We start from the raw sequence: 65,476 nt of genomic DNA, 5'->3' as shown, positions 1-65,476 counted from the left end.
ACAAAAATTTAAAATGACCATCCAAAACAAAAATTGTTTTGATGAGTCATAAAATCACTTCTAGTTTTATGGTTTAGGGTTTAGAGTCTAGGGTTTAGAGATTAGGGTTGTTATTTATTGGGGTTTATTTTTAAAGTATAATTTTTGGGTAGTCTAGGGTATATGTTAGGCTTTAAAACCATAAAACCTTTTATAAACTTAATTTTTTAAATTGTATAATTTAATTTTATGGGTTTAGTGTATTAATTTTTAACGACGGTGGTTGGGTCGTGGAATACATATTCTACGTCGTACAGTAAAACATACGACATGGTTTACGCTTTAAACGACGTCATTTTAATATGTAAGTCGGTTTATATAATTTACAACGTTTTTAATTTCTTAACACCGACGTGGTTTCTCATTTTAACGACGTCATTTTAACGACTTAGTAGTCTATTACAATTTACAACGTCTACAATTTATTTAACACCGACGTGGTTTGTTGTATGGTAAGAATATTTTATTATTTTTATATCAAAATATTCAAAATAAATATAAAATAAATCAGAAAATTGAAAAGTCAACTCCTATGAAGTCATTGATATATTTTCTTCCACATAAACCTTGAAAAAATTCATTTTGAATAACAAAAATTTAAAATGACCATCCAAAACAAAATTGTTTTGATGAGTCATAAAATCACTTCTAGTTTTATGGTTTAGGGTTTAGAGTCTAGGGTTTAGAGATTAGGGTTGTTATTTATTGGGGTTTATTTTTAAAGTATAATTTTTGGGTAGTCTAGGGTATATGTTAGGCTTTAAAACCATAAAACCTTTTATAAACTTAATTTTTTAAATTGTATAATTTAATTTTATGGGTTTAGTGTATTAATTTTTAACGACGGTGGTTGGGTCGTGGAATACATATTTTACGTTGTACAGTAAAACATACGACATGGTTTACGCTTTAAACGACGTCATTTTAATATGTAAGTCGGTTTATATAATTTACAACGTTTTTAATTTCTTAACACCGACGTGGTTTCTCATTTTAACGACGTCATTTTAACGACTTAGTAGTCTATTACAATTTACAACGTCTACAATTTATTTAACACCGACGTGGTTTGTTGTATGGGTAAGAATATTTTATTATTTTACATCAATATATTCAAAATAAATTTAAAATAAATCAGAGAAATGAAAAGTCTAACTCTCTATGAGAGTCATTGATATATTTTCTTCCACATAAACCTTGAAAAAATTCATTTTGAATAACAAAAATTTAAAATGACCATCCAAAACAAAATTGTTTTGATGAGTCATAAAATCACTTCTAGTTTTATGGTTTAGGGTTTAGAGTCTAGGGTTTAGAGATTAGGGTTGTTATTTATTGGGGTTTATTTTTAAAGTATAATTTTTGGGTAGTCTAGGGTATATGTTAGGCTTTAAAACCATAAAACCTTTTATAAACTTAATTTTTTAAATTGTATAATTTAATTTTATGGGTTTAGGGTATTAATTTTTAACGACGGTGGTTGGGTCGTGGAATACATATTTTACGTCGTACAGTAAAACATACGACATGGTTTACGCTTTAAACGACGTCATTTTAATATGTAAGTCGGTTTATATAATTTACAACGTTTTTAATTTCTTAACACCGACGTGGTTTCTCATTTTAACGACGTCATTTTAACGACTTAGTAGTCTATTACAATTTACAACGTCTACAATTTATTTAACACCGACGTGGTTTGTTGTATGGTAAGAATATTTTATTATTTTTATATCAAAATATTCAAAATAAATATAAAATAAATCAGAAAATTGAAAAGTCAACTCCTATGAAGTCATTGATATATTTTCTTCCACATAAACCTTGAAAAAATTCATTTTGAATAACAAAAATTTAAAATGACCATCCAAAACAAAATTGTTTTGATGAGTCATAAAATCACTTCTAGTTTAATGGTTTAGGGTTTAGAGTCTAGGGTTTAGAGATTAGTGTTGTTATTTATTGGGGTTTATTTTTAAAGTATAATTTTTGGGTAGTCTATGTTATATGTTAGGCTTTAAAACCATAAAACCTTTTATAAACTTAATTTTTTAAATTGTATAATTTAATTTTATGGGTTTAGTGTATTAATTTTTAACGACGGTGGTTGGGTCGTGGAATACATATTTTACGTCGTACAGTAAAACATACGACATGGTTTACGCTTTAAACGACGTTATTTTAATATGTAAGTCGGTTTATATAATTTACAACGTCTTTAATTTCTTAACACCGACGTGGTTTTTCAGTCGTCGTTATATAAAAAATTCAAAATAAATTTAAAATTAATCCGAAAAATGAACGGCCTTACGTTCTTAATCCGAAAAATGAAGTTTCCGTCGTGGAATATTAAATTTACGTCGGTACTTGTAGAACTTTCGCCTTGGTTTTTCTTTCGACGTTTTATAACGCGCGCGCTCTAAAAATTTTCGCGCGACCTAAATTTTTTTAGATTTGGCTCTTAGTCTTATACTTTGATCCCTGAAACCTAAAATTTCAGATTTCACGCGACATAACATTTCGCTCTCTCACTTCTGCTCTAATTAAAAGTTGCACTCTCCAGGCTCGTCGAATCTGTGAGCTCGTCCAACCTGTAAGTACAAACCCTATCTTCCCCTTGTAAATTCATTGAATGATATTAGGTTGTTTTGTTAAAGGGTTTTAGGTATATGCTTTGCGATCTGTTAATAATGTGCTTATAGGTATGGGTTCATGGATTTTCTGTTTAATGGGTTCATGACAAGATCAAATAAAGGTGTACTTTTGCTGGAAATCAACACAAAAAGACACATCACCAACTTCCAAATGATTTTCAGCAAAAGGACACCTTTATTTGATCTTGTCATTTTCCGCTCTGGAGAAGGTGCAAAGTGCACCAATGCTTATAGGTATGGGTTCATGGATTTTCTGTTTAATGGGTTCATGGATTACATTATCTGTTATGTTGAATTGGGAATGGATTTAATTTTGTCGTATCTTTTAATCACCCTATGTTATGTTGAATTGGGAATGGATTTATTGTTTTCATGCTTGGTTTCATGTATATGTTGGTTTCTTGCTTGGTTTCATATATATGTTGTGTTCTTAATGGGTTTTGTGTTCTTGAAAATAAACTGAGACACGACGAATTTTAAGGCGTACGACGACGATTACACGACGGTGTTTTTAAACTACCGTCGTTGTATTACTTATACACGACGGTTTTTTCATAAACCGTCGTTTGTATTACGTATAATAGACGACGTCTGTTGAAAATCCGTCGTCTATATATGCCAAATACGTCTGTTTTTGATTAAAACCCGTCGTCTCTGTTATTTATTACTTGCGATTAGATCATTGTATAATCTGCTATAGTGATGGTCATTGCCTGTATTTTCACTTTATTATAGATAATAGGTTATAGTGTCGGAGATGGATAAGTCATGGATGCACTCGGATAGAAGATCGAAGGCATATGAGTTTGGGGTGGAAGCATTTTTGAACTTTGCTGTAGAAAATCTTCTAACTACAACACATATCCGTTGTCCATGTGTTAAATGTGTTAATTTGAAGTTGTTTGGGGTTGGAATTATAAGGGATCACTTATACTTTAATGGAATTGACCAAAGCTATAAGAATTGGACATTTCACGGAGAACCTTGGGAAGCAACTACTAATGCTAGCAGAAATGTTGAAGAAGATGATGGCCATAGTAGGTACAGTTTTGTGTCTGAAGAAATTGATATGGATGATAATGATTTTGGTGATTTTGGTTCGGATCCGTATGAGTTTGCCAATGTGATTGGGGATGGAGATCAACCAGTGTACCCTGGTTGTAGAAAGTACACGAAGTTATCGGCATTAGTGAAGTTGTATAATTTGAAGGCAAAACATGGGATGAGTGATGTCTGTTTTACAGAATTATTGATACTTCAAGGCGATTTGCTTCCAGAAGGAAATACAATACCAACCTCCATGTATGAGGCTAAAAAGACTTTGTGTGCATTGGGGCTGAGTTATGAGAAAATGCACGCATGCCCCAATGATTGCATCTTGTATAGGAAGGAGTATGAGGATTCAACTAATTGTCCTACTTGTGGTATCTCAAGGTGGAAGGAAGGCAAAGATGCAATCTTGAAAGAGGGTGTGCCAGCGAAGGTGGTGTGGTATTTTCCCCCAATTCCAAGGTTTAAAAGGATGTTTCAATCACATGAGACAGCTAAGAGTTTGACTTGGTGGCATGTTGCTAGAAAATCAATTGACGGTCAGATGTCTCATCCGGCGGATTCCCCGTCTTGGAAACTTCTTGATGATAAATGGCCTGAGTTTGGTAATGAGCCGAGAAACTTGAGATTGGCTCTTTCATCTGATGGATTCAATCCCCACAGTTCTCTAAGTAGCAGATATAGTTGTTGGCCGGTTATCTTAGTTACATATAATCTCCCTCCATGGCTGTGCATGAAACGAAAGTTCATGATGTTAACCTTATTGATTTCCGGTCCTAAACAACCCGGAAATGATATAGACGTCTACTTGGAGCCTTTGATTGATGATTTAAAATCCTTGTGGGTTGGGATTAGAGGAGTGTATGATGCACATAATGGAGAATACTTTACACTCAGAGCTGCATTAATGTGGACAATTAATGATTTCCCCGCCTATGGAAACTTATCTGGTTGTGTTGTTAAAGGATATAAAGCTTGTCCAATATGCGGCGATGATACACCTAGTCACAGGTTGAAAAATGGCCACAAAATTTGTTACATTGGGCATAGAAAATGGTTACCAATCAATCATCCATATAGGAGGCAACGTGCAGCTTTTAATGGGAAACCTGAATATGGCATACCTCCAGAGCCATTAACCGGAGAAGAAGTGCTGCATATGGTTGAAAATGGTGACAGAGTTTGTTGGAAGAAGAAATCAATATTCTTTGATCTCGAGTATTGGAAATACCTTCCTGTGAGGCATGCCCTAGATGTTATGCACATTGAGAAGAATGTTTGCGATAGTATCATTGGTACATTGCTGGAGATCCCTGGAAAAAATAAAGATGGGATTGCTGCTCGATTAGATTTATTGAACATGGGGGTCAAAACTGATTTGCAACCCGAGTATGGAGAAAGACGTACTCGTTTGCCTCCTGGGCCTTGGAATTTGTCAAGAGCAGAGAAGAGAGAGGTTTGCAATTCTTTCTATGGTATGAAGGTCCCTGAAGGTTATTCTTCAAATATTAAAAATCTTGTATATGTACAAGATTCAAGACTTCTTGGCCTTAAATCACATGATTGTCATACCTTAATGCAACAATTGCTCCCTGTGGCAATTCGTTCTGTTTTGGAGAAGCCTGCAAGGTATGCAATAACTCGTTTGTGCTTCTTCTTCAATGCTATATGTGCAAAGACTGTTGATGTTTCCAAGCTAGATAAGTTGGAAGAAGATGTAGTAGTTACTCTGTGTTTGCTTGAGAAGTACTTTCCCCCTTCATTCTTTGATATCATGGTTCATCTAGTAGTACATCTTGTCAGAGAAGTTCGTCTATGTGGGCCAGTATATTTTAGGTGGATGTATCCGTTTGAAAGATATATGAAAGTGCTGAAGGGGTATGTTCAGAATCGTACTCGTCCCGAAGGTTGCATTGCTGAGCGGTATATAGCTGAAGAAGCGGTAGAGTTTTGTACTCAGCATTTATCTGATGTTAGTACAGTTGGAGTGCCTTCAAGCCAAAAGATGGGAGTTTCAAAGCCATTATCAGGTTGCACAGTGAGCGTAGTTGATCAGGACCTGTTGAATCAAGCACATCTATATGTCTTGGAGAATACGGAGGAAGTCCTACCTTATATCGAGTACGTATGAGTTTTATTCTTTAAGTTTCCATTTAAAATTATTTCTTATGTTTATCTTATATATTTGGGACCGTAATGCTTGAATTTTTCGTGTCATGTAGGCAACATATGATCCACATCAAGACTGCTTATCCAAAATTTAGAAAGAGAACAAAGTGGCTGCAGGATAAGCACAATAGCACTTTCATTCAATGGCTACGCTTCAAGGTATATGTTGTTGAATAACGTATTTCTCTTTTAATTTTCTTCTTATTTATATGTTAGGATGAATTAAGATATGATTAATTTGCAGGTTCAAAGTGAAGTTGAGGAAGACAATCATGGCGTATCAGAAAATTTAAGGTGGCTAGCAGCTGGTCCAAACATGTCAGTGCCATTATATAGGAGCTATCTTATTAAAGGTATTAAATTCAATATCAAGGCACAAGATGATGTGCGGACAACTCAAAATAGTGGAGTTTATTTACTTGCACATACCATGCAAGTTGCTAGTGCCAAGGATAAAAACCCAATTCTCTCAAATATGGGTTTCTATGGTGTCATTCAAGAAATTTGGGACCTTGACTACCAAAAGTTTACAATCCCAGTCTTTAGGTGTGATTGGATAGATAGTTCTGGTCTTGTAGTCGACGAACTTGGATTTACCCTTGTAGATTTGAGTAAAATTGGACATAGGAATGACCAATTTGTTTTGGCTTCTCAAGTCAAACAAATATTTTTTGTTGACGACCCGATGCATCGTGGTTGGTCGGTAGTGTTATCAATGCCTAGTAGAGAATATAATGATGTTATTGGTGATGAAGTATTAGGTGATGTGATAATTGAGTGTGAGCCATTTACTAGAGGGATGCCAAATGTTGACACATTTGATGAACTGGTAGGTGAGTTAGGCGGTCAAAATATTCGAGATGGGTGTGAAGATATATGGATTGAATGATGCTTATGTAATTGGCAGTGTATGACATTAATTTTGTAATATATTGTAATGTGATTTCTTCACTTTCTACGTTCAAATAAAACACGACGTTATTGTGAATCAGTTATTCAGCATATTTACCGACGTCTTAAAGCAACGTAACAATGAAGAACCACGACGCTATTGTGAAGCAATTATTCAGGATATCACGTCGGTGAAGGATAAAGAACCGCCATGTAATTCAAAATAACACGACTCCAATCCCATAATACCGACGTCTAAAAAACGAGATATGTAATCTGAACGTTAAAAAATACGACGTCATCATACATTTTCCACGTCGCAAGTTCTTTTATAAACGAAGAGGAACGAAATTAATTCCGACGGAAATTCATTATAACCGCCGTCTAATAACAATTAAACGACGTTATTTGTAATACGGCTCCCATCATAATCTACGCCGTCTATATGTTCTGTAATACGGCTCTCATTTATTTGGAACCGACGTTGTTTAGACCTTCAACGTCGTCTATATTATTAAGTGCGTCGTGAGTAATGAATACATATAAATACAACGTCGACTATATAAATGTATACGTCGTAAATAATGACACTGACAACTATTTCCACGTCATCTTTTTTAGATAAAATCGAAGTGGAAAATTTATTTCACGACGGTTTTTTGTAAATAAGAGACGTTGTAGAACTTTAGCAGACTAAACACGTCTGTTTTTATTGTTTTCCGACGTTGTTGTATTTAACAACGTCTAATATTTATGGTCGTTGTTTGTTTCTGAAAATAGGACGTATAAATTTTTTAATACGACTCTCATATATTTGTAACTGACGTTGTTTAGTTTTTCAACGTCTACTATAGAAACACATACGTCGTAAATAATGACACTGACAACTATTTCCACGTCATCTTTTATCAAAAAATCGAAGTGGAAAATTAATTGTACGACGGTTGTGTTTATATGTGCGACGTAGTAGGTATCAATAACGTCGTCTTCTAATGTATTTAAAGACGTCATATTTTTTATTGTCGTGAAAATTATATTTAACGTCGGCGTATTTTTATTGTCGTCGTTGTATGTCTATCTTGCGGCCTTGTTCTCTTAATATGTGTCATATTTTCCCTTTTTAACGACGGTCTTTTTAGAGAATTGGTCGTCTATTATCATCATCGATTGCTTTTTTTAGATCTTTTTGCAGTACAAAGACGTCGTTTTGTATTTTTTGATGACGTTGTATTGTTTAACAACGACGGTTATTTAGCGTCGTGGTTTATGAGGGAAAAGATGACGGTGGATTCCACGACCATTGAAAAACCAAATACACGACGGTGATTTACCGTCGTCTTTTTGCTTTTTTGTAGTAGTGGCACTTACAATACAAGAAACACATGTACTCCTCAACGAATGAGTTTCAAATTTCCATATAAATATGAACATTGTGGCACTGCCTGACTTGCCCAAGGCATGGGACAAACTTAAGGACATGGCTTGGTACAAAAGAGGTACCTTGCTGGGACACCAACGTCCTCATCGGCACACTCGCATCACATGGCAAAGTGGCTCTGATACCATTATATGACATCCCAGATCGACTTCGCAGTAGCACGATACTGTCCACTTTGGGCCCCTTGCCCTCACAGTTTTATTTTTGGGAACTCATGAGCAACTTCCCAATGGGTCACCCATCCTGGGATTGCTCTAGCCCCAACATGCTTAACTTCGGAGTTTCCAAACTCCAAAGCCAGTGAGCTCCCAAAAGGCCTCGTGCTAGATGGAGGTGGGCATGTACATATAAGGCACATTACCCCCTCTCCGTTGGTCAATGTGGGATGTTACAATCCACCCTTCTTAGGAGCCCGACATCCTCGTCAGCACACTCACACCACACGGCAGAGTGGCTCTGATACCATTCTGTCACACCTTGGATCGACTCCGCCGTAACACAATATTGTTTGCCTTAGGCCCCCCCATGCCCTCACGGTTTTGTTTCTGGGAACTCACGAGCACTGCCCAGTAGGTCACTTATCCTGGGATTGCTCTAACCCAAACTCGGTTACCTTCGGAGTTCCCATGACTCCGAAGTTAGTGAGCTCCCAAAAGGCTTTGAACTAGATAGAGGTGGACATGTACATATAAAGCACATCACTCCCTCTCCATTGGTCGATGTGAGATGTTACAGCAATCGAGAGGAAGGACAAGGATTTCAATGAAAGAATCTCGGCTTCTATTTTTCCCTCTAGATGATTTCTAGACAATCGAATGGCTTTTAAGGACCGACATGCATAAAGGCTTACTGGAATCATACCAGTGAAGTTATCCATCCTTAGGTCAAGTTTAGTAAGTTGAGTAAGTCTGGAAAAATCAAGCATAGAGATATCTCCTTCCAAGTTGTTGGATCCCAAACGCAATTCTACAAGGTTTGTGCAATTCATCAAAGACTGGGGCAAAGAACCTTCTAAATTGTTGAAATCAAGGGTCACAAATTTCAACTTGGAGAGCTTCCCCAAATTGGGAGTAAGCTTGCCGCCAAAATGATTAAAGGAGAGGTCAAGGATGGCAAGGTTGGTGAGATTGACAATTGTATCACTAATGGCTCCATGTAGTGAATTGAGAGGGTAATGCAATTTCTTAAAGTTTGGTAGCATTATAGATATCTTTTGGAAGTAATCCTGAGAGGTTATTGTGATTGGTGCGAAAAACCTGCAGTTCAGAACACTTCCATAACCCAGGAGCAAGGTCGTCATTAAATAGATTGGAAGAAAAATCCAATAGCCTAAGGAAGGTTGAAGAATGTTGGAGACAAATAGAGGATGGGACATACCCTGTGAAGCTATTGTTGCTGACATTGAAACTCAAACTATTGTTGATTTTTCCAGACTTACTCACTTCTTTGGTGCAATTCCATCTTCATTCTTCCAACAAGCAAGCAACTTAACTAGTTTCAACGTCAGCAACAACAGCTTCATAGTGTATGTCCAATTTAAAGGAGGAGAAGATAGAATGGAGGCAAAGGACAGAAGGGAGCGCTGTTCAGTTTGTTTGCAGGCATGAATATTTGTAGGTATAATGCAAGAGAATAAGAGGAAGAGAACGAAGCCATGAGCCATTAGGTTACAAGCTGGTCTATATATATAAGTATGTATCAGTACCCTTCTATTGAGGGATTCCTCAAAATAATTTATTTGAGGGAGACCCCTTAGAGTCCCTTACAAAAAATTTTTGAACAATCAAAAACATCTATTTTTCACAACTTCATTCATAGATCATCTTTCCAAAAATTCATGCATATTGAAAATCAATAGGCATCTAATTGAGATCAACAAAATCAATGAACACTGTGCTTCAAGAAAGTACTTAAATTTCAATAATTTAATTAAGTAGTCAAATGATATCGGATTCAAGTAAGCTCATTTGATGGATACCTAAATGAAATCACTTATATATATATAAGAGCAACGATGCTTGAAAAGGATGCATACATCACTGCAAATTGAGAAGTCGATCGGCAAACAACAACCACACAATGCAAATTATTGATATTGAAACCCCTCAATTCGTCCAAGAGATATTCCCACTAATGAAACCAGAGAGAAGGCCTCATTGGGTATTAAGAGATATTCCCACTAATGCCACCAGGAGAGGACTTGACTTACTTTAAGTCCACAACGCCTTCAAAGTACTCAACGTGAGAAATTGGCAAGCAACCATAACCATACAATACAAATTCTTCAAACCCCTTCTATACGTCGAACAGAGACTTCAACTAATGTAGCCAAAATTGAAAACCACATTAGGTCTAAAGAGGGCCACGATGAGAGGACCAGACCTTCTAGCTGTTACTATCAACTATTGTAGACCATATTAGGTCTAAAGAGGGCTACGATGAGCTTCTAAGATGTTTTCGTGTTGATAATTTTATGGTAAAAATAAATATACACTATTGTCCAATTTTATATATTAAAAAAACAGAAACAACACGCGATTAAATTAGGTTTCTTTGTTTCCTCTTCCCAGAATGTTTCTTCGTTTCCCACGCAGAGACAGAAACAACATGTGCTTGAGGAAGGCGATTCCTCTCCTAGTTAGTTTCTCCATGGAAGAATTCTATTTGATCCACTCATCTCTTAATAATCCACCACCATATTTTTCCCCATCTCTCTTCAATCCATCCATTATTTTCAATTTCTCTCATCCTTTTTTTTTATCTTATCATATTTTAACCCTAAGAATCAATCTCACACTAAAAAGCTCACAAATTGTCTTTGAGATTGATGGTGACCAAGAGGGGAGGAACATGAGAAATTGAAAAAGTAATCAGATTTATATATATTTGTTCCTATCCATCAAACTATTTTTTAATTTTCCAGATTATACACAGACAATGACTTTGCTGTTAAGAGACTTAGACTCAGCTTTAGAATTGACCATGTAAGACTCAGCTTTAGAATTGACCATGTAGGATTATGCTCTATAATTATTTATCTTAAAATCATTATTCACATGCTCTACGCGCTACATAAAATCATTTTATTTGTTTTTTTTCGCAATTGTATACCAAGGGAAGGGGCCTTATTTAGTTCATTGCCTAGGGCCATCCAAAAGTCATTTATCGCCTGCTGGGTCTTCATCTCACTCTGCTGCGCTAATCGCTAGACGTCCTCGAGGAGGAGCATGAGTGTGGTGGCGGAGAGGTCCAAAACGGAGTCGTTTGTTCAAATCATGAGAACTCCACATGGAGGCCGACGACGAGGGTTTGAGTGCAAGAGGGGCGGTTATGGCTTCTTGCATTAGGACCTCGAAGCACATCTCTTTCTTTTTTTTGGGTCGAAATCTGATGCCATTGAACAATCCAAACGGGAAGGAGCAAAACAGAACAAAAGCAAAGGAATACAAACGGAGTTGGATCAAAAAATAGCTAGGATTCAAGGTACGAAGCATAGCAAAAGCTGAAATTTTCCAAGTCTATTTTCTTTTTCCTCTCAAAACAGTATATCGACAGAAAGGAAATGAAAATTGTTGGCGCTTTTTCCCATCCTTCGTTCCTTTTAGCAACCACGAGGGCCAACTTTGCTCTGATGAACAAAGAGGAATTATTATATCAACACCAATGCCCCGATCAAATGGTGTATCTTCGCTTGCAAAAGGGACTTCTTTAATTTTTGGACAAAACTGAAAGTTGAATCAGCTTGCTAAGAGAAGTCAGGCCTGATCGAGGCCCTGTTTGTCAACTTCTTCGTAGTGTTGATCCCTTTTGTTGCGCAGGCGTGCCACTATTGAGGATATAACCAGCTCAATAGATCTGGTGTGGATATGAATGACTGATGCTGATGGAGTTTGCACCTCATTTCTAGACTTCTCATCAAGCCATTGTGCTCCATGGGGGTACTGGCCTGGATAGATTCTTTTATATGTCTCAATTAAGAGGACTTCAATATTCTTTTCTTCGTGAATATCACCTTGACAAGTGTGAGCAGCACCTGAACGGGCAACAGAGCAAGATTAAGTTCGTGGTCAACAAAAAACCCTACCTGGGTTTTATTAACCTACTTCAATACTTTCTTGTTTTTAACTAGATCAATAGTCAGTTCAGGCCCACTGGTGCAGTTTCGGGCCCAACTAAACTTGGTATCCTTTTCTTTTACTATTCCTTTCGGGTCCCCATACCCTTTCGGGCTCGAATGCTAATCTTCCTGGATTGTTTGAAGGGTAAAAAGAGCGGGAGTCTGATTTTATGTATTATAATAATCCATGATTCGTTCCTCAGATAATCAAGTGAATCTCATCTATATATATATTCTTCTGCAATTTATGTTTACTTTGGATTTTAAACTAAATAACAAAAGATTCTTTAATTAATCCACCAACTATCCTCAAATTCGAATTACAGAGTAAAGGAAGAGGTATTGGAGATTTCTCAATCCAACCCAAACGATTACAAGAATTGAAATAAGAAGACGTTTTAAAAGAAAATTCATACCATGGATATGGTAGAGCTATGAGAGATAAGCGCAAGAGTTGTCGACTGGTTATGACAGGACCCGTCCCAAATTCCTCGAAACCCGAGACAAATCCTATAGAATTCCCGACATCATTAATATTTTTTTTTTTAATGATTTGACGGATTATTGGATGAAACGTTATTTATTTAGACGATAGGGGAAGAATTGATAATAAATTTTAATTTGAGCCTTTAATTCGCTTAAAAAAAAGGTCATAAGGTAAATTGATAATTAAGTACAAGTTCAGGAGGCATTTCGGCAGTTTACCCTAAAAGATATTCCCACTAATGCCACTAGGAGTGGACTTGACCTACTTAATTTAAAGTCCACAAGGCCAAGTACTCAAAGTAGGAAATTAGCAAACAACCATAACCATACAATACAAATTCTTGAAACCCCTTCTATACGTTGAAGAGAGATTTCCATGCTGGTCGAGTTATAAGCTGTATAGGATGTGTCATGATTTTTTTAACAGTAATAAAAAATCTCATGGATGTAGTTAATGCGTTTTCAGATGTGGATGCAAACGTTGTTTGACGTGTTTTCCCTCATTGGTGTTTTCTTTCAATATGATGACAATTTTTCGTGGAATTTGGAAGATACATGGTGCGATTTTTCTTGCCTGATAGATATGGCCTGAGAGTGACAGTGTCAGTCAAGCCTGATCCAACATTATACATTGACGTCCTATTCATGTTCAAAGTTGTTTTCTTGTTGATGATTCTTCTAAGAAAATTCAAAATTGGTGGATAGTCATTCTTTCCAAGTTGTTTGCCCCACAAGAAGGCAACTACTATAATATCTTGGTAGAGCAATAATGTTCAACCCTCTGAGTGGGCACAAGTTAACAACTACTTGCTGAATATATTGATAGCAATCAAATGAGCCCCAACCAGGAACTAGTGAATTGTGTTGAGTTGTGAAGAATGATTCTGGGAGGTGGGTGTTTGGATGTTGGCATGCGGATGTTGCATTTGTAGTGGAAGATAGCAATTCTGTAATTTCGAGCAAGCCGCAAGCTAAAAGGCAGTTCTGAGAAAGCTGCATCTAATTTTTTGATTTTCTTATAGGTAGCTTGAAAGCGATGCAGTTATAAAGGATTCTGAAAGCAACGCATTAGTATTTTCATTGCTCCTCTGACATTGGTTAATCTATTGCCACCAATTGAGAGGGAGGACAAGTATTTCAATGAAAGAATCTGAGGTTGTATTTGCCCCCCTAGATGACTTGAAGTCAATTGAATTGCTTTCAGGGACCTACATGAGTAAATGCTTATTGGAAACGTACCAGTAAAGTTATTGACTAAGTCTGGAAAAATCAAGCATGCAGATATCACCTTCCAAGTTGTTGGATTGGATCCCAAGTGTAGTTCTACAAGGTTTGTGAAATTCATCAAAGATGAGGGCAAAGAACCTTGTAAATTGTTGAAATCAAGGGTCACAAATTTCAACTTGGAGAGCTTCCCAAAAATAATCAGTGAGAAATCACAGCAAAAAACACTAAAAAGATGCCCATCGGATGAATATTTTTCACTAACCTTGCTTGAGAGTGACATGGCCTGAGATATATGGGCATGTCTGCCACTAATCTTGCTTCTAAATAATCGCTCTTAATTTGGGTTTGATTGGGATGTGAAATTTGATGAGTTGGTGATGAACTGAAATGGGTTCTGATCACTCGTTCTTGTCTTTAAGTTACTAAAGCAAGCTGCAAGCAGAAGCGTTCAGACTCAGACGGAATAATTTCCTTGTATAATTGCTTTGTGGGTTTTGTTTGTATTGTTGAATGGGATGAATGAACTAATGATGAAGTGAATTGGGTTGTATTCACCATTGTTCCTGTATTTAAGTTACTAAGCCAAGCACAAGCACCGAGAGAAAAAATTATACACATAATTGCTTTTTGGGTTTTGTTTAGATTGTTCAATTGATTAGGAATCGATGAAAAATAAGATAGCATTGCTCTATCATGGTGGTTTCATTAAACAGTCTTCTGCTTTCTGCAAATATGTGCACTACATGACATGACATGACATAACTAGTACCAAGTAGCAAAGCAAAGATACGATTAATCCAATCAGAGACGACCCTGAAAGTGTAATCATATTCAGATAAAAAGGCAACCAGGTTCGCACCCAGCAATAAGCCAAACAAAATATCATTCCAGAACGGTGACATAAAAAACCTACAGCACATCTAGAGCAGCCTCCTTGCTTATCTACAGCATGCCTACAAGACTCATCGTGACGTAGCCTCAAGCTCAGTAACAGTTTGCACCGGGGATGCCTCCATCATCCCTGCCTGGCATTTAGTTATCTTGGAATTGCCCAGGACCCCCCCATCCTGCATTAGGCGGTAGGGACACTCCTCCCATGTTATTTGGTGGCACCCCTCTCATGTTGTTTGGCGGTACACCTCCCATGTTGTTAGGGGGCATCTGATTGTAGTTAGGTGGTGGTGGCGGCATCTGATTATAATTATGAGGTATCTGATTGCTATTGTTGTTGGGCTGCCCACCACTCCAGTTGTTTGGCTGCTGCACATTACTGTAGTTTGGACCCATGTTGTTGTGGGGAGGCATTGGACCCGCGTTGGGGGGCGGGGGCCCCATATTGTTGGGAGTCCTCATGTTGTTGGCAGGTCCAGGCATGTTAGGCCCAGGATTTTGCCCAGCTTGATTAGGCATAGGAGGCTGACCCCTATTCTGAAAATCTCGGTTCTGCATATTTTCCCTCCTCCTATCAAAGTTCCTTGATCTGTCATAATTTCGAGGTCTGTCATTGCGTCTGTTTCTCTTGTTTGCTCGGCTATTGTTTCTTATCCATTCCTCATGGTACTTGGGATCATATGGTACTGCTTCACCATTAATAAAAGGTTCTCCTGCCAAAACAAAAAAATAACAAGAAAGCAGACAATCATGTATAAATGGATACTTGATTGCCGAAAAACTAATTGAAAACAAACGAATAGACAGGTAGACAATGTACAACAGAATGGCAGATTAAGATTACTATAATATCAGTATTAAAAAGGCAAATACTATAATACCCAGCATTCAAAAAGCAGTTATGCGAACTTCCAAGGCTAACATTGACTGCCTAAGAGGAAAATTTTCATCATCAAATTCTAGAGACCAAAACTGTCTATTTTTCTTTTGTTAACTGGGGTGGGGTGGGCAATGCACGCCAGAAGCAACTACACGGAATTAGAAATAAAAACCAGAGATAAGAAGATTGTATTATCCTCCAGTTAAACTAAATTCCTTTCAGCTCTCGAGATACCAGGTTAAACACAAAGTTTTACACAGTGATCACCCAATTTCTTTGGACCTGATGTTTCTCAGTCTACAAGCTATAGGTCATCATGGACAATCTTGTTACTTCATTTTGACATCTCTATAATATCTTGACATATGTCACACACAACTAACTAAGCACTAATATTTTGTAATAATAAAGGAAATTTGAACATCCATCCAGGGTTTTGATTCACACGTGTGTCAGACAAGTTTGCTTTAAAAGAGTCATCTGATACTAAATCAGATAACAGCATAATAGTTTACTGCTATTCGTTCTACATAAGCTTCATTTTCTTCCCCAAATAACAACTCCAGGCTTGACTGGGAGTGTAGGCCTTCACAAGCACGCTAGATAATCTGAAGCAATCCAATAGTGACACCTAAATTCTAGATATAACATCTACAGGCTAATGTTTAATATCACAACCACGTGATTACTGCATGCTTCTGCTTGGTTATTGATAGTCTATTTATATCATATGGTCTTTCGACAAGGTTATATAGTAATGAAGGAACACGCATATCCCTATAAATAACTAACTAGAGATTCATCGGAAATATCTAAAACCACTCATACAAATGTCTAAACAAAACAATAAAAACCCAATTGTGTATTTCCATACTTGATCAGAAATTTCACTGACGAAAACCTCAAATAATCCAAACAACAGACTGCAAACACATCAAATTCCTATCAACCAATATCAAATTAAAATGTTGAAGAAACACACAGGTCACCAATTCAAGGACAAACTAAATCAATTAACACATAATAGCAGCACAGGGGAGCTAAGCAATCATACTAGTATAGGCTGTTCCACCCGATCTTCATGCTGATTATGGTGAAAGGCTAACAAAACCAGGACTGCAATCGAGAAGAGTCCAAAAGGAGCCCAGATTCAATACAAAAACCTCCTTTGAAACAGGCGCCAATACTCGGCTCGCGACAATGATGATCTCCTATATGTGCTTCTCGCTCACCATGCAACGTCGCTTTGAAGAGCGCCACCTGAAGGTTCGGCGCTAGGTTGATCGCTATGGTTGCAATGCCGATGCTCATCTAGTCCTTGCCGATCGCTAATTTTAGTATCACAGTGGAAACAAAATATCAGAAAATGGCAAAAATGTAAATGTAACTCTTATATTAATCATGCTTTTAGCACATGGGCTTACAAATTGGTCTTTAACAAAATAAAATTTAAAACTCATCCACCTTATCTAAAACAAAAATAGGTAATGTAGCACATGCTAATTACTAAACACTAATTTTTCTTTTTTCTTTTCACATACCTATTTTTGTACTGCTATTCTTTTCAGATATGATTATGCTCAATCAATGACCTTTATTGATATAGGTCGACAAAAGAATGTACCTAGGCAAAAACAAACATGAAAGCTTCAGCTCCAAAAGTCCATCAAGGCTTTCAAATGAAAAACTGCATCCAGCCATCTAGCCGCAACAGAGAACTATATGTACCCAACAGACTGTCAGACTCAAACAATCACTATTGACAGAACTATCTCAAAGCAGTTATAGACATTCCCCTAATTTTTACAAACTCCGTTATCATGAAACTCATTTTGACATGTTTATTTAGAAACTGAGTGAAAACTTTGAAGAAAACTAGCATTACATATCACCTGCATTATGTGAGGGTTGCAGAACTCAGTGAAGTGATTGCCTCATGGTTTTGGCTACATTATGTGAAGTTAGAAGTTAGAACCTCCAATTGATTATGCATAAGCATCCGAGGATAGTTGAAAGCGAGCATGCTGCAAAATCCATGACATAACAGTAGAAAACTACTGACTCTCACCGCCCTACAAATCACATACATATCGCCTATTGTCATACTGGCACTAAGTTCCAATTTCATTAATAACTTAAAAAACATGCTTGTTTATATACTTGAAGATGGTTTAATGTAGCATCTGCACAAATACAAGGTCCATTAACATATAATTACAATCTTCAAGTGTAGGTTGTTCTGATAACCAACAAATAAAATAGTGCAATGCATGACTATCCAAAGTGAACAAATAGAAGCATGCATTCTATTGTATTTCTATGGGGAACCCCAAGCCATCTTATGCCAAAGCATCTTAAATAAAGACTGCCTGAACTCTTACCTAGCATTATTCACATATGACAAATTCGCCTCGATTTGGATTAGAATCCACAGCTTCAATAGACATACATATTCTAAGATGAGAAAGCTCTTCGGTACTCACAATAGAAACCCCCACTGCGTGCGCGCACATACACACACACACCAATAATCTCACCTTCTTACTCAATATCAACAATCTCACCTTCTTACTCAATATCAATAATCTCGCTATTTGAGTCATCCTCAAGAATGTTGTATACTGCCCGAATCAAACTATAAACTAGAGAGAAAATGTCACAAAAGAAGCACAAATGTATACAAAATGGAAATCTAGACAATCCCCATTACCATTCAAATTTGTACGCGGAATACTCAGATTAGCAATTTGATCAAACTCAAAATGAAGCCAAAGAAATTTGCACACATAGGTATTTCGAATATTCAAACAGATTGAAAGGCATGAATTTTTGCACCATTTTCCACATCATTTAACAACCAAACTACCAAAGCTCAGTCTAACACGAGTTCAGCTGGAGCAGCACTTACAAACTCAAAATGAAGCCAAAGATCAAGCTTACTTGCCAAATTCTATGACAAAATTTGAAAATTTGCCTTAAACCTGGAGATCACTCAAGGGCATTTGCGGCATTTTCAGGGAGCTGTTGTTGCTGCTGCAGCTGTTGTAAAATTGACTTGCGCTGAAGCTCACGCCATTTGTTGATTCCAACAGTGCAAATAACTACCCAGAATTTAAAATCAGCCAACCATTTAAAAAGGGAGAAGAAGAAGACTTAAAATTGAAATGAAAATTCATGACTTACAGCCAGCGCCGACAAAATAAAGCAGACGGAGGAGCTTTGGCCGCTGGGGTGCCCGCTAATTCTTCTCCACTCATTGCTCTTCTCTTCTTCCTTTTACAGACTCTTCTGTGTGAGAAGTAGAGAACTGGAGAAAGACGACGACGACCCGTTTTAGTCCGAAACTGAAATGGGTTGGATCATATCGAACTCGGGTGTTTACTTTCATATTCCAAATGTTGGGTCCAGTTTTGGCCCAAGATGGCAGAAAAAACTTCTCTTTTGAGACTTTGAATTAGAATTTGCAGAGAATTGGAGACTCTGATTCCATATCTTGGCTTTAACATATTCATCCAATGCGCCTTGTGCATCTTTTTGGTGTTTTTTGCTATGATTTCTCACTGATTATTTTTGGGAATTTGAAATTTGTGACCCTTGATTTCTTAATACATGAAAGTTATTTTATCTAGTCTAATATGAATTAATAGAAAAGATTTTTATAACATGAATAGGGCATCAACGCATGGCTTGACTGTTATCAATTTCAACATTTTGCTCTTCACAACTCAATGCTATGTTATTTTTTATGGAGTTAATGAATATGGACAAAGTGAGACGGAGAATTGAGTTTCAGAGGGTAGAGTGTGACAAATTGAGTTTTAGATGGCAAAGTGAGATTCAAATTGAATTTCAAGGGCCATATCAATAATTAATCCCTTTAAATTTTATATTGTGCCATTTGTGTAGAAAGGACTTCTTTGTGAACGATTGCTGCTTGTCAATGATACGTGATTTTTTTTTTTTTTATGTAGTTGCCTTCATGTGGGGCAAACAACTTGGAAAGAATGACTATCTTCCAATTTCCTTAGAAAAGTTTAAAACAAGAAAACAACTTGGAACTTGGACTTTGATTGACATGGAAGATGCGCTGGTATCGCATATCAGCTGCCTTAAAAATCAAAAAAGAAAATTCAGTATAAGAAGATCTTCGCTTGAGGACGAAGGTCAATGCAGACTTTAAAATACACAAGGTCATTGCTTTGGTTTCATTTGTGGAAATCTCTCTTCGACGTACAGAGGGGTTTGGATAATTTGTGTTGTGTGGTTATGGCAGCTTATAAACCTGTCATTTTGTGCAACAGTGGGGGCTCTAGAGACAGTTAAGAACGGTGAAACATGATTTCTTTGTGATTGGGTATGGCTAAACTTATCCAAGACCAGCAGATTGCGCAGAGAATGGGCATAGAAGCGCGACGGCATGTGACAGATTCATTCTCTACAAAAAAAGTTGGTCAGCATTTGAACATATCAATACCTTGTTGACGTTGCTTGGAGGAAAGAAGACTGAAGACTGCATGACCTTGCAGCATAAGTTGTTCAATTGAATCAACTCAGAGACTGATATATTAATTTGTTGGGTTTAATATATCCATCAATTTTCTGAGTGTGTGGCTATTGGTGAAGGGATTTCTAGATTAGTTATGTTTTATGCCTTTCGTCTTTTGGTCCTGTGTAGTTAACAGATGCTAGTGACTTGTGAATGAAGAGAGAGAAGATTTGCTACAAAGGTTCTGCTTCTCCTGCAGTTTAACATCAATAAGGACGCCAATGTAATGTTGGATACAGAAAGCTCTTTCACTTTCATAGAAGGTTATTTAGCTTAAGAGGGCAAAGAAAGAATATTTTAGAACATTGGAAATACAAGGGCAATGCTCAAGTAAGAACTGTATATAAACTGAGTATTAAAATCTTGCACTGGTTTAATAACGACCGCTCCAAATGCAAGGGGCTGGGTGGTGCTGCATCATCTATGTTGAATCCAAGTTGAAGCTATACAGAGCGGAGACCGCTTTTTTGCTTGCCACATTACCAATTTAACAGATGATGTAAAATTTCATTAAACCTTAGTATTAATTACATCTTGAATTTTTTTGACAAAAGAGCGATAGTATTTTATTAATAAGATATTAAAAAAAAAAAACAAATACAAAGCAACTAAGGTGCCAAATATGAATACAACTTCTCCAGTGACCAAACGCGACAAGAAGTTGAATTGATTTGGAGAGAATACGCACAACCCAAAAAATGCTTAAAATCCCTGAATCACCAACAAGAAATACATGTTTACCTATAAAGTTCTTGGTGTGAGATACAATCAAGATCTCACTGGATATTTTCCTGAATTTAATCAAAGTAGTCCCCTCATATCTCTGAGAGTTGCTTCTACTAGGTTTTTTGGGAACAATACCTTCATCAATTGAAAAGCTTAATTCATTGCAAGAGTTGGATGTGGCTAATTGCAATTTTTCAGAATCTTTTGGGTCCATCTGCACTTGGTAATCTTAGACAGCTCACTTATCTAGACGTCTCAACAAACAGATTTGGAAGTCCAATTCCATCTTAGCTAGGTAACTTTAGCGAACTAGTTTACCTAGATTTTTCTTTTAATCATTTGAGTGGTTCAATTCCAGCCTCATTTTCCAATCTCATCAATCTTGAGATCCTTTATCTACATTCAAATAACCTGAGTGGTGTAGTGGAATTTCAAATGTTTGAGAAGCAATAAAATCTGTACCAACTCCAATTGAGTTGGAACAATTTTGAATTTGTTACTGAATCCAATATGATGAATGCAACTGTTCGACAGTTCACTATTCTGGGTTTGAGTTCATGCAATTTAAAAGAGTTCCCATATTTCCTAAGAAATCAGACAAAGTTGGAGCGGTTGGATATGGCAAGAAACCAAATACATGGCGAAGTACCAAACTGGATGTGGAACATAAGCAAGGAAACTCTGGTACTCCTGGACATTTCTGGAAACTTATTTTCGGGAGAACTTCCAGCTGCCATACCCTGGGTTAACCTAAATGGGCTGTGATCACTTGTTCTTAAGTTACTAAAGCAAGCTGCAAGCAGAAGGAGGGGGGGTGTATCCAATTATAACTTTTAATGACTTTTAATGACTTTAAAAGTCTAGGTATTCAATTGTGACTTTTAAATAGTCTTTAAAAGTTTAGTTGTATTCAATTGTGAGTTTTAAAGAGTATTTAAAAGTTTTGAGGTATCCAAAATATTAATGACTTTTAAAAACTTTGTTAAATAAATGACTTTTCAATACTTTTAAAGGTAATTCTTACTACCAAAAGTCTTGCTAATTTACACCAGACTTTATGAAAATATTGGGAAGTTGAGAAGATAGAACCAAAACATCTCCAAACGTCTCCAATTCTTTCTTCCCTTGTTATATCAAGCATCAAGCAGATAGATCTTTTTTCTTCATGGTTAGGGCTCCACTTTGGTATCCCATTGTCATCCACTTCCTTCAGGTTAGTAAAAAAATATTGAATATTTTTCTTCTCTTCTCATCCACACGTTTACTTTCCCTCTATTGATGAATATTTCTTCTATTAGTAAAAAAAGCTGTGTTTGCATATAAATATTTTATTATATTGATTGTCTCATATGCTATGTTTGCATACAATATTTTATTATATAATTTGTTGCCCCTAAACCCATTAATTTATTCTTTAGGTACTGTTTTTTTACCCATAATTCGTTAGGTGGATAATTTTTTCATATAATATTTACATCCCACATATTAGGTTAGGAGAATTGCTGGAATATAGACTCTTTTGTAATCTAACCATTTATGTTGATTTGTGAGTGTTTATGAAATATTATTGATGACTGAGTAATATTTATTTATTTTGATAAGAATATGTTACTTGTCTATGTGATTAGATTTGATAAATAAAAATTTAAAAGGTGCATTGGATGCAGTTTACCAATAAGCTATTATGAAAATATACACAATTAATAAGGAGTTGTACGTGTGATATAGTAATTATCAATGGAAGAATCACAACGAGGAAATGACAAAGGAAAGAGCAAAGTTAGTGGAGGTTATAAATTGTGGACATTGGAAGAGAGCAATGAGTTGCTACAGCTCATGGTTGATGCCGCCAATCGTGGATGGCGTGATAGTAATGGAATGCTAAGTAAGCAAACAGTTGAGAAAAAGATACTCCCTGCTCTTAATGCAAAACTTGGATGTGAAAGGAATCATTCACAATACTTAAGCCGATTGAAATGGTTTAAGCAACGATATAATATTTTTTCTGAGCTTATGCGTCATAGCTCTGGGTTTGGGTGGGATCCAATCACAAAGAAGTTCACTGCTAGTGATGAAGTGTGGAAAGATTATATTAAGGTGAGCTTCTATTTTCGAAAATATATTATATGATAATTTATTATTTTGTATGTGTATGCATTAATTGTTTTTTTTTCCCTTTGTTAGTCCCACCCGGCCCATGTCAACTTTCAGACAGACACTTTTGCTGACTATGAACTTCTGAGAATTGCAATTGGGAATGGAACTGCCATTGGAAGAAACTCAATTGCATTGGGAGATGATACGGATGCAAGAACATTAGGAGTGGAAGAAAGTAGACGTCTGGGAATAGATGACTTGAGTTATGACGATGATAATCATGCATTCATACCAAATGAAGTTGAAGCTGCAACATTCCAAGATCTATCACCCAAACAACCTAATTCATATGTTCCCACTCAAGGCACGAATGTGGAGCTTCCCTTGGAAAGCAATGGTCAGACAAAAAGAAATAGAACTGAGTATGAGGGGAACACTAGCTCTTTTGAGACCAACACTCGAGCCGATGTTCTAGAAAGAGTTTCTCTTAGCATTGATTCAATTGCCACAGATTTTCGGGGAATCCATAGCCTTATGGAAAAAAAGGAAAAAGAGAGTGGTTGTTGGGATGCTATCATGGAAATCCCAAACTTAGATAGTCAGGTTCGTTACAAAGTTGTTGAGTTGCTTAATACTAAAGCAAAAAAAGATATGTTCTGGAAAATGTCACCTCAGGAGCGCAAAGATTGGATAATGTATAAGTTGTCAGAATGAATGAGGTTATGTGGGAGACGATAGACTTTGGTTATTTTGGAGTATGCTTAAGCACAACTTGTCTGAATTTTTGGAGTTTGTTTATGGCTTCATATTTGTGGAATTTTGTCAAATTTTCTATTAGGAACATATTTAAAGTTTTAAAGTTTGTTTCATATGCATCAAATATGATATCTTTGAGCAGTTGGTGCTTTTCAATTCCAATTATAATATTTAGAAAAAATATCTGACTATAAAGTTAATGGTTTTCTCGTGTCATAAATTGCATGCATGATACCTTACATATTAATTCCATTTTAGAAATGTTGTTTCCCATGCAATTTCAAGTGCATTCTTTACTAAACAGAGGCAACCACATTATATATTACATAATGTAATTGCTTCCAATTTTTATTTTAGGTGGTTCACATATGATGTCTCAATCGATCATGCATGGAGATAATAGAGTAGAGGAAGAGGAAATGGAGGGAGAAGAAATGGATGAAGAATTTTACGAAACCATCAAGCATTTACTAATGGCAATGGAAGCAGTGGTCCAAATGTTACATGAGCTTATGGTTATCATGCGTAGTGAGCATATTGAGCATCCATTAATTCGACGACCAATTACTACAAGTGGGTATGATTATATACATAAAATATTACATGAAGATCCTGAAGAATTTCGACAAGTCTATAGAATGTATCCAGATGTGTTTCGGAAATTATGCACTATCATCAGAGACAAAACACTCCTACAAAATACAAGATTTATTTGTGTTGAAGAAATGCTTGCTACATTTTTACTCACTGTAGGTCAAAATTCTCGATATTGTCTTACCCGAAAGACATTTGATCGATCACATTTTGCTACTAGCAAAAACTTCAACAAAGTCTTGAAGGCATTGAACACGCTAGCACCAGAAATGTTGGCTAAACCTCGATCTGCAGTGCCAGCTAAGATAAGAGAAAGTACACGATTTTACCCCTCCTTTAAGGTAATGGAATTTATTATTATAAGTATTATTGTTATTATTCCAACAAAAACTATGTTTTACTTATAATTTCTTATTAATTCATTTCAGGATTGCATTGGAGCTATTGATGGTACACATATTCCAGCCATGGTGAAGGGACGTGATGTAAGCAACTACTGCAATCGTCATGGAAAGATATCACAAAATGTATTAGCAGCATGTAACTTTGATTTGGAGTTCATATACGTGCTCAGTGGATGGGAAGGTTCAGCTCATGATTCAAAAGTATTAAATGATGCTTTATCAAGGAGGAATGGACTCAAGGTACCACAAGGTACACTCTTATCTCTTCGTTTTATTATTATCATTCATTATACCATGCTTTGCATACAAATTTTATATATATTTTATGATTAGGTAAATATTTCTTTGTGGATTGTGGATTTCCAAATCGACGTCAATTTTTAGCTCCATTTCGAGGTGTACGATATCATCTACAAGATTTTGCTGGTCAAGGTCGTGACCCCGAAAACGCAACTGAGTTGTTCAATCTTCGTCATGCTTCCTTGAGGAATGTAATTGAGAGGATATTTGGGATATTTAAATCAAGATTCACAATTTTCAAGTCAGCACCTCCCTTCCCATATAGGACTCAAGCAGAGCTTGTGTTAGCTTGTGCAGGACTACATAATTTTCTTCGTAGGGAATGTCGTTCTGATGAATTTCCTATTGAACTAGAGAATGAGTCTTCATCATCTTCACCATTACCAGGGAATGAAGGAGATAATGTGGAACAAGTTTTTGAAACTCAAGAACAACAACGAGAGAATGCTAATGAATGGAGAGTTGGTATAGCTTCTGACATGTGGAGAAATGCCATGCAAGATAATAACGGAACTCAACGGTAATGAGCATTGGAATTTTCAAAAGGAATTTGTATTATGGTTTATTCACTGTCATTGAAATGAATCACGGCTAAGCTTTTTTGTAAACTGAATCATGGCTAGTTGAGCGCCAATTATTTCCTTATGGTACATTTTCAAATGTACTTTGTCATTTTTATCATTTTCTAATGTTAAGGAGAACTATTCTTTGCTTTTATGTAATTGTATCCAATTGTTTTTTTCCCTAATTTTTTGTTCAATGTATGCCGACTAATTCAATCAACATAAAAGATAAATGCTATTTGTAAAATAAATATAAAAATAAGTATTTAAAAGTCTATAAAACTCTATGACAAAAGTATATGAAAGTTTGTCACTTAACTTTATAAAGTATGTAAAAGTCATTAAGAATTTGTCAACTCTAGAAAAGTCATTTACTCAAAAAAAAGTCTTTAAAAGTTAGAATTGGATACACCATTTTCGGGAGAACTTCCAGCTGTCATACCCTGGGTTAACCTAAATGGGCTGTGATCACTTGTTCTTAAGTTACTAAAGCAAGCTGCAAGCAGAAGTACGGAGACAGAGAGAGAGAATAATTTCTTCGTATAATTGCTTTGTGGGTTTTGTTTGTATTGTTGAATGGGATGAATGAACTGACGATGAAGTGAATTGGATTGTATTCACCATTCTTCCTGTATTTAAGTTACTAAGCCAAGCACAAGCTCAGGCACTGACAGAAAAAAATTATACATATAATTGATTTTTGGGTTTTGTTTAGATTTTTCAATTGATTAGGAGGATGACTAATCGATGAAAAATAAGAGCGCATTGCCCTATCATAGTGGTTTCATTAAACAGTCTTCTGCTTTCTGCAAATATGTGCACTACATGACATGACATGACATGACCTGACCAGTACCAAGTAGCAAAGCAAAGATACGATTAATCCAATCAGATTCGACCCTGAAAGTGTAATCATATTCAGATAAAAAGGCAACCAGGTTCGCACCCAGCAATAAGTCAAACAAAATATCATTCCAGACCGGTGACATGAAAAACCTACAGCCCATCTCGAGCAGCCTCCTTGCTTATCTACAGCATGCCTACAAGACTCATGGTGACGTAGCCTCAAGCTCAGTAACGGTTTGTACCGGGGATGCCTCCATCGTCCCTGCCTGGTGTGTAGTTATCTTGGTATTGCCCAGGACTCCCCCATCCTGCATTAGGCGGTGGACCTCCCATGTTATTTGGTGGTGGGGGCACTCCTCCCATGTTGTTTGGTGGCATCCCTCTCATGTTGTTTGGTGGCACACCTCCCATGTTGTTGGGGGGCATCTGATTGTAGTTAGGCGGTGGCGGCGGCATCTGATTATAATTATGAGGCATCTGATTGCTATTGTTGTTGGGCTGGCCACCACTCCAGTTGTTTGGCTGCTGCACATTACTGTAGTTTGGACCCATGTTGTGGGGAGGCATTGGACCCGTGTTGGGGGGCGGGGGGCCCATATTGTTGGGAGTCCTCATGTTGTTGGCAGGTCCAGGCATGTTAGGCCCAGGATTTTGCCCAGCTTGATTAGGCATAGGAGGCTGACCCCTGTTCTGAAAATCTCGGTTCTGCATATTTTCCCTCCTCCTATCAAAGTTCCTTGATCTGTCATAATTTCGAGGTCTGTCATTGCGTCTGTTTCTCTCGTTTGCTCGGCTATTGTTTCTTATCCATTCCTCATGGTACTTGGGATCATATGGTACTGCTTCACCATTAATAAAAGGTTCGCCTGCCAAAACAAAAAAATAACAAGAAAGCAGACAATCATGTACAAATGAATACTTTATTGCCGAAAAACTAATTCAAAACAAATGAATAAACGGGTAGACAATGTACAACAGAATGGCAGTTTAAGATTACTATAATATCAGTATTAAAAAGACAATTACTATCATACACAGCATTCAAAAAGCAATTATGCGAACTTCGAGGGCTAACATTGACTGCCTAAGAGGAAAATTTTCATCATCGAATTCTAGAGACCAAAACTGTCTATTTTTCTTTTGTGAACTGGGGTGGGGAGGGCAATTCACCCCAGAAGCAACTACACAGAATTAGAAATAAAAACCAAACAGGCTTTAGAGACCTGACCCAACTAAAAGATCCCCAAAATAGCAGAGGCCTAAGTCCAAATCATAACTGCAGTTAGCTAATTAGTCCCACAATATCATTTCCCAGGAAAAAAAAAGTAGAAAAAGAATTAAAACCATGGCAATGACTGCCCCAACAGATTAGGCAATCATAGTTATAAGTTTATAACTTAATTAATTCAAATGCTACAAACACTTCAACTTTTTCACTGCAATTGGAAGAAATGAGAATATTCTTACCTCCATAATCTTTGTTCTTAACATCCAAGTAAGAATCAGGAAGTACCCACCGGACTTTAGGCAATTCTGGAATAATTTGGGGGAAAAAAAAGTTCAAAACAGAAATGAGAACCCGGACACACAAAAAAAAAAAAAACAACCAAAAGCCCAAGCAATAGAAGCAGAAGTACCTTTGATTTTGTACGAAGTCTCTTCAGACACAAGTGCCCCAAATGCATAATAGCACCTAGTTGAAACTGAGTAGATCTTCATCCTTGCTTCTTCCTCACTGTAGTTGAGACACAAACAAATGCATCAATCAATTAATACAAGCAATGTGAACTACATTACAGAGTGATCATATCTTTTATACCGTAGTTGGTTACGTGTGGTAGTTAGTACAAAATATAAATTTCAGGCAACATTAATAATTGATGTATATGATACCATTGCAGGTACTTGTTGAAACGTCGAAGATATCAATCTATCTAAAATTTAGTATGTAAAAGTGATCAAAACCATGCTATATACATCAGATCATTATGCCCATGATATAGAGTTATTACAGGTCCGATTCTAAAGACTAAAGGCCCCAGAAGGAGTTGGGAGTTTTTTCTTTTCTGGAGAACTACCAACCACAATGCCAATCACCAAGATTTGTAATCCCATACTACGCAGCTAATATAGACGAACAATATAACTTTAGTGAAACATTTTTTTGAAAAGAAAGGATAATATATTGCCAAAGACAAGAAGGATACAAGAAAGAAACGTGGCTAAGAGAGCCATAGGGCCCTAGGACCAATGACAAAGAGCAATAGAAACTACCAAAAGCAAATCTATAGAAATCTGCAGAAAGCTAATCGACATAGACCTAAACTATGCCTTAGTGAAATGCTACACGAAGAAATTAAGTCAATAATACCTTTGCAAAAAAGAATGCTCTAATATAAATCAAATTTCTAGCACAACAAAGATAATTTGAGAAAACAAAATAGAATCAGATGATAGAAGGAACAGCCAAAAGTTTCACTATTCAACAGAAATCAACCTAACCCAAACATTACCCCCAATACAGAGTTAAGAAGTGATTATAAAATAAAAGTTATCTTCTTTAAATTAAAAGATATTGTTTACCACAAACACAGACATACATATGTATATTATCTGCTGGTAATTTCTAAAAAAACAAAAAATTGGCAGAAAATATATAAACTTCATTTCATTTCCGTCCCATCAATTTCTCATAATCCAAACAAACATTTAACAAATAAAAATGATCAATTAAAAAAAATTAAACAATCGCACTTACCTTCCGACGACCGCAGCTAGGGTCTTGATGTAGCTATCGATGATCTCATCCCTGGTGATATCACCCTCAGGCGGATCCATGACGACCAGCCAGTGCTCAAAGTCACACCCATCGAGGAGGATCGTCTCCTTGGGAGGCCGGTTCGACCAGTTAGGGTTTGGATCTCTAAGCGACGACGTCGTCGAGTTGGTCGAGAAGCACCCGACGGACGCAGGAGAGAGCTTACCGGCGGAGGCGACGAATCCAGCGAGGGGACGAAGGCGGTGGAACAGAGAGAGAGAAGAGCGAGATTGGGCGGTGGATAGGAAAGCAGCGGAGGTGGCCGTGGATAGAGAGCGAGAGAGGAAGGAGCTCATGGCTAGGGTTTTGGGAAGAGAGCGAGAGAAGAAATGGGTCGCCATGGTTGATCGCGAAAAGGATTGGGGCTCTGAGATAAACCCTAGAGCGAGAGTAGGAGATAAGGGTGTTAGGGTTTTTGCGGAGGTTTTATAATAGCAGTGTACTGAGGGACTGTGGTTCTTAAATACCTCTTCATTTTCAGCAGATCAGACGGCATTTGATTTTCGAAATGTCTCTTCTTATCATTTTATTTCTAATTTAATCAATTACTAATATAAAAAATATTTTATTTTGATGTAAATTGTTGTTTTTTACTGGCATATTGACTTGGCTCATTAAAATTGAGAAGGATCAAATGCAAAATATTATATTTGAATTTGATGGCTAATGTGGTAATTTGATATTTTGAAAAAAAAATTAATTCTACCCAAAATATAAAATATAATATTATTTTATTATATTTTTAAAAGCAAATGGGGCTTATAATGCATAAAGTTTTAAAGGATAGTAAATAATAGTGGGGTCTATGTCTAAAAAAATATTAAAATAATATTGGACATCAAGCTTTTCTTTTTTTTTTTTCTTTTTTTTTTTGTAAATATCACGAGGTGTCCCTACACCCGAAGGTGGGATTAATCCCCACTCGAGGTTCGGCTCGCCTCTAGCCACAAAGTGCTTCCAACGAGTTTCGAACCCCTGTCATTGAGGCACCAAGTAGCATTGATATGTTATTTTTGACATCTTTTACAGCCTTCAAATCCATGTAGGATTTGACTACTCGGTTGGAGCAATTTTAACCTTCAATTTTTGTCATTTCATGTCCATGTGGCAATTTAACATATCGATTGGAGATGCTCTAAGGAGCGAACTTTTTTCCTTTCTTAAATTAGTTCACTTAAGGTGTTTTTTTTTTCATCTGTTGTGGAATCTAATGTTGCATGATGGTTGAAATTTTATTATTTTTATTAGAAGAAAATAAAATGAATCTAAATTTACTTTCTTGATATATATCTTTTTATTTTTTATTTTTTTTAATTATAAGAAACATTGATGATTAGTGCTCTGCTAAGGCTTCCTGGTGGGAGAAAAGAGGCTGCACTGCATCTAAAGTGAGACAGCTGATGAAGGAGCTTTGGGCTGGAGCATGTTGCAGCTTCAAGAATTGGTTGAAAATCAAACAATGGCATTTCGGGTGGGGAAAGGCGCAGAGTTTCAATTGGAGTTGATTTAGTTCATGATCCAGCTGTGATTTTGATTGATTAACCAACTTCAGGGCTGGATTCTGCCTCAGCTTTCCATGTATCAAGGCAAGACTTGTTCTGACCATTCACCAACCTGGTTTTCGAATCCTAAATTATTCTGTTTTCCAATGGGACAGTCATGCATAATGGATCATTGCATCTTCTCCAACAAATGCTCACTTCTGCTGGCCATTGCATTCCCAACCATGTTAATCTGCTCAAACTCGCCATTGATGTTACCGGTAGCTTGGATGGTACACAAACTTCAGAAGCCTAGAACAGCCATCCTTTCCCTTTACAAGAAAGGCTTGTATGCTCTCACAATTTGGAAGAAAAGCTTCTAATCTACCCGAATTCTCGACTTGAGGAAGTTGTTATACTAGGAAAAAGATTTTGCAGCAACATATTTAGAACCAAGCAACTGTTTGTCACAAGAGTCATACAAGCCTTGGTAGCTGGGTTGGTACTAGGTACCCTTTTGAGTGTTTTATGATAAATGAGTGTGGAGGCGTGCAGGGAAGAAGGTGCATACAGATTGACAAAGATGGATGCAATCTATTTGGGGATGGATTCTTAAGACAAGAGGGTTATAGAGTGCTTTGTTTTCTCAGTCTCTGGGGCAGATGCTGCAGAAACAGAAACTAGCTAGATAGTTCTTATACAAGGATATACAATTGTTAATGTTATTTCTCCTTTAAACTCTTTTGTATATTCTTTTTAGGATGATCAATCAAACCAGACAATAACCAAAAAGAGATTCTGTCTGCCCTGATTGCTTCGGTCGTATATAGAATTGAAGGTCATAGCAGCAAATAAAGCAGTTATGTTTTCTGATGAAGATGATGTATTGATGAACCTCCCCGAGGCAGATACCGTGTAAGATGAAGGTCTTGCGTTGGCCTTCTCTCTATGGCCTTCTGTCTTGATCCATGAATTCAGAAAGCAGTCCTGGTTTGGATATATTCTCCTCATTCACATCTCTTTCACCTGTCAGCATCTCAACAACAGTAGACATGGATGGTCGGAGCTTGGGCATGTCATAAGGGCAGAGTAGGTCAATCTTTAGGAATCTGCCAGCCTCCTCAACGTTGAATATTCCATTCAATGCTGTATCTACTAACTCCACCAGCTGCCCCCTCTCATGGTGTTCCCATACCTGCAACACGAACTTTTATTTGATAAGTCTTCTCAAGATTCTAGCAGTAATTCTATCAAATTGCAAAATTATCAACCATGTCATAGCTAGTAGAGATCATTGCAAAATCATTAACCATTTCATATCAAATTACTATCTCTTGCCACGTTGCCATAGATGATTAAGAGTTTTTCTATTTAAACCGCTCACTTTTCTTTGTTCACCATAATACTTAAATCATTAAGCTCTTAAGTTTTTGTATAAAAAGACAAAAAAGGTCATCAACTTCAGAGGTTGATGAGTTTCTTGTTTGTTTTTTTTTAAATTTTGTTTTATGGGTAGTTTGAGAAGATAGTGGGTTTTCTTAGAAATTGTGAAATTTCGAATTACAAGTTTGGGTGAAAGAGAAGTGCAGGGTTTAAATAGAAAAACTCATGATCAATTCACTTATGTTTTATTTGTTTTAATTTTATTTTTTCAATTTTTTTTGAAATCTAATGTAACATTAGAGAGTTGAAATTTGTATAATTTTATTAGAAGAAAAAGAAAAGTTCCCTAAATTATTTTTCTTAATGGAATTTTCGCTGTCTTCCAATAAGCATGAGATAGATAGAAGTTAGCCAATAGTAGAAAGTGCACAAGCTTGATCTTCTTATGGTAGTTTGGCAAAGGCCCAGAAAACCAAAGTTGGCAACTCCATTGTTGTAATTGCCGAATTGGTCAAATTAGCAAATTTCCCACCAAACTGCCGAGCAACCAACACCAACCATACACAGTCAATAATCAGCTCACCTGAAAAAACTTCCCAAAGTAAATTATGCACTTTCTTTCTTTGGTTTTCTTGAGGCCCTCCTCCAACTCTCCAAACCCCATCAGAAGTTATGTTTGCCAACAAGAACATAGAAAAAAATAGAGCAACACCAAGTCAAATACATGTTATCTCAAACTACCCATGCATCACAAAAATATCAAAGCTGGCTTCTTCTCTGAGCTTAACTTGTGCAGCAACACCCAATTTGGTGTGTTAGCTCATCTCTTCCATTTCCTCACACAATCCCACAAAATATCCCATTTCTCTCTCCCTTTTCACTCTTCTGCTCCATGGAATTGCCGGTGACAATGCCGGTTTCTGGTGGCCAGATAACAACACCATACAGAATTGAAACAAGAAATCTGGGCTACAAATTATGTACCCAATTTGATGAAATGAAGTTTGTGTGTTGTGCTACTTCAAGGAGGGTTCCAAGTTTCATTTTGAAGGATGTAAACTGTGAAGCAAGGCCTGTAGAGATCACTGCAATTGCTGGTCCTAGTGGGGCTGGAAAAACCACACTGCTAGAGATTCTTGCTGGGAAGATATCTCCAAAGAAAGTTTGTGGTCAAGTGCTGGTTAATGATCAGCCTATGGACACCAAAAGTTTTCGGAGAATATCGGGATATGTCACACAAGATGATGCCCTATTCCCATTACTTACAGTTGAAGAAACACTCATGTTTAGTGCTCTGCTAAGGCTTCATGGTGGGAGAAAAGAGGCTGCATCTAAAGTGAGACAGCTGATGAAGGAGCTTGGGTTGGAGCATGTTGCAGCTTCAAGAATTGGTTGGGGATCCAACAATGGGATTTCAGGTGGGGAAAGGCGCAGAGTTTCAATTGGAGTTGATTTAGTTCATGATCCAGGTGTGATTTTGATTGATGAACCAACTTCAGGTCTGGATTCTGCCTCAGCTTTCCATGTAGTGTCCTTGCTCAAAACTATGGTTGTCAATCAAGGCAAGACTATTGTTCTGACCATTCACCAACCTGGTTTTCGAATCCTAGAGATATTCGACCGCATTATTCTGCTTTCCAATGGCACGGTCATGCATAATGGATCATTGCATCTTCTCCAACAAAGACTCAATTCTGCTGGCCATTGCCTCCCCAACCATGTCAATCTGCTCGAATTCGCCATTGATGTTATCGGCAGCTTGGATGGTACACCAACTTCAGAAGCCTTGAACATCCATCCTTTCCCTTTGCAAGAAAGGCATGTATGCTCTCACAATTTGGAAGGAAAGCTTCTAATCTACCCAAATTCTCGACTCGAGGAAGTTGTTATACTAGGACAAAGATTTTGCAGCAACATATTTAGAACCAAGCAACTGTTTGTCACACGAGTCATACAAGCCTTGGTAGCTGGGTTGGTACTTGGGACCATTTTCTTAAATGTTGGCAGGGAAAAAGGGAGCATTGCCTTACAAACCCAAACTGGATTTTTTGCCTTCAGCCTCACTTTCTTGCTATCTTCCACAACAGAAGGCTTACCAATTTTCTTACAAGAGAGAAGAATTCTAATGAGTGAGACTTCCAAAGGAGCTTATAGAGTTTCCTCCTATGTTATAGCAAACACCCTCATATTTCTTCCTTTTCTTTTCATGGTTGGTCTTCTATATTCCACTCCAGTGTACTGGTTGGTTGGATTAAGGAGGAACATTGATGGATTTCTCTACTTCTCTCTGGTGGTCTGGATGGTTCTTCTGATGTCCAATTCTGTTGTGGCTTGTTTCAGTGCTCTCGTGCCAAACTTCATCATGGGAACTTCATTGATTTCAGGGCTCATGGGATCTTTTTTTCTCTTTTCTGGGTACTTCATATCGAAGGATAGCATACCAAGTTACTGGATTTTCATGCACTACTCAAGTCTTTTCAAGTACCCTTTTGAGTGTTTTATAATAAATGAGTATGGAGGCGAGCAGGGAAGAAGGTGCATACAAATTGACAAAGATGGATGCAATCTATTTGGGGATGGATTCTTAAGACAACAGGGTTTAAGGGAGACACAAAAGTGGAGCAATTTAGCTGTGATGTTTGGTTTCATAATTGGTTATAGAGTGCTTTGTCTTCTCATTCTGTGGTACAGATGCTGCAGAAACAGAAACTAGCTAGATAGTTCTTATACAAGGATATACAATCGTTAATGTTATTTCTCCTTTTAATTCTTTTGTATATTCTTTTTAGGATGATCAAACTATTGTATCATGTACTGCTTACTCTGTTCCAAAACTGGGTTTGGTGCCTCAAATCCAAAACATCCTGATTCATAGAACGTTATTGGTGCCAGTTTGGATCGATTTTAAAATTTTGATTTTCGCATGCCTTCAAAATATCCTGATTCCTCATAATTTCGTACCATGCATCCGAATTCAAGCGGAATCAGATTAGACAGAATTCATCAAAGTTGTATGATCTTGATTCCATTTCAATGTTCATCAACAGTTCTATTATCCAGTGAAGAGAATAACCATTTCTGAAGACGTGTGCACCATAAATCAAGAAACTTAGCTGAAGTAGGCATGCCACCTTACCCAAAAAATTACTTCATCATCATATATAATTAAATAATTTAACTTAGCTGAGAAATGATTCTGTCACAAATAGATGCTCCAATGCCCCTTTGCTGGTCAACCATGACCTGATTTCCATTTGTAGCTAGAACAAATTCCAATTTGAGTAAGCCTCATGCACTCCTCGTGCCTGAGTTTACAAAGAGTGTAGGAAGCTTATTTCAGAGTGCAGTTCCAGTCAGGTAAAACTTGGAAAGAAACCCTGTCTGCACACAATGCCTGGAACTGAAGAAAGGGGTGGAAGTATTGTTCATATAGTCAAACTTTCTCTACAAAGCAAGAAAAGATAAAGTTAATTGATTATAAACATTTACACCAACTGTAGCCCTACAAAAGTATTCTTTCATAGCATATTACTACTTGTTCCCCTAACAGGGTGTGCCAATGCACTCAAGACATACCCAAGCAAAAAATGATATTAACCTAGAAGAATTCATATGCTGACTGCCTGGCCAAACCAGACAATAACCAAAAAGAGATTCTGCCTGCCCTAATTGCTTCGGTCATATATAGAATTGAAGGTCATTGTGGCAAATGAAGTAGTTATGTTTTCTGATGATGATGATGTATTGATAAACCTCCCTGAGGCAGATACTGTGCAAGATGAAGGTCTTGCAGTGGCCTTATCCCTGTGGCCTTCTGTCTGATCCATGAATTCAGAAAGCAGTCCTGGTTTGGATATCTTCTCCTCATTCACATCTCTTTCACCTGTCAGCATCTCAACAACAGTAGACATGGATGGTCGGAGCTTGGGCATGTCTTGAGTGCAGAGAAGGCCAATCTTTAGGAATCTGCAAGCCTCCTCAACATTGAATATTCCATTCAATGCTGTGTCTACTAACTCCACCAGCTGCTCCCTCTCATGGTGTTCCCATACCTGCAACACGAACGTTTATTTGATAAGTCTTCTCAAGATTCTAGTAGTAATTCTATAAAATTGAAAAATTATCAACCATTCATAGCTAATAGAGATCATTAACCTTTTATAAAAAAAAGTAAAGGGTTTTCACTAAAAATAAGCACCTAAAGAAGCTTGATGGATTCATCAAGAGGCTCTGGTGCAGTCATGAACAAACATGTCACATAGTCTCAGAACCATGTTCTAGTATTAATATTGATACCCAACAAATTGAAGGAAAGTAATTAGCTATCAAGTCAATCTATGATGTTTTGAGTCAATTAACAATTTTATATAAAAAATGGTTCTGATGAACTAAAATAATTATAAGGAAGAATGCTAGAATATCCAGGTTATATAACTATTCAGAATTTGGTGGGGAAAAAGAGATCCATCAAAAGAATTTTGAAAGTTATAAGGTTGTGATCATGACAATTCTTTTACATGTGCTGTAGTGCCATTAATCAGCAAAAGAATTGCCATAAAGTTGTTAACATCGGTTTTATCATTGCTGCTGGCCAAGAAATTGGCAAGCTTTCTTGCAAGGCTAGTGCACCTTAACTACAGAGTAAATGCCTAGTCTTTCTTATACTGTTTTCTTTCGAGGATTCTAACACTATGAAAGGAAATACATCTTCCATAGAAAATCAGAAATTTAATTTTTGCTCCCTCCTACAACTGTAAGAGCAATCTTAAGATAATACATGATACAGTCACAAAGAGGCAACTGTTTCAGTGATGGGGAGCTGGGGCACAAAGCTATCTAAAATAAGATATGCAGAAGTTTACAGGGTAAAATATAAGCCCTGTTTGTAGATGAATGTGATGTTGCACATCTAGAATAAGAAGTGCAGAAGTTTATAGGGTAAAATACAATCCCTGTTTGTAGATGAATGTACATCTAAAGAAATGCAGAAGTTTACTGGGTAAAATATACCCTGTTTGTAGATGAATGTGAAGTTGGACTGAATATTCATGCTTAGTAGCACTTCAAGTATTCGGTCAAAAAGTACACACACTAGGTTCATCAAGGATCATCACTCCCGCACATGTTAATGTAATAAATCTTATATAAGTAAAATCTATAAGCCAGTCGAAAGGGTTCAATTTAGTCATGAAAGCAAATACTAATTCATAGAATTATACGATATTTCAGAAAGGTTCATACCACTGGAAGAAGATATTGTTCTTTTAATGGTAATCGTCTGTTTGTGTTGCACCTCCCGCAAATAATTTCCAAGATCAGAACACCAAAACTGTAGACGTCTGCTTTCCTTGTCACTTGACCTCGTATGGCATACTCAGGTGCCAAGTAACCTCTGCAAAAATCAAACAGGGAACCAAGTATGTCAACATAATCACAAGTAATCTGGTAATAGTGAAAAGAAAAAGAGATAAAAAGTTTAGTGAAAATTTATGGGCAAGACTTCAAAGGTCAATTTGTATAATTATCTGATCATGGTCACATATTTGAAGACATCTATGATAATGTTTAAACCAGAATTTAGGGCTGCATTCACGTTCCGACAACCTTCAACATGAACAAATCGCTGTTGACTGCCTGCCTGACACATGGAACACCATGCAGCCCATACCAAACATTTCACTAGCACAATAGATTTTGTTTTTGTTCGTTACATTTCAAACTATAATTTTTACATTATATCTTTACAATCGACTGAGGCCCACAATCATCCATTCCCTTGCTGAATGTCCACTGTAAATTTAAACACATTGAAAAAGAGTAGAACTGGAACTGGAAAACTTACGCTGTTCCAGCAACACGAGTGCTAACATGAGTTAAGTTGGGTGCAATAAACTTTGCCAGACCGAAATCTGAAATTTTTGGTGAGAGGTCTTTATCAAGGAGAATATTGCTAGCTTTAATGTCTCTGTGAATAATATGGGGCTGAACTTCCTCATGGAGAAAAGCAAGCCCCCTTGCAACACCAATGCATATTTTACACCTTGCAGACCAACTAAACTGGATACTACTGTGGCCTCCACCTATAAAGTACAGAGAGAGTAAGTCATTACTCACACAATTAATTTATTCAAATAAGAACCAAGTAATATTACTTGCCAAGAAGTGTTTGTGCAAGGCTATTATTCTCGAGATAGCCATAAACCAGTATCCTATGATTGCCTTCTGCACAGCAACCATATAGCTTAACCAGGTTATCATGCTCAATGTCTGCAATCACCTCGATTTCTGTCAAAAATTCCCTTGACCCTTGCCTAGACTCTGCTGACAATACCTTTATAGCTGCCAAAGTGCCATTCTTAAGTGTGCCCTGATCAAACACATTTTACAATTATCTGTCAGCCTGTAGAGGTAAATGTCAGCAAAAAGTCTTTAGCACAATCAAGTGCTCATGACCAAGTATTCCACAAAAGTCATCAGCAATATCTTTCTAAAGGCAGTTACCTTGTACACGGAGCCAAAGCCTCCCTGACCAATTTTATTTTCTTCACGAAAGTTCTCAGTGGCAATTCGCAGTTCCTTGTAAGTGTACACAGTAACATTTAAAATGCCTGAAACCACTGTACCCATAGGACCCTGTTAGAAGCTTTTAGGTAGGATAAAGATACAATGCTAAACCTCTGAAAGAAGCTAGGTTCCTTTTTGTTGAAAATGCTGACATCCAAATTTAAGTTAAACGCCAAGGACTTATTAACAAAGTTTTGCGCAATAGAATCAAAGTGAACAAAACGAGATTGCATCAAAAATCTTGAGTGCATACATTGTGCAGAAAGTAAGCAAAACTAATCATTTGTGCCGTTGTTCTAAAGTTATTCAAGAGAACGGCCAAAACGGGCACACCTAAACCCAAGATCAAGCAAAATCTAGTAAAATAGAAAGCAATCTGCAGACTCAAAATTAAGGATCACAGTCCATTTAGCATGACCATGTGGCCAGCTGAGAAGGCCAGGGTTCTCAAGATTCTGAAAAGAGGCCCGGTCATCAATAAAAAGAATTGAAAGAGAACAATTTATCTGGATGGAAGCAAATTGATAAAATAGGCTTCGAATAGCAGCAAACTTAGAACTCTTCGGAATAAAGGTGATTCCATTCATGCTTCAGATTATCGGTTTATAAAAAACAGTAACTAACATTAATATAATGAAATCACTTAGCACAGAAAAAAGCTCCACCTGATTTGGTAGATCTATGTATGACTTAGAAAAGTCATCCATTTCACAATTGCAGTGAGCAGCTAATTTGACAGCTGGCATTGTGCCAAAGCAACTAACATTGACACAGAAAGTATGTTCACAATTGAATAAAGGAACAGCAGAACAAAGACATCCACAGTACCTTCATCAAGTTCAACAGTCCTTGTAACTGAGGATGCTGCCTTCTTCCTAAAAAAGAAAGAGAAACAAGTCATCACCAGCTTTTTATGTTGACCAGTATCACCAACCAATCAAAATCCTTGCCCTGTCAAAGCACACAAGTAAACATAACATTCTCAGCATGTAACGACAACTGTCTGATGAGAAATGCATTAGTCATTGACTTCAACAAGAAGACACCCTAACAAAAATCAAAGCTTAGAAATCTGAACTGCACATTTACGTGGCCTCTTTAATCAACATGTACTACCTAGGAACTCGAATAGAAAGATGACAGCCCACAGAATCTCATCCTCAGTAATAATTGAAGATGTTTGCATATGCAATAGCCGCATATTTACCTGAAATCATTCTCCTCAAACACACTGTAGTTTCCGTATACAAGTCGTGACTTAATTTTTTAGTAGTTAGCTTATAGTCCGTAGCATATGTATATAATAGATAAAAATGTTCAAAAAGGGACTTTTTCCAATAGGAAACAACCTCGATAAATAATCATAAAAGATAAAGAATAGTTTGTGCATCTATCCATAGCACATTTTAAGTTTTGACTATAGCCTATGCCTGTCTTTTGAAAATTTAGCGTTCCATACTTGAGGCACAAAAAGAAAAATTAAAATTAAAATCTATATGCCATAATCTACAAGTTAATGGGAAACATTACAAGGACAACCAGTAACAGTAAGGTCTGGAAATGCAACCTAGTAACAGCATAGAATCTAATGTCCTTTAAGATCTATCAAGTTCAGTTCTGTAATACATCAGGTCAATCTACTATCAATACTTAGACCTTTAAGCTCATGAAATTTGATTTTTGTAATAGAACTATCACTCTAATTCTCATTGAACTCAATTAAAAGACAAAAATAATTCTGGAGCAATGTAAAAGAGAAATTATTGAAAAAATGGAAGAGATTTATGGGTTTGAGCAACTGTAAATCTTATAAATCAATCTAGAAGGCACCAAAATTGAAAATGAAGATGAAGATGATGATGATGGTTATGAATAAGTTTCTTGAAGATTACCTTTATAACTTTTCAATGGAATTGAACCTGGGTTTTGCTATATTTCCACCTTGAAGTGTCCTTTTGCACGCAGAAGCTAATACTAACATAATTCAAGTACTTGGATTAGTCAAACTATGAGCTTTTCATTGATTGAATCAAAATAACTAAAACTCATTTACTCAGAAGTATAACAACTATATAAGAAAAACTCACCATTCTTTTGGTCTTAAGCACCCAGAGGCCAGAAACAGATCCAAAGTCTTTTTCTTCTTTTTATTTCCAATGGGTAGATCAAAGGTAAGCTTTTCTTACATTCTCTCAGCTACCAGACATAAAAGTTACAGGTAAAACTCAGATAGAATACAAGATAATTCAAAATGAAGAACCTCACTTGTGGTGATTGCAGCACAAATGAAGGGAGAGAGAGAAGAGAGGAGGAAGACGAAAATATTATGGCTTTCCGTTCCTCTAGTTTCAGAGCTGCAGTTAATAGTCGTCTCGTACTGCTGTGCTTCGCTTTCTGCTTTTTTTTTTTTTACTACTCTGTCTAAATCAAAATAATTCGCATAATTAAAAAATGAAAACAGCTTTCTGGGATTTGGAATTGACTTTTCTCCTTTGTCCATGCCGTGCAACGTATGGAATGGGACTACTATGGATTTTGGAATTTCCTTTTTTTTTTCTTTTTTGCTTTAAAGGAAACTTCCAATTACACAACTCATAACTCACAAGTCAATATGCTTAAAAGCTTGAACAAGTTTTAAAATTTTTTTTTTTATTTATAAGAAACGGGGCTAATGCCTAATAGAGAAATTAAACACTGCCTTGAGGTCTGCAGATTGCAAATTTTTATTTCTTAATTATAATAGAAAATACAAAAATTGCTCAATCCTTCAAGTTTTTCATTGAACAGTCTCTTTCATTTATAAAAGTCATATCGAGACGAGGGAATACAGAACATGAGTGATTGCTCTTAACAACTTAAAATATAATTATCTTACTCTTTTTTTATTGAAATTAATACATCATATTTTGAAAGTTAATCTTATTTGAATTCAATTAAAGTATGACATATATACATATAGGAGTAAGATCACTTGATAGATGAAATAGTTAGAGATTTTAGATTGGTTAGAAATTTAACATTCATATTCTCCATGCATACAGTATTATATCTTAACAACTGGATCCAGAATGCAATTATATATATAAACGGTAAAGATTTGGAAAGCTGATTAGTTTATGCTCTGTAAATATAATCAATCATGTCTTGGACATGGTCCCAACATACCATTAACTATTCAACAAGAAAGGTCAAGATTTCCAACACAGAAAAAAAAAAAAAAAAAGGTCCAGAAAATATGTACGTGTGTGTAAGGTTCGTATATTTCCTTTGAAGAATCAACAAACTCAGGACTCGTATATGGAAAATTAATTTACGTTACGAGGTAGACTGAGGACATAGATACAAATGCACTAGAAATACAAAGGTATAGGGTTGACTGTATAATATTATTTTGTTTGGTAAGGTTTGTGTTTTAGTTTTCATTAAAGAAATTAAAGAAAAATACATGAGAAACGGAGGAGGAGGATGTAGAAATGAGACTAGAAAATGAGAGATGAAAATAGGTGAGAAGAAATGTCTTCTCTTAATGAATGCATGAAAGAGATATTGTATAATTAATCATGTCTTTGTTCAGTTTCTTTGTTATGAACTTAAAATTACAAAAAATTTAACTGCAAGATTAGAATAAAATTGGAAATATAAATATTAATAAGTCTAGTAGCCCAAAATAACCTACTGGAATCTCAGTTTGCATAACAGACGGAAAACAAACAGTTTGAATATGTCTTTGTTCACCATCCATCCTCTTGGTTTTTCCTTGGTATTGTCATACTCTAAAAATAGTCGTTGTCAGATTTACTGTAAGAGAAATCAGTTGTGAAATAAAGTAGTTTGGCATTTGGTAAACTTTTTGTTAATAGTGTTGTTGGTACTGATTCCCCCAGAATTAGAAAATGATTCCCGCATAATTATTAAACTCAGCTCCTCTTCGAAACAAATTTTTTCATAATCAAAAAATGAAAGCACATCATTAGCTGCTTTTCCTTGTTGCTTTTTCTCACAACAATTTCTAATAATAAGTGATTTTCTCATAGTTTACCAAATGAGCTGGGCTTCCCTAAATTTTTTAAAAATCATTTATCACTCCAAATAAGTAATGTCAAACTGGCCCTTAGGAACAGTCTTTAAATTAAAATTCAGATAAATAAAAAGTAAAAAATAGAAAGTTGAAAAGTCAATTTATTTGAAGGAGGAAAATAAAAAAGAAAATAAATGTGGCCAGTGCACTAAAGTCATCAGACCCACAGTCACGACTCACGATCTCCTCAGTCATGATCGTCTTTAGAAATGCATAAAAGCATCCAAGCTCTAACTGAAGATATTAATTTGTGCATAGAGTTGGTATTTGCCGACATAGTACTGATTTAATTTAACTACACGAATTAAAGTTACAATAACTGCGGCTTCCATTTTTCAATTCTTACACCTTATAAGAGTCCGACACAAATTTTATTTTAACAATTTGAACAATCTCTTTTTAGGTTTCATTCAAAGTTCATTCTTGTCAAAAATTAGCAAAATCGGAGACTATTAAGACATCTAATTGTGATCAATAAAATCGATGATCCTAATGGTTAAAAAAATACTCAAACTACAACCATCGATTAAGTGATAAAATGATTTCAGATTAAAGTATTTTTTGCAAGGGTGACCTTTGCATAAATACCTAAAAAATAGACTGTTCAGATTAAAAAAATACAATGTGGAAGGCCCCACAATAATGTCCCTCAAATAAGATTCCTCCACTAAAGTTTATTCTATATTATAAATACAGTCCTGATCTCTTAGACTACAGGAGTTCAAGATATTTGTGGTCACTCACCGTTGGATGTAAATTCAACGATTCACTCATTCTTGCACTCATTTTAAGAAACTTTTTTGAACTATTGGATTAATATCCAATAGTAGGTGACCACAATCTCTTGGACTCCTGTAGTCCAAGAGATCGGGACTGATTATATATATAACTTTATTTAGGATCCCTCAAATAATTAGTTAAGGGTCCATTACAATTTTTTTAACAATCCAAGTCGTCTATTTTTCAAGTATTTATCCATAGACTATTCTTGAAAAAAAATTAAAAATATAAAAAAATATTTCAACATCTAATTATGACCAACAAAATATATATATCCAACGGTGAGTAAACCGTTGAATTTACATCCAATGGTGAGTGACCACAAATATCTTAGACTCATGTGGTCCAAGAGATCAGGACTGTTAAGTACTTATGAAAAAATTATTAAATTAAATACAAGTATTTGATGAGGAACGTCTTGTACTTTTTTTTTATAACTTGAGTAACAAGTTATGCGAACAGATCTACATACACGTAAGGATTTGATCGAACTAACCAAAAATTCAGGAATTTTCATTCTCAAAAGTTTTGGGAAGGTTCCAACTTTCCAAGCTTCACCCTTTTTTTCTTTTGGGTAATTGTCAAAAGAAGTGAATGATTACTCCAAGAAATAATTTGGTCAAATGTGAAGGTCAGCATCTAATCATTTCTTCATTTTTAATTTAAAATCCTTGGTTTAGATTAGTCGTCGGCGCTATAAACAATCGAGGACAAAAGTAGTTTGAAATTTTGATTATGAGGGATAAAGAAAGAGGTGAGCAATGGGGATAACAATGCCTCTCTCCTCTAATGTTCTCCACAGAGGTTAGCATGTATATTGGTTTAAATTAGTCGTCGGCGCCATAAACAATCGAGGACAAAAGTGGTTTGAAATTTTGATTATGAGGAATAAAGAAAGAGGTGAGCAATGGGGATAACAGTGCCTCTCTCCTCTAATGTTCTCCACAGAGGTTAGCATGTATATATATATAGCTTCTATTGAGAGATTCCTCAAATAAGCTTATTTGAGGGACACCTCTTGTAGGTCTTACTCCGGATTGTATTTCACTAATCCAAACCGTCTATTTTGTAGATACTTATTCAAAGATCATCTCTATAAAAAATCACTTGAATTCGATATCATTTGATCACTCAATTAAGTTATTGAAATTTTAGCATTTTCTTGAGACACCGTGTTCCTTGATTTTATAAGACACAATTGGATGTCGAAACGGTTTCCGATTTGTCTAATTTTTTATAAGGATGATCTATGAATGAAGACCCCTTTTATAAGAATGATATATATAGTCCTCTTTTATTGAGGGATCCCTCAAATAATGTTATTTCAAGAACGCCATTTAGAGAACCCTACAATTTTTTTCCCAATGATCCAAACCATCTATTTTGTAGGTCTTCATTCATAGATCATCCTTACAAAAAATTAGACAAATCGGAAATCGTTTCTACATCCAATTGTATCTTACAAAATCAATAAACACGGTGCTTCAAGAAAATACTAAAATTTCAATAACTCAATTAAGTGGTCAAATAATATCCAATTCAAATGATTTTTTTGTAGAGATGATCTTTGAATGAGTATCTACAAAATAGACAGTTTGAATTAGTGAAATACAATCCAGAATGGGGCATACAAGGGGTATCCCTCAACTAAGCTTATTTGAGGGATCCATCAATAGAAGCTCTCTGTATATGTATATATAGTGTTGATATATATTATTTGTGTTTTATATTTCATCCCTCCATTTCTTTTGTTGGAAAAATGAAACTTCTAGCTCCACATGAATAAGAGTGAAATTTTTGTAAATAGTGTTAATTTTACAAAAGATTTTGTGAAGGCGAAAGTGTAAGAGAGTGCGAAAAAAATTCTGATTGTTGATGAAATGCGAGTCATCTATGCATTAATGATCAATATATTAATTTTAAAAATCCTCCACGCATGCTTAACTTTATACATTAAAAAGTCTTTATCTATTTGTCAAAAGTTATTTCAATAAATGCCCATTTTTTTTGCCAAAGTTAGAAAGGGGAGGGCAAGACTCAAGTAAAGAAGTACTATGGAGGTTTGTACGAACCACTTGGAAGCACACCAAATACCTAGATCAATCCAACTAACATCCCATTAATTCCAACAACTATCCTTTGCTTAGCTAAAATTTTAAAGGAAAATACAAATTATTAAACGGGGGTACAATGGTAGACTAAACTAAAAATTAGAATAACAACAAAAAATTTACATTTTCCCAACCATAGAGTCTAAAAAGTTGTTACTCCTAAAAAGAAAAACAAAATTTAAAACAACAAATATAAAAAATTGTAACAATAAAATATTAGTATAATAATTTTAAAAAGTGCATTGACGCCCACGTGAGCCAAAAGGCTAGAATTAATAATAAATATTGCATACCCCTGGAAAAAAAAAGATATGCTAATGAAAAGATCTTTCCGCGTACTGCATGAAATATTTTTGTTCGTTACTTTAATTTAATATGTATCATTATTATTTTTCTTAATATTTGATGTATGTCTATGGTTTTATAAATACAAAGTAAATAGTTAATTATAATTATGCTCATTGATATGATATGTGTCAAATATTGAGAATGATAACGATGATACACCTTAAGTTAAAATAATAAGTAAAAATGTTCCTCATATTGCAAAGATCGTTATAAGTTTGGTAATGAAATGTTCATTTCCTTTGAAAAAAAAAAAAAAGTTCTGAACATATAAAGAAATGAATTTTTTGTACTAAACACGTGTGTATTTCAACATATAATTAATCAATTTTATCAATTTAGGCCCAAAAAAATTCTGGTCTTTGTTTTTTGTTGTTTGGTCAAAAATGGGTTGCGTAAGCTAAAAACTTTTAAACAACTCACAACTAGGTAGCTATCATCTAGGGATACTTTTTGTTATTTCAAAACACCATGACATCTTCTTTACATTATTAAAATTATTTTTGCAACATTCCGTGACTATGACTAGATAGTTTAACATGTTTTATTGTTAAACCGTTAATTAAATTTATGTTTAATAGTAAAGAACTTACTAGTGTAGTGGTTTGGAACAATTATTTCTCTAGAAACTCCTGGATTCGAATCCTAATATCCGCATCTAATAAATGAATATTTTTTTTAACTTGTCTCGCACTTAGCAGCCACTTTCTTTGTATTGTACATCAAGGTCTTGAATTTTTAATTTGTGTTTTTGATGAGATTGGCAATTAGCAGACACTTTCTTTGTAATTCTAATGCCAATTAGTTCAAGTAAATATTAGAAAGAAAAGAAGAAGAAAAAAACATAATCCTACTGCTATAGACATTGCTCTACTGCCTCAGGCCCAAAAACACCATCAACGTCTGGGCTGTATGCTAATATAGACATTTCCTTTTTCCTTATCCAGAACAGAAGTGCTGTTTGGCTAAGGTTAGCTGTACTTTTTGTTCAAAAAGAAACAAAAATTAATATGAAAAGTAAGCATTTGGTATCCTATTCAAACACGGAACTCAAAAACTTTTATTTTTCTTAAAAATGAGGAGTTCTTAAATCTATTTTTAAGATTCAAAAACTTATTTGGTATGCAACTTGAAAATTGTTTTCAAATTTTAAAATTTTGAGAACTTGTGGGCTGTTAAAAAAAAACTGAAAAAACAGATATTTTTTGTTTTTAATAATTGGGGTGTTTTTTTGTTGTTCTTGAGTTTGAGTTTTTAAAAATAGGGCTACCAAACAGGTTTTCTTTGTTTTGGACTCAAATTCTGTTTTTGAGTTTAAAAAATTGGATTCAAATTGAATACCAAACATGCCCAAACTCTTTTAATAGACACTGAAATTATAGATACTAACCATAGCATTATCATAATTCAGTCGTTTACACATTTATTTATATACAAAATCTTGCACATAACCTCACAAAGGATTCATACTCAGAGATGAATCCAGCATTCCGTTTTGGCTAGTAGTGTCCCGAAAGTAGGGACGTACACATTATACGCGAATATAAACTCTAAGGATGAACGAAAACCATTATCTTCGCACTCTCTATTGCTTCCTTGCGCCCGAAAAACTTCTCAACAATTCCTAGAGCAAACTCCATGGAAGTTCCTGCTCCTTTGCTGGTGATGAGGTTGCCATCAATCACTACCCTTTTCTCGATTTCACTCGTATCCGACAGCTTGTCGGACACTGGGGGGAACGCTGTGGCCTTTTTACCCTGGATTGAAAGGAAAATAAAATAAGTTCTTGTAATGAGTTTGTACAATGCAAGAAGCATAATGGTTAGTTCTCAAAACATTTTATAGGGGATACCTTGAGTAAGCCATGGGGTTCCAAAACTAGAGCTGGGGAGGCACATATGGCTCCATAAGGTCTCTGTGAATCCCTCTGCTTTTTTAACATATTCACGAGCTTTTCTGATTTTGCAAATGTTGGTGCACTACTAAGTCCACCCTGAAGGGTTAAAAAAAAAAAAAATTAGGTTTAGGCTTATCAATTTGTAAATAGTAAACAAAAGCGAGCTGGAAACCCTACTTACAGGCAAAACAATTAGGTCATATGAAAGTTTGGCAGCTTCGTCAAGGAGCACATCTGCCTCCAGTTTTACTTTGCAAGAAGCAAGAATTTCTAGTTGATCCTCCACAGAGGCCACCACAACATTTGCTTTGGCTCGTCGTAGAATATCAATGATCATAACAGCTTCCATTTCCTCTGTGCCGTTTGCAATAGGTACAAGAATCTAAAGGATAAAACACACGAAAGAGTTTATACACTACATTATATAGCACCTTAAGTCAAGTCAATAATTCTTACTGTCATGTCCCAAATTATCGTTGCTCATTTGCGAAATTTTTACTACCACTCTCAATTCATAGGTAACTTGTGGAAACCTGAAATAATCTTAGGCAAATTTGCATATGTAAATCAAATGTTCACCTTTGGGGAATCATTGGGAGTCCACTCAACTGGGTTTAGCTCAGTTATGATGTATTCATCCCCGTGGTTGGAACGCATGACCTGAGTACAAAAAATACAGTTACACACGCATATCACAAGCCCAAAGGTAACAGGTGAAAGCGAGATCATAGCAGATCATATTTATTTTCATTTTCCCAGACAACGAATGGCTTTGAAATCAATTGACAAGAAATCCACCAGTAGAATATGACAACCAGCCAAAAAGAAGGATATTGAGAAAGTATATACCAGGAAATCAGATACTTCATCAGCCTTTTCTTTCCCATACAATTGCTCAACCAGGGCAACAGCAAACTCCATGGCAGTACCCGGTCCACGACTAGTCACAGCTTTGCCATCCACCTGCACTCTTGATTCAACAGCGATTGCGCTAGATGCTAATTGCTCCATAAATAATGGATGGCCAGTTGCCTGTCAAAAACCAATGCAATTTATAATTTTAATATGCATACATAACAAATAATGAAATATTGGCAGGTGCGTGCTAAGAGATCTTACTTTCAGTTCTTTCAACACACCCCATGTTCCAAATGCCATTGCAGGTGAAGCACAGATCGCCGCATAGAGCTTCCCATCTGCGGCCTGCTTCTTCACCAAGCTTTCCAGAACCTCATTATTCTTAAGATTGGCAGCACCTAGAACACCTCCCTGTAGCACCAAAAAAATAGATAAAGTCAAATTCAGTTGGAGCTAAACTAAAGAGGAGTCAGCACATTGCAATAAGCAAGCAATAAAGCACAATAAGAGAAGCTGGAGAGAAGGAATAATACAAGCAAACGAAGATAATAAGAGTTCCTCCAACCCTGATATGTTATGGATGACATCGAAGTTACACGAAAACATCCCTTTAATTGGCAGTTTGGGTGCACTGGGACATTGCTTGGAAAATAAAATAGTGCCATTAAGCAACACATGTAATCTTATGCATATATATCTATGGTCATTGGGCATGAGCAACCAAAAGCCTACACTCAACAAAACTAAATACAAGTTAGCGAACTACGAACTCACTTTCATCTGCTCTCAATCGCGAACTACAAACTAAAAAAATCCCAAGTTTGTTCCACAATATTCTTGTGTTTTCTTGTTTTGTGGATAAGTAATAAGTAATGTTAGCAAAAATTTTCATTTTCATGTCTACTTTTGTCAGCAACCAAACAAGCTGCAAAATTCAAAGTTCTAATACAAACACAATGATATATATATATATATATAGAGAGAGAGAGAGAGAGAGAGAGAGAGAGAGAGAGAGAGAGTAAGTATGTACGGGTAGAGCGATGAGATCGAAGTCACTTTTGCTACAATCGGAAATCAAAACATCAGAGATGATCACGCCATTGCAGGCTTCAACGCGAAGCTGCTTCTCCACAGAAGCCACAGTAACATCTGCTCCAGCTCTACGCAGAACGTCGATGATGGTCACCGCCTCAATCCGCTCCGTGGCATTCGCAATCGGAACCAAAACCTGCTTCCACTTTCACACTCAATCTCACTCTTACAAACACACACACACACACAAAAAAATAGTCGAAATCAAAAAAAGAGCTGAACAGTGGTGGTCGTTACCTTCTTAGCAGGAGAAGCAGAAGCCATTGCTGTTGAGATGGAGAAGGAGAAGAAGAGCTTCTTGAGAGAAGGGATTGTGGGTTTGAGTTTGGATATATAGTACGAAGCGGATGAGCCCCAGAAAAATGAGCGTGGAGGTCAAGTGCAAGAATTCTATGGTGCGGGCCCGCGACTAAAGACTTTGCATGCCGAAGGAAGATTTTTTCCAAAAAAAAATAATAATAATTCAAATATTTAAAATTATTCTCTTTTTAAAGATCTCTTTGAATATTTAAATTGCACAATTTTTAATGTTATTTTATTTCTCTATTTTATTTTATTTGAGTATGTAAATTGATTTGAAGCTATTGAACTATACCATTGCAAGTAAAACTATAATTCAATTCAATAGATGCAAAAATAGTTATATTTATTGAACTATTGCATTGAATTATTGAACAACTATTATGGATGCTCTTAGATCCTTACTATAAAATGACTCGGATCAAGTGACATGGTGCCATTTGGCCTCTGGAGGTATCGCATTGTTTCTAGAATGTAGCTTGGGGGTTACATGGAGGTGTGGAAATGGAGGATGTCAATGATCATAATAGCTTCAAATAATTAGTTAAGGGACACGTTTTAGGTTCCAACAAATTTTGTTTTCAACGATTCAAACTATTTATTTTTCAAGTCTTGGCTATCAGATTTTTAACGAAAAAAATGCTACACTCTTAACATCTGGGAAAATTATTAAACAAAATATACAAGTATTTGATGAGGAATGTCTTTTTTTTTAATTAAAAAAAACTAGAGCAACAAGGATTATGCGAACAAATCTACATACACATAATGGTGTGATCGATCTAACCCAATATTCAGGAATTTTAACTCTCAAAAGTTGAGGCAAGGTTCCAACTTTTCAAGCTTTGCCCTTTTTTTCTTGTTCTTTTTTATTGTTAAAAGAAGTGAATGATTACTAGAATAAATAATTGGAACATGGTCAAATTAGAAGGCCAGCATCTAATCTATTGCTAAACCCGTGGGCGGATGTGTGTGACCTTGGTTTAGATCAGTTATTTGTGTGTTATATTTGATCCCTCCCAATTATTTTATAGCAAAAAGAAGGAACTTCTAGCTCCACATGAATAAAAGAGTGAAATTTTTGTGTTACTTTTACAAAAGGTTTTGTGAAGGTAAGTACGGGCCAGTTTGGCATTGCTGTGTTGTGAAAATAATCGTTGTCAGATTTACTATGAGAAAGTGAAAGATTTTCTGGGTGCACAATCAGAAAATAAAAGCACTTAATTAGCTGTTTTCCCTTATAGCGTTCTTTAACAACAATTTTTAACAATAAGTGATTTTTTTTCATAATTTACCAAACAAGCTGGGCTTCCCAATTTTTTTTTAAAAATCACTTATCATTCCAAATAAGCAATGCCAAACTGACACTACGTAAGAGAGTGTGTAAGAAATCTCTAATTGTTGATAAAATACGAGTCACACATACATTAATGATCAATATATTAATTTGAAAAATCGCTCACATGCACTTAACTTTTTTTTGGTCAATCACGTGCTTAACTTTATGCAACATAAGTCTTCATCTATTTGTCAAAAGTTATTCCAACAAGAGATTTTCTATTTAAACCCCACATTTCTCTTTGTTCACCCCCAATACTTAAATCATTAAGCTGTAAGTTTTATTATTATATAAAAAGACAAAAACGGTCATCCAACTTAATACTTAACCCTAGTACATCTATACATACACCCCATCACTCTTCATATTAAGTTTTAGAAAAATACAAACTCCTCTTAATCATATTGCCACATTACTCTTCTCTTTTAAAGATGTAGAACATTGAGGAGCCTACTTCTTTAAAATCTGCATAGGAGCTAATGGAAAGGCTCGGCTATAATGATCTTATTCTCTTTCCTTTGTTTATTGCTTGACTGTTGATTGCTTAGTTTTTTTTTTTTTTTTTCTGATTTAGAATTTTATATTTACTTAACTTCTTATATGCTCAAAAGTAGACAGTAGATGATTACTGTACCTTTGTGTAAGTGAAATTTGGTCTTGCCAAGGTAAGTTGCACCCTCTTGTCTACAATGCAATAATTATCTCCTCATTTAATTTCTAATTTAGAAATTTTTATTTGGTCTAGGATTTCTTTCCATCGACAGTAAACGATATACTGTAATAGTTAGCGAGTCTGTCTATCTTGAGGCAAGCATGGGAACTTTCATCTTCTTCTCAAAAAATAGGGGCCTTCTTCATCTTTTCCCCCACTATTCAGTTTAGATATATGCTTTTTCTATAGTTTGTAGTGTTTATTTAAATGACATACAAAATGTCTGTTGGAGAATGCAGAGCTGCCTATGCCAGAGTATATTCTCACTTATGCAATATTATTTCTGAATTCAGATAAAACTATTTGCACTCAAGTTATTGCTCAACACGCATCTAATTTTATTGAGTTATTGTATACAAAAGACAATCAAAAATTTATTGAATTACTGTAATGGATCAAAGCAATCTCTTGGAGTTCTAATGTGTTCTATAGCATAGTAATCTTTAATTGGAGTTATGTTTCTTTTCTTTTTTTGTGGCACACAACAAAATACTTTTACTCCAAGCCATAGTATTAGGATAGAAAGTATTTTGACACAACTAAATAATTCCAACCTCAAAGTATTTGATTGGTATAGTCTATATCGAGATTGCACTGACAATTGGAAAGAGCTTATCGGTTCATTTGATGTATATTGATCTCTTACTATTAGATATTTTGTCACAATAGTTTTATTTTCATCCGACCTATTGAGTTTTGTAAACTTTTGTAAAGTTTTAAACATGAAGTATCCTTAGGGTGAACTTAACATGATGTGAACAAAGAGAAGTGTGGGGTTTAAATAGAAAATCTCTTCCAACAAATGTCTTGCTTAGCTAATATTTTAAAAGAAAAATGAATTATTAAACCAGGGTAAAATGAAAAGACCAAACTTAAAAATTAGAATAAAAACAACAAATTTACATTTCTCCCACCCATACAGTTCTAAACAAAAAAATTTTGATTTGATAAAAAAAAAAAAGTTAGATAAAATTGAGTATGTCTTTTCTTTATCTTTAGACTTCTTTTTATATAAGAGTTAAAAGTTACTTGGATGCTACCCTTAAATTCCCCAATTTTAAAGAAATTAATTAATAAAAATATTAAGTAAACAACCACATAATTGGTGATATTTTACAACCAAAAGAAAGGGAGGGGGGTTGAGAAACCTTCACATATGCATGAATTCGGACTGGGAAAATATTGCATACACCCGGAAAAAGTCAAGTTAACGAAAAGATCTTCCCACGTGTTGCAACAGCCGATATAATTTGGTAATGAAATCGTTTCCTTTGACAATTTTTTTTTGTTTTTGTTGGGCATCGTCAATATAGAAATGAATTTTCTGTATTAAACACGTTTGAATTTCAACATAAAATGAATCAATTTAGGGTTGTGATCTTTCCACTCCGTGATTTGACATGTCTTATTGTTAAACGGATAATTAAGGGTGGTGATTTTTCCACTCCCTTTTCAGTACACTGTAATTACAAAAGTATTAAAAACAAAAAACAAAAAACAAAAAAGAGTGTAAATAAACAAAAGAGGAGTGAGAAAATCGACTCTCTTAATTAAACCGATTAATGAGATATGTCGAGTTGTCCCATTACAGAACATTCCTCAGCTATTGTATATTCCTTTCAAAGGAATGCAAACACTTTGTTTTTCATTCTTATCCTATTTGAGGAGATGGGCACTTGGCTAGCAGCCACTTTCCTTCATAACTTCAACTCAATACATCAAGTTCTTGAATTTTTAATTTGTATTTTTGAGGAGATTGGCACTTAGCAGACACTTTCTTAGTAATTCCAATGCCAATTAGTTCAAGTAAATACAAAAAATATAAGAAAAAATATCCTACTGCCAAAGACTATACTGCCTAAGGCCCAAAAACACCATTAACGTCTGGGGTGTATGCTAAGAAGTGCTGTTTTAGCCGAATTGTAGTACTAAGAAGGGTTTCAAGTTCAACTCGAGAGAGAGGTTTAGGTATCAAACTTTGGCTAAGATTAGCTGTACTTTTTGTTTAAAAAGAAAAATAATAATATGAGAAGTAACTCTTTTATAGACAGCGAAATTAGAGATACTAACCATAGCTTTATCATAATTCAGTCGTTTACACATTTATTTATATACAAAATCTTGAACATAACCTCACAAAGGATTCATACTCAAATATGACTCCAGCTTTCTGCTTTTGCTAGTAGTGTCCCAAAAGTAAGGAGGTACACATTTAACGCTTACCAAAAACTCTTAAGGGTGAACAAAAAGCATTACCTTAGCAAGCTCTATTGCTTTCTTGCGCCCGAAAAACTTCTCAACAATTCCTAGAGCAAACTCCATGGAAGTTCCTGGTCCTCTGCTGGTGATGAGGTTGCCATCAACCACTACCCTGTTCTCGATTTCACTTTTATCTGACAGCTTGTCGCACATTGCAGGGAACGCAGTGGCCTTTTTGCCCTGAATCAAAGGAAAACAAAATTCACAACTGGATGCAGCAACAATTTACAATAACAAACACTAAAGGGGAAGAACATAAAAAGTAGTTATTTTAAAATGTTTCAAAATGCAGACACTATCAATAACATGAAATTTTTTTTTTTGAAACCAAGAACTCCACTTTGTCGACTTTGGTGCCTCAGCTTCCAAACTGGGGCCCACCGCCGAACCCTACAATTTTTGGGAGAAGGAAACACTAGCAAATTGCTAGATAGGTACCTTGATGAGAGTCGAACCCCTGACCACATGCCAGGGCCCAACTAGAGTCCCAACCACTGGACTAACAACTCATTGGTCAATAACATGAAATTCAAACAGCATAGATAGAGAAATATAAGGTTTGGAAAGAAATAAGTTGTTGTGGGTTTATACAATACAAGAAGCAGAATGGTTCAGTGAATTGACTACAAAGTAGTTCCAGTTAGTACACTCCAGAATCCAATGAGCTGCAGTAAGAATTGGGCAGTGTTAATGGAGTTGCACAAAATTGTACATGCGATCGTCAGGGTTGTGCAACGTTAATGAAGGTATCAAAGTCAGCAGAGTGGTCCATTTAAGGAGAAAAGAAAGTTCTCAAAACATTTTATAGGGCATACCTTGAGTAAGCCATGGGGTTCCAAAACTAGAGCTGGGGAGGCACATATCGCTCCATAAGGTCTCTGTGACTCCCTCTGCTTTTTTAACAAATTCACGAGCTTTTCTGATTTTGCAAATGCTTGGGCACCACCAAGTCCACCCTGAGAGAGAAAAAAACAAAGAATATGGTTTGGCTGATGAATTGGTAAATAGTAATGGCTAAACAGCAGCAATGGAAACCTGACTTACAGGCAAAACAATTAGGTCATATGAAAGTTTGGCAGCTTCGTCAAGGAGCACATCTGCCTCCAGTTTAACTTTGCGAGAAGCAACAATTTCTAGTTGATCCTCTACAGAGGCCACCACAACATTTGCTTTGGCTCGTCGTAGAACATCAATGATCATAGTAGCTTCCATTTCCTCTGTGCCATTTGCAATAGGTACGAGAATCTAAAAAAATAACAGACACGAAAGAGTTTATAAACTACATTATATAGCACCTTAAATCAAGTCAATAATTCTTACTGTCATGTCACAAATTATCGTTGCTCATTTGTGAAATTTTTACCACCACATTTAATTCAAAGGTAACTTGTGGAAACCTGAAATAATCCTAGGCAAATTTGCATATGTAAATCACTAGTACCAAGTAGAGCACTCCAGTATAGCTACTTCTTTTTTCCCCTTTTTTGGGCTTCCCCCATCTGAATGCAACTTGCGCTAAAGCTACTTAAAGCCGCCTAACACAAGTAGACAAAGTAATCCACACACAATATTGTTTTCAAATATTGTCCTTCGCTCAAAAGTGAACCAACACAAGCCCAAAAATTAAAGTAACAGCAGGCAATGCCCCAGTAAGAAATATACAATAAAATCAAATGTTTACCTTTGGGGAATCATTGGGAGTCCACCCAACTGGGTTTAGCTCAGTTATGATATATTCATCACCATGGTTGGAACGCATGACCTGAGTACAAAAATGCAGTTACACGCGCATCACAAGCCTTGAATTAAAGCTAACAGGTGAAAGCCAGAAAATAGCAGATCATATTTATTTTCATTTTCCCAGACAATGAACAGCTTTGAAATCACTTGACAATAAAGCCACCAGTAGAATGACAACCAGCCAAGATATTGAGAAGTATATACCAGTGGCCCAGACACTTCATCAGCTTTTTCTTTCCCATACAATTGTTCAACCAGCACAACAGCAAACTCCATGGTAGTACCAGGTCCACGACTAGTCACAGCTTTGCCATCCACCTGCACTCTTGATTCAACAGTAGTTGCGCTAGATGCTAACTGATCCATAAATGATGGATAGCAAGTTGCCTGTCAAAAACCAATACAGCCCACAAGTTCAGATTTAGTCATTTCAGGAACCATAAGAAACACTAATCATAATTTTAATATGCAAAACAAATAATGAAATATTGGCAGGTGCTTAGAGATCTTACTTTCAGTCCCTTCAACACACCCCATGACCCAAATGCCACTGCAGGTGAAGCACAGATCGCGGCATAGAGCTTCCCATCTGCAGCCTGCTTCTTCACCAGGCTTTCCAGAACCTCACTATTCTTAAGATTGGCAGCACCTAGCATGCCTCCCTGTAGCACCAAAAAAAAAACAGATCATTCAAATTCAATTGGAATTAAACTAAAAAGGAGTCCGCACATTGCAATAATAAAGCAATAAATCACAATCAAAGAAGCTGAAGAGAGGGAATAATACAAGCAAACGAAGATAAAAAGAGTTCCTCCAACCCTGATATGTTATGGATGACATCAAAGTTACATGAAAACATCCCTTTAAAAGGCAGTTGGGGGTGCATTGGGACATTGCTTGGAAATAAAATAGTGCCATTTGGTAATATATGTAATCTTATGCATATACCTATGGTCATTTGGGCATGAGCAACCAAAAAGCCTACACTCTAAAAACTAAATACAGCTGCTTTAGTTAAGCGTAACTCTCAGTCTCTCCAGGTCCATCACAAGGTAAACAGAAGCAAAGACTCACTCAAAAATCCAAGTTGTTTTCCAATATAGTTTTGTGGAGAAGTAATATTAGCACAAATTTTCCTTTTTCTTTATATTTTTGTCAGCAACAAAACAAGCTGCAAAATTTCGAAGTTCTAATACACAAACACTAACACATATGCAGACACACACACACACACACACACACACACACACACACACACACACACACACACACACACACACACACACACACACACACACACACACAGAGAGAGAGAGAGAGAGAGAGAGATAGAAGAGAGTATGTACGGGTAGAGTGATTAGATCGAAGACGCTTTTGCTACAATTGGAAATCAAAACATCAGCGATGATCTTAACGCCATGGCAGGCTTCAACGCGAAGCTGCTTCTCCACAGAAGCCACAGTAACATCGGCTCCAGCTCGACGCAGAACGTCGATGGTGATCACCGCCTCCATCGGCTCCGTGCCATTCGCAATCGGAACCAAAACCTGCTTCCACTTTCACAGTCAATCTCACTCTTACAAACACAAACACACACACAAAAACAAACAAAAATTTGTCAAAATCAGAAAAAGAGCTGAAGTTCAGCTGTGGTGGTCGTTACCTTCTTAGCAGGAGAAGCAGAAGCCATTGCTGCTGAGATTGAGAATGAGAAGAAGCGCTTTTTGAGAGAAGGGATAGTGGGTTTCAATTTGAGTTTGGATATATAATAAGAAGGAGACGAGCCCAAGAGAAATGAGCGTGGAGGGGTCAAGTGACACAGTGCCATTTGGCCTCCGGAGGTTTTGCGGTGCTTCTAGAATGTCTCAATGGCTTCCGGGTTATGTGAAGCTATGGATATGGAGGATTTTCAATCTTTGCTTTGCTGTCTCATTTATGGGCCGACCCAGAAGCCCAATCTTTACTCTTATAATATAGACCAGTTTGTCTTCGAGGCCCCAAAAAGCCCAATAAGAAGTACACGAAATTTCCCTCCATTATTTATGTCATGATTATATTAAGTTATTACGTACGAGGATGAGAGTCGAACTCTTATTGTGAAATGCGGTATATAGTCCAAAGCTGGAGCTTCACGAGTCTATGTCACATGTTGCTTGAGCTTCACGAATCTACGTCCCACACGCTCTCCTGGTCGAAGGCGTGCTTGAGATGTAGCTTGGCCATGCATGCAATGCCAATCATTGTATGAATTTTGCATTTAATACGACCAAACCCCTATTGGATGATACCCAAAATTAGTAGATAGAATTCCAACTACTAGACCCAAATTTAGTAAATAAGTACATGGATCTAAAGGCACAACATGTCTCGTTTATTTGAGAAAGAGCATTCCTTGTACGTGCGTAGCAATTATGAGAGAACCAAATCAAGGGCATGTTCCCACGGCGCTTTGCTTTTTTCTTGTTTTGAAGATTGCACACCATGTAAACTACATATAAATGCATTGACGTTATTGCCCACAAATCTACGAAGTCAAAGTTTCCATTCTTGTGTCTCTTCCACAGTTACACTATTGTTTCAATCCACCCATATATATCGATCTAATAATCTAATAACTAGTTCTTCAAAGTACACAAAAATCTTTGACACAAAGCACATAGGTAGGTGTGTGCAGTCTAATAATGACCCTAAGTTCAATTCAAATCAACGTTAAACCAACTGTAAAGAGAAAAAGTAATAAAAGAGTGAGAATGAGATGCGTTGTAAATTCGGAGTAGTGAAGTTTATAGGGTCCTTCAATCCAAGTGAAGGTAGTTTGCATTTCAATCCAAGTGAAGGTAGTCTGCATCTACATACATCTCTATCTCATCGAGTCTCCCTATGAGATAGTGCTATGAGATTATTACGCACTTCCTGTACGTTAGAACTTATCTAACAAGGAATTTTGCTACCTTAAGACCGGTAATTACATTTGATGCCGGTTTTCTTGTCATCAGGTCACCAACTTCCTTGCTTTCTTAGTATTAGTATCAGTTCCATATATGGTTTTACGACTTTGCATAGATGTGTGTTTTTAGTAAACAGTCGCCCTATACTGGTCACATATGCAAAAACATTAATTGACCTAACATATGTGGTTTGCAAATGATTATATCTATCGAGAATTTAACAGTTTTTCTTGTTATTTGAGCAGCTGCAGCACATACAATCTCAAATGTCGACAACCATAACGGGGAGAAAAACTGTGTAAACCCACATGAGCAGATGCAGCACAAAGCAATCTTTAATGTCAACAACCATAACATTATAGTCTACAATACCGGCTGCAAGAAAGTAAGAACCCCCTCTTTTAATCACCAAGAAGCATACCAAAATTGTAAAGACAGATAAAGCAACTCAATCAATAACATATCTATAACCATTATGAGCGTGACAATATTATAAACCCCAATTTGGGGGGTTTATGCGAGGTTCAAAAAACGGAAAGGGACAAAGCATAGTGGCTTTTGGAGAGAGAGAGAGGGTGGAGGTTACAAACGAGATGACTTACATTCACATGGGAAATGGTATAGAGTAAAGAGAGAAGAAAGTACTGCCATCTGTTGTACATGGGAGCACTTTCCGGGTTCTCAAAAGCCCTCATTCTGCTGGAGTTTTGGTTTAAGTGATGAGGCCCAAAGCAAATACCCTTTTATGCTCCACCTCTTTATCTTCCCAGAATCTCCACTCAGCCAAACCCATTAGCCTTTCCTCACCAATTTCAAAACCCTAATCCCAATTTTGTGCTCTGATCTTGTTTGCATGTTGATTAGAAACTGTATCGCAAGGTGAGTTTTTTTTCCTCTCCCAATTCGCCTGTTTTTCAGCTTATTTGTTTGTTTTATCATTAATTGCCAAAACCCTTTAAGTTTTTTCACCAATTTTTGAAACCCTATCACCAATTTGTGCTTCTATGTTCTTTGCATGTTGATCAGAAAATGCATTGCATTGGTGAGGAGGTACCTTTCTGGGTTTTTGTTGATTTGTTTGTTTATCTTTTTTACTCTTGTGGTGCGCATTTGCTGAATGGTGTATGGGAGGGACTGGAATGTGATTTCTTCAATCAGAAAATGTGAATTTTATCAGGATTTATTTGATGGGTTTTGATCTGCATAATGGTGGGATTTTTTAGGATGTTTTGCTTTTGATTTTTCATTCAGTTCTCATAACGGGTTTAAATTGTGGTTAAATGTTGATGATTTTTCGTTTTCTTTGGTGTTTATGAGGTTTCTTGCCCCTAGGATTGAATGCATGGGTGGTATATCCTATGGTTGCCTAGGAAAGCTCTCATACCCTCTCTCTATTTCTTAGTGCAATTGTGTGTATGATTGGGGATTTGTATACTGGTAACGGCTTTGTCATCGGTCTTATTTTGATTAATATCTATTTACTGTTTTTTCTAGATTTAGGAATTTGCATATAAATCTTAACATTATTTCGTATTCTACTTTGGGGTCACAATGGAGAGTTCTTAGGTGATTTGAGGGATAAATTTAGGCTTTTTGGGGAAAACATTTAGCAGAGTCTTACTGAACTAAAAAGAAAAAAAAGCATTTACAAGAGCTGTAGACTTCATGCAAGCCTAGGAGGTGCCATTTTTTGCCGGCTTCTTTTTTTTTTACGTTGCACTTATTTCGTGATGGATTTTCTTTCGAGAGGCCTTTTTTAATTTTTTAATTCATGAAAGCTAAGCTAAATTACAACATGTGAAAGTAAAAAAGAGGTTGCACTATGGGTGGGGGAATTGAACCATCTGCGTGTCTTCTTTCCTGAAGTTTCTTATCCTTTTTTCTTATGAGGCTTCACTCCTTTATAGAGCCATTGGACTGTTTTTTGTTGTAGTGTGTGTTTATTTCCTGACTAGGTTGATATTTGACAATGACCGCCTTGTGATGAACAAGATGGTTTAGAACAATAATTTTTCTTTATTTATTTTCCTCGAAATTTAGTTTGGTGTGAAATGCATTGCAGAAGCAAGTTAGTAACTGATAGTTTTTTTATATTTATTTATAAGAAACATAACATTCATTGTATTTATATCTTGTTTTGGAATGTAAGATTAATGAAAGCAACATAGAACATAAGATTAATAGACAATAATGTTGTTTTGGATTGTGAGATTAGTCATTGTATTTATGGTCTCAACTGGGTCCTCTTCACCATGCAATTAAAACCGGACGATTACTTAAGACCATAAATATGACTGATCCTATGTTCCAAAACAATATCATTAGAATTAAGATTTCGGTCACTTTGGTTTTTATTAGTTGCTGTTTCCAATTGCATTTTACAACAGATGAAGAGGAACCAGTGGAAATCGTAGATGCAATGACTGATCTTACATTCCAAATTAATTTCTTTCAAGTCAAAGCTTTGGGTGTCATTTTGGCTGTTGCCATGCACTTACGCTAAATGATAGCCAAGTGCCATTCTCGTGACTATTACTCATTTTCTGTCACGTTCTCTCTCTCTCTCTCTCTCTCTCTCTCTCTCTCTCTCTCTCTCTCTCTCAAGATGTATAAGTGTGTGTATATCATATATCTTCCTCCTACCGTTGCCCTAAAAAGGAAAGCCATAATGTACATGAAATACCGCAGATCTGAAGAAGTCATCAATACGTAAAAACATCTATTGTAACTACCAAATCTTATCACCCTGAGATGTATGCCATTCTCTAAGACGGATAGTGAATTGAGTTATGAGTTTTGCATTTTTGTGGGGCTTCTGCTCAGTTAACTAAGGGGGTGCAAACCATCTTTCCTGGTTGGATCTAATCCACTTCATGGTACTGAAGGCTTGAAGCTGAAGTTAAATCCCTTTTTATTTATGCTCCCTCTCTCCCTCACTCTCTCTCTATCACTCTCTCCTTCTCCTGCTCTCTGTGTGCATGTGTGTGCCCCTTGTATTTGTATGAAATGAATGCATATATGTAAACAGACGTATATATGGCTCTTTTTTTAACATTTCTTTTTGTGTCATTCTGCATCACTTAGTGGTATCTCTCTCTCTCTCTCTCTCTCGGTCTTTCTGTCTCTTCCTCTCAGTCTTTCTCTCTTCGCCTTGGTCTCTCTATCTCTTCCTCTCAGTGTCTCTTTCTCTCTTTAACATCTTATCTTACAAACTTTGAAGTTTTTGCAAAGCATTTTGCACTTTCCTTTACTGTATCATGTATATACTGGCAGAGTTGTTGCAGGAAAGCAGTGTAGACATTTTTACACTTCAGACAAGCCCAGTGATTGCCTTGTTTGTTGTCAAATTCAATTTCTGCATTCTTTTCTCCATTTGTTTATGTATATTTAAATATTGAATGTACCATTGTAGAATGGTTCTAATATCTCCTCTTCCCACTTTTCAAGACTGCAGATATTTACTTGTGCTGTCATCAATGCATGAAGGGTACTTCTAATATAAATTGTGGTGTACTGTGAATGAAAACCTGTGTCATTAATAATATTGTTGAAGATTCATTCTCCCTGAGCAGAGGCAAAACTAGAATTTTTATAAGATTCATTCTCCCTAAGCAGAGGCATAACTAGAATTTTTATATTAGGGGGACCATATATAGATTTAACTAAATTTTTTGTTTCTTTAAGGAGATATCTATATTTTTGAAATCCATCAAATATATGTTATAGTATATATTGTTCTTCTATGTAAGAGCGTGACAGGACTGCAGTCATACTGATTTCCTATATCTGCCCATAATTGGCAGCTCTTGACTTGATCTTCAGATAAGTCCAAGTAAGGATGTCTGAACAGGAGTTAATTTATAAAGCAGAATGCAAGAATAAAGATTTCCAGCTACTGGTTGTCTTTTGTTTGTTATTAGATATTAATTCAGTGATGGGAGTGCAAAGGTTATTCATGGTACCATGATGTTGGAATTACAAGAACGTAGTTAACAAATGCCTATAAGTTTCAATCATAACGGAAGCTGTTCTTTTCACTTGAACAAGTTTTAGTAAACATGTCTGAACATGTAAATGTACGATTCTTATAGTTTATGTTCTAGGAGTCCCTCTTATTTATTATTATAGTTGTTCATTTATTGATGTGATTGCAATTGTTATTGATACGAAGTTAGAATAATAAAACACAGTGAGTGCAAATCTTGTTTGCTTGTAATTTTCTTTTATTTAGTAACAATATAGTAATTAAATGCATTTTGCAATTTCGTCTAGGCAATGACTCTGATTAGAAGAAAAGACAGTGAAGTTAAACTATGTGAGCACTTTTTTGGTAAAATGTTATTTAGTTTATGTAACTTATTTGGAGTAGTGTACACACCTACACAAAACTTGTCTCATATGGGCCTTAAATAAGGTTCTTAGATGAGATCATATATGGATGGTTGAGATGCATCTCACCTACCGTACATCTCAATCATCCATATCAAGTCCAACATATGACAAACAAGACTTTATATAGAAACCTTGTGTGTGCCTATGTGAGAGAGAATATGGAATTTGGAATTTGGAATCTGAAAACAAGACGTCCGCATACTGAAATTCCATTAAAACTTGAATATCTGTAGTATATGTACACTCTTTTTAAGAAATTATCTATATAAGCTATCAGTGAATATATAATAATCGTTATTACCAAAACATTTAAATGGATTTCAAAACTATAGTTGGGTCGACTATACTGGCTTCCAGCTTTGATCTGATTATGGCCAGCTGCTAAGAGTTAAATTTGAATTAACTGCTGGATCTATTTCTTTGTTATGGTATCGAATCTTAGTGGGATGGATTTGGATTGGATTTGAATTTTAACAGAACATTGTTGGCTGCTGCAATGCATAGAGTTAATTGTGTGATTGTCCTAATTGGGGGAAGGGGAGTTTGACTGTTTTGTCTTTTAGAAGCTATTGAGATAATGCCAGAGTTGAAGTTTATAGTTCAGTTCTGCCATACCTGTTTAATGCTAGTAGTTATTTTTTGCAGTATTGTTGCAGCATTTATAGTGATGTTTGGTTGTTGTTAATCTGCTATGCAGTTGATGAAAGATGCTAAGTTGTTGTTAATCTTAGTTGGGTTGATTATACTGGCTTCCAATAACACGTAATTAATATAATTATATGATCTGCATCCTCTAAGTTTAATATGCTTTTTTCCTTGTTATTGCAGATTTTGTAGCAATATTTGGATGGTTTTATGCTAAAACATCAGCTATGATGAGGAACACTATTCTTTTATATGCAGTGATGTGTGAATGAAGCAATGTAGTAGCGCTCACCTTTTCTGATGCTGGATATACATATTCCGCAAAGAAAGGAAGAGACTGAACAAATTGGAATTGCCGCCAATTGTTGGAGATTAATCAATGAAAGTATGCAGCATTTCCATGTTGGCTTTGAGTGTTTTATGGTAATTATTAAATAATTATACCTCTACTTCAGCAATGATGAGGTTCGCCTTTTTCTTTCCTATGCATTAGTTTGTCAAGAGAAGATTCCAGATTTCAACAGAATAATTTACAGCATGGTAGATCAGTTGGTCACATTTTGTGCTGGTGGTTATATGTAGAGCAAATAAGGAAACATAAGGAAGACTGTGGGTAAAGTGGAACAGCAGTCAGTTGTTAGAGATGTTTCTCAGCAAAGAAATTGAGGATTTGCATGATGATGGGGTTGAAGGATCCAAAACTGAGCATTGTATATTCACAGAGGTTTTCTTTGGTCAAGACATTGTTGGCGCTAGTAAGAGATGTCTTGTTACTGGAGTGATTAACTTTGAATGTGATAATTCAAGTAAGAACACAGACGGGGCACTGTCATCCAACAGTGAAAACTCAGTTGTGACGAGTCACTCATCCTCTAAAAATACTTGTTTGGAGGAGTTTTATAATGCAACTGAAGAATTTAGAGAAACCTCTGCACCGGCATTTTGCTTGGACAGATCTGCTTTGTTAGAAAGGAATGAAGATGATGTGACTGTTAAGAGAATGAAGTTTTCAGTTGATGAGCTTTCTAATACCAAACCTGTTTTAGGAAAGGTCATTTCA

The 65,476-nt window shown here is 36.0% G+C and overlaps 8 protein-coding genes across 10 annotated transcripts in view; 3 read left to right on the top strand and 5 right to left on the bottom strand.

Annotated features, from left to right (window-relative positions):
• Positions 14,738 to 17,543, bottom strand: LOC109948604 (multiple organellar RNA editing factor 8, chloroplastic/mitochondrial-like). The gene is made up of 3 exons (XM_020562257.1): positions 17,467 to 17,543; positions 16,897 to 16,919; positions 14,738 to 15,675 (listed from the first exon to the last, which is right to left on the bottom strand). Exons 1-3 carry the CDS (start codon positions 17,541 to 17,543, stop codon positions 15,104 to 15,106), a joined length of 672 nt encoding a protein of 223 aa, XP_020417846.1. The 3' UTR covers positions 14,738 to 15,103.
• On the top strand, positions 22,852 to 24,068 carry LOC18780587 (uncharacterized protein At2g29880). The gene is made up of 2 exons (XM_020562256.1): positions 22,852 to 23,211; positions 23,299 to 24,068. Exons 1-2 carry the CDS (start codon positions 22,852 to 22,854, stop codon positions 23,923 to 23,925), a joined length of 987 nt encoding a protein of 328 aa, XP_020417845.1. The 3' UTR covers positions 23,926 to 24,068.
• LOC18779164 (multiple organellar RNA editing factor 8, chloroplastic/mitochondrial) lies at positions 26,575 to 29,973 on the bottom strand. Its single transcript, XM_007213789.2, has 4 exons — positions 29,433 to 29,973; positions 28,312 to 28,409; positions 28,142 to 28,207; positions 26,575 to 27,540 (listed from the first exon to the last, which is right to left on the bottom strand). Exons 1-4 carry the CDS (start codon positions 29,831 to 29,833, stop codon positions 26,900 to 26,902), a joined length of 1,206 nt encoding a protein of 401 aa, XP_007213851.1. The 5' UTR covers positions 29,834 to 29,973; the 3' UTR covers positions 26,575 to 26,899.
• LOC18778209 (ABC transporter G family member 10) lies at positions 32,973 to 35,411 on the top strand. Of its 2 annotated transcripts, XM_020562959.1 has the most exons (2): positions 33,139 to 33,855; positions 33,967 to 35,411. In XM_020562959.1, exons 1-2 carry the CDS (start codon positions 33,249 to 33,251, stop codon positions 35,067 to 35,069), a joined length of 1,710 nt encoding a protein of 569 aa, XP_020418548.1. In that variant the 5' UTR covers positions 33,139 to 33,248; the 3' UTR covers positions 35,070 to 35,411. The 2 variants fall into 2 exon arrangements, with proteins under 2 accessions (XP_007212414.1, XP_020418548.1); XM_007212352.2 differs by having other exon boundaries at positions 32,973 to 35,411.
• Positions 35,515 to 41,595, bottom strand: LOC18779663 (putative serine/threonine-protein kinase). Its single transcript, XM_007211344.2, has 8 exons — positions 41,008 to 41,595; positions 40,813 to 40,894; positions 39,749 to 39,871; positions 38,858 to 38,973; positions 38,513 to 38,723; positions 38,199 to 38,436; positions 37,598 to 37,748; positions 35,515 to 36,408 (listed from the first exon to the last, which is right to left on the bottom strand). Exons 3-8 carry the CDS (start codon positions 39,819 to 39,821, stop codon positions 36,022 to 36,024), a joined length of 1,176 nt encoding a protein of 391 aa, XP_007211406.1. The 5' UTR covers positions 39,822 to 39,871; positions 40,813 to 40,894; positions 41,008 to 41,595; the 3' UTR covers positions 35,515 to 36,021.
• LOC18778422 (protein DJ-1 homolog B) lies at positions 47,601 to 50,430 on the bottom strand. Its single transcript, XM_007212851.2, has 8 exons — positions 50,319 to 50,430; positions 50,020 to 50,217; positions 49,251 to 49,400; positions 48,981 to 49,163; positions 48,711 to 48,791; positions 48,313 to 48,513; positions 48,087 to 48,227; positions 47,601 to 47,991 (listed from the first exon to the last, which is right to left on the bottom strand). The coding sequence occupies exons 1-8, from the start codon at positions 50,343 to 50,345 to the stop codon at positions 47,785 to 47,787; spliced, it is 1,188 nt and encodes a 395-aa protein (XP_007212913.1). The 5' UTR covers positions 50,346 to 50,430; the 3' UTR covers positions 47,601 to 47,784.
• LOC18780474 (protein DJ-1 homolog B) lies at positions 54,459 to 58,315 on the bottom strand. Its single transcript, XM_007211571.2, has 8 exons — positions 58,095 to 58,315; positions 57,778 to 57,978; positions 56,944 to 57,093; positions 56,636 to 56,818; positions 56,373 to 56,453; positions 55,736 to 55,936; positions 55,507 to 55,647; positions 54,459 to 54,871 (listed from the first exon to the last, which is right to left on the bottom strand). Exons 1-8 carry the CDS (start codon positions 58,257 to 58,259, stop codon positions 54,665 to 54,667), a joined length of 1,329 nt encoding a protein of 442 aa, XP_007211633.1. The 5' UTR covers positions 58,260 to 58,315; the 3' UTR covers positions 54,459 to 54,664.
• Positions 59,755 to 65,476, top strand: part of LOC18778304 (increased DNA methylation 1) — a 13,891-nt gene continuing 8,169 nt past the window's right edge. The window contains exons 1-3 of one of the 2 annotated variants that reach the window (XM_020561199.1): positions 59,755 to 60,258; positions 64,600 to 64,801; positions 64,910 to 65,476. The exon at positions 64,910 to 65,476 is cut by the window's right edge and continues 2,376 nt beyond it. In XM_020561199.1, coding sequence (XP_020416788.1) covers positions 65,060 to 65,476 — 417 coding nt within the window. In that variant the 5' untranslated portion in view covers positions 59,755 to 60,258; positions 64,600 to 64,801; positions 64,910 to 65,059. Of the gene's footprint in view, positions 60,259 to 64,599 lie in introns of both variants that reach the window. The other variant, XM_020561198.1, reaches the window with a different exon arrangement.

Source organism: Prunus persica, chromosome G4 (assembly GCF_000346465.2).
Source record: "Prunus persica cultivar Lovell chromosome G4, Prunus_persica_NCBIv2, whole genome shotgun sequence".
Lineage (NCBI taxonomy): Eukaryota > Viridiplantae > Streptophyta > Magnoliopsida > Rosales > Rosaceae > Prunus > Prunus persica.
This window is presented reverse-complemented; position numbering and strand designations above follow the sequence as displayed.

Coding starts and splice junctions, on each gene's coding strand:
- LOC18778209 (XM_007212352.2), top strand. CDS start 33,249: ATGGAATTGCCGGTGACAATGCCGGTTTCTGGTGGCCAGATAACAACA.
- LOC18778422 (XM_007212851.2), bottom strand. CDS start 50,345: ATGGCTTCTGCTTCTCCTGCTAAGAAG. Junction 50,218..50,318: donor CTGCTTCTCCTGCTAAGAAG/GTAACGACCACC, acceptor AAGTGGAAGCAG/GTTTTGGTTCCGATTGCGAA. Junction 48,792..48,980: donor ATGAAGTATCTGATTTCCTG/GTATATACTTTC, acceptor TTTTGTACTCAG/GTCATGCGTTCCAACCACGG.
- LOC18780474 (XM_007211571.2), bottom strand. CDS start 58,259: ATGGCACTGTGTCACTTGACCCCTCCACGCTCATTTCTCTTGGGCTCG. Junction 55,937..56,372: donor CTCCCAATGATTCCCCAAAG/GTAAACATTTGA, acceptor TTATTTTTTTAG/ATTCTCGTACCTATTGCAAA. Junction 55,648..55,735: donor ATGACCTAATTGTTTTGCCT/GTAAGTCAGGTT, acceptor TTTCTCTCTCAG/GGTGGACTTGGTGGTGCCCA.
- LOC18779164 (XM_007213789.2), bottom strand. CDS start 29,833: ATGGCGACCCATTTCTTCTCTCGCTCTCTTCCCAAAACCCTAGCCATG. Junction 28,410..29,432: donor CTAGCTGCGGTCGTCGGAAG/GTAAGTGCGATT, acceptor TCTCAACTACAG/TGAGGAAGAAGCAAGGATGA. Junction 28,208..28,311: donor GACTTCGTACAAAATCAAAG/GTACTTCTGCTT, acceptor AAATTATTCCAG/AATTGCCTAAAGTCCGGTGG.
- LOC109948604 (XM_020562257.1), bottom strand. CDS start 17,543: ATGGCTGGATGCAGTTTTTCATTTGAAAGCCTTGATGGACTTTTGGAG. Junction 16,920..17,466: donor TCATGTTTGTTTTTGCCTAG/GTACATTCTTTT, acceptor ATCAGCATGAAG/ATCGGGTGGAACAGCCTATA. Junction 15,676..16,896: donor GGGTGGAACAGCCTATACTA/GTATGATTGCTT, acceptor TTGTTTTGGCAG/GAGAACCTTTTATTAATGGT.
- LOC18780587 (XM_020562256.1), top strand. CDS start 22,852: ATGGAAGAATCACAACGAGGAAATGACAAAGGAAAGAGCAAAGTTAGT. Junction 23,212..23,298: donor TGTGGAAAGATTATATTAAG/GTGAGCTTCTAT, acceptor TCCCTTTGTTAG/TCCCACCCGGCCCATGTCAA.
- LOC18779663 (XM_007211344.2), bottom strand. CDS start 39,821: ATGACTTGTTTCTCTTTCTTTTTTAGGAAGAAGGCAGCATCCTCAGTT. Junction 38,974..39,748: donor GACTGTTGAACTTGATGAAG/GTACTGTGGATG, acceptor CTATGGGTACAG/TGGTTTCAGGCATTTTAAAT. Junction 38,437..38,512: donor CCTTGCACAAACACTTCTTG/GCAAGTAATATT, acceptor TGTACTTTATAG/GTGGAGGCCACAGTAGTATC.